General features: G+C 34.2%; 3 protein-coding genes across 7 annotated transcripts; 2 read left to right on the top strand and 1 right to left on the bottom strand.

The window, feature by feature from the left end:
• Nucleotides 1-5,741: 5,741 nt before the first annotated feature.
• LOC106061014 (peptidyl-prolyl cis-trans isomerase 6-like) lies at nucleotides 5,742-10,731 on the top strand. The gene is made up of 4 exons (XM_013219059.2): nucleotides 5,742-5,947; nucleotides 6,906-7,098; nucleotides 7,969-8,088; nucleotides 9,958-10,731. The coding sequence occupies exons 1-4, from the start codon at nucleotides 5,882-5,884 to the stop codon at nucleotides 10,188-10,190; spliced, it is 612 nt and encodes a 203-aa protein (XP_013074513.1). The 5' UTR covers nucleotides 5,742-5,881; the 3' UTR covers nucleotides 10,191-10,731.
• Nucleotides 10,732-11,229: 498 nt separating this feature from the next.
• LOC106061013 (bifunctional polynucleotide phosphatase/kinase-like) lies at nucleotides 11,230-38,804 on the bottom strand. 2 transcript variants are annotated; one of them, XM_013219058.2, is made up of 18 exons: nucleotides 38,218-38,236; nucleotides 35,909-35,981; nucleotides 29,991-30,177; nucleotides 28,983-29,123; nucleotides 28,092-28,642; nucleotides 24,293-24,372; nucleotides 23,199-23,277; nucleotides 19,334-19,492; nucleotides 19,103-19,151; nucleotides 18,265-18,332; nucleotides 17,920-18,012; nucleotides 16,863-16,928; nucleotides 16,298-16,325; nucleotides 15,998-16,059; nucleotides 14,478-14,584; nucleotides 14,301-14,388; nucleotides 13,995-14,056; nucleotides 11,230-11,442 (listed from the first exon to the last, which is right to left on the bottom strand). In XM_013219058.2, the coding sequence occupies exons 3-18, from the start codon at nucleotides 30,121-30,123 to the stop codon at nucleotides 11,319-11,321; spliced, it is 1,890 nt and encodes a 629-aa protein (XP_013074512.2). In that variant the 5' UTR covers nucleotides 30,124-30,177; nucleotides 35,909-35,981; nucleotides 38,218-38,236; the 3' UTR covers nucleotides 11,230-11,318. The 2 variants fall into 2 exon arrangements, with proteins under 2 accessions (XP_013074512.2, XP_055891084.1); XM_056035109.1 differs by lacking the exons at nucleotides 35,909-35,981; nucleotides 38,218-38,236 and adding an exon at nucleotides 38,612-38,804.
• On the top strand, nucleotides 26,913-50,980 carry LOC106069551 (uncharacterized). Of its 4 annotated transcripts, none has more exons than XM_056035112.1 (9): nucleotides 26,913-26,991; nucleotides 41,794-41,867; nucleotides 42,707-42,840; nucleotides 43,594-43,701; nucleotides 44,347-44,392; nucleotides 46,969-47,077; nucleotides 48,060-48,165; nucleotides 48,585-48,736; nucleotides 49,816-50,980. In XM_056035112.1, exons 2-9 carry the CDS (start codon nucleotides 41,802-41,804, stop codon nucleotides 49,920-49,922), a joined length of 828 nt encoding a protein of 275 aa, XP_055891087.1. In that variant the 5' UTR covers nucleotides 26,913-26,991; nucleotides 41,794-41,801; the 3' UTR covers nucleotides 49,923-50,980. The 4 variants fall into 4 exon arrangements, with proteins under 4 accessions (XP_055891087.1, XP_055891086.1, XP_055891085.1 ...); XM_056035111.1 differs by lacking the exon at nucleotides 26,913-26,991 and adding an exon at nucleotides 38,510-38,613; XM_056035110.1 differs by lacking the exon at nucleotides 26,913-26,991 and adding an exon at nucleotides 38,816-38,946.
• Nucleotides 50,981-60,948: the final 9,968 nt, after the last annotated feature.

Genomic DNA, 60,948 nt, shown 5'->3' with positions numbered 1-60,948 from the left:
CATTGAAGAAAAAAATAGGGGGGGGGGGTAAACTCAAACATCCCCACCCCATTTTGGCTACTCTGGGAAGTGATGGTTGATGGTTTAACATTAAATATCTCCTCAAATACAAAATGAAAGCAAAACACCAGTCAAAAATTCCACCCCAGGGGGGGGGGATTCATTTCGTGTGTGGGGGGTATCACGAGCGCCCCCCCCCCGGCTACGCCCATGTCTTGTTTATAACCTTCCCGCTGCCATGCCCAGGCGTCCTGCAGGAGGTTTGGACTAGGAAGTAGATTATCGTCAACTCTGAATGAACATCCTTAGTCCAAGCGGCTTCATTGTGTGCACCGTGGGCAGAAGTTTGGAGGGCCGGTAGAACCACGTATCCGGCTAGATATGATTGCGGGACGTAATATTGGCATCACTGTATGTTTAATGAAAGTAAGTTGTTCTTATGGTTAATAATGTTTCCTAGTTCAGTGTATTGCGTGTCTAAGTTGTCTTCTCCCATGGTAGTTCTGCACTACAAACACAAGCTGCAAATTACAGAGGGTTAAGTTTCATTCTTAAATGCCTTCAGGCATTAATTTGTTAATTTTGGACTAATGAAGCCTCAATGGCTTTCAATGAGTAACATCAGCTTCCCATCAACCTTAAAACTGTATCTTCAAAAGTAGTCTCTCCTCTGTGTGCTTCTATATTATATGGTTGTGAAAGCTGGACACGGAGCGCCGAGCCTGAAAGAAGAATCCACGTCTTTGAGAGTAGGCTTAAATGGTGCAGAAAAAGGCTGAGTGTCAGATACCAGGCAAAGAAGACAAATGAATTTGTTCTTTACAAGGCAAAAAGGAAGAAATCCTCAAGTCAAGGGATTTGGTCACGCGAGCTGTCCCAGCCCCCCAACATCGAAAGTGAAGGCACAGATGAGATGAATTGAAAACTTCTAGAAATAGTGAACATTTCCTCTGTATAACAAGACAGCTGTCTAACTCATCTTGCTAGAGTCTTGTATTTAACCAGGAACATATATATCACTTCCATGCACCCTAGACGTCTACAGCACGACACAAAGAAACATTTCCTTGGCAATACATTCAGTACTTTGCATATTATTTGGATCACGTGATGTGTCGATTCTGAGAATGTGAAAATGTGGTGCCCAGGTCTAGGCTGTCTCCAGAAATGTTTATAGGCCTAATAAAAACAAATATACAGTTATAGGCCCATTCTAATTGAATATTTATTAGACATTACATGCCTAAGTTAGACTTATTAAAAATACCAGGTAAATTCCGTGGGATCAGCGCCTTCATCTTAAAAGTTTTTTTTTCTCAATCATTTAACGATGTGAAACTAATACCCCCACCCCTTTATTTTTTTTTAAAGTTCTTGATCCGCCCTTGCAGCCGTTCCCAATCTCTTAAAATCCTTTACATTATTATACAAATATTTGTCCACATAAAGTAACTCTAATTCAACAGAGCCGCTAATCCTGAAAGAACGATGGAAAGGGATGGGCCATATCACGACTATTATGTGCATCTCTGAGTTGTTGTTATTTATGTTTTTATGTAACTTTTAGTAAAAAAGTAAAAATGGTGGTCCATCCCCACTCTCCCTTATATATGTATAGGCCTATATATATGCTGGTGATCGGTCATATCATCCCCGATTATGTAGAATGCTTTTTGAAATTTTTTGACATGTTACTAATGCGTTTATAGTGTTTCCTCTTCCACTTTGCATTCTTGATTAGAAATCTTATAATATATTGTATATTGTAGGCTATATATTGGATGTAGGGGATGTAATATTATAATATTACCCTGCGCATGACGTAATGATCAAAGGCCAAGGTGTGGTGCAAGTAGTGAAAATCATTTGAGAGATAGAAGTGCGATTAGAATAATTATGACCATGCCGCTGATAACTTATCATCAAAGGCCAAGGTGTGGTGCAAGTACAGTGGCGTAGCAAGGTACCCGTGGGCCTGGGTTCAAGAACATCTTGGTGGGCCTCCCTCCAGCCAATAAGACAAATTTAGTGTGTGACAAAAATGAGTAATCTAAATGCAAAGACATTCCAATGTAAAGATCGTACCTTTTTTTTTAAAAAAAAGTTATTCGAATGGATAGTTCTAAATTCTAAGGTCATACGATGTGAGTGAGTGGGCATTGCATCGTATTGGTTTCAAAATCAACCACCACAAGAAAACAAAAAAAAAACCAAACAAACTTGGAATTCATTGGTTTTGAGGTCATACGATGAGAATGTATGGCCATTGGCATCGTATTGGTTTCAAAATCACCACCGCAAGAAAACAAAGAAACAAACAAACTTCGAATGGATGGTTTTGAGGTCATACGATGAGAATGTTTGGGCATTGGCATCGTATTGGTTTCAAAATCAACCACCGCAGGAATCCGCTATCGGAATAATTTAAATATGCTCTCGCTGAACCTCCAAGAAAACATTTAACATCTATATTTCATTTAGTAGGGGGATCCAACCCAGGACTCGTGTGACAGGCTCGAGCTAAATGGGAGATGGCATAAACACGGCTTGGTGTTGGACCGAATTGATGTTAGAAATCAAGTGACAGTGCTTCTTGTGACTGAATTAGAGACAGTATTATAAGTGCACATTCTTAAAAGCACGGGATAAAACGATATTATTAATTAATATCTCTTCGTTTTAAGACACACTAGGAAGTAATATGTAAGCATGTAGTTTAAATATTGGACTATTAGTATTAAGTTAAATTTTAATTTAGGTGATGGCCAGATGTATACGACGTAACAAATGCCTGCTACACAAGTAAATATCACACCATTACTGCGATGACTATAGGACGTAACCACTGCCTGCTGCAGAAGTAAATATCACTCCAGTATTGCGAGGACTATAGAACGTTACCACTGCCTGCTACACAAGTAAATATCACACCAGTACTGCGAGAACTATAGGCCGTAACCACTGCCTGCTACACAAGTAAATATCACACCAGTACTCCGAGGACTATATGCCGTAACCACTGCCTGCTACACAAGTAAATATCACACCAGTACTGCGATGACTATAGGACGTAACCGCTGCCTGCTACACAAGTAAATATCACACCAGTACTGCGATGACTATAGGCCGTAACCACTGCCTGCTACACAAGTAAATATCACACCAGTACTCCGAGGACTATATGCCGTAACCACTGCCTGCTACACAAGTAAATATCACACCAGTACTGCGATGACTATAGGACGTAACCGCTGCCTGCTACACAAGTAAATATCACACCAGTACTGCGATGACTATAGGCCGTAACCACTGCCTGCTACACAAGTAAATATCACTCCAGTATTGCGAGGACTATAGGCCGTAACCACTGCCTGCTACACAAGTAAATATCACACCAGTACCTTGTTGATGTCCAAAGGCTGAGCCGAAGGCTCTTCGAGCCCTAAGTTTGAAAAAAACCCTGTTTGGACGCCAAACAGTAAAAAAAAAAAAAAAACCTGTGAGAACACAGTTCTGTTTGAGAGAGACCCGAGTCAATGCCTATGTAAAGCATTGCTGTTTCCAATGCCTTTGGCCCCCGACGCATGCTTGGCTGCACATGGCCGAAGGCCGAGGGCACCGGGAGCCTCCGCCATTTTCCTTCGTTGTACCAACTAACTGTGCGGGACCCGCCATTTGTGTAACGGTCCCTTTGAGGAACAGCGCATGGATGTGGGACGTGTTCGTGGGGACTTTTTTACAACCCCGCCAGTACAAGAAGTTGACTCTCGTCTACCCGTGGGCATCCCCAAGGGAGTTAAGTTTTGCCATTCATTTAGCCTAGCTACCCCCTCAAGTAGCCGTTTCCACCCAGGTGCCACGATGAGGCAGAACAGAGTATCCGGGTCACACCAGTACTGCCAGAACTATAGGACGTAACCACTGCCTGCTACACAAGTAAATATCACACCAGTACTGCGAGGACTATAGGACGTAACCACTGCCTGCTACACAAGTAAATATCACACCAGTACTGTGAGGACTATAGGCCGTAACCACTGCCTGCTACACAAGTAAATATCACCAGTACTGCGAGAACTATAGGACGTAACCACTGCCTGCTACACAAGTAAATATCACACTACTCCGGGTTCAAGAACATCTTGATGGGCTCCTCTCCAGCCAATAAGACTAATTTAGTGTATGACAAAAAATGAGTAAACTAAATGTAAAGACATTCCAATGTAAAGATCGTACCTTTTTCTTTAAAAAAGGTAATTATGTAATAACGTTTGATTCAGTTAGGTCTAGGATTTTTGGCAGTTGACTGCCCAGCAGTGTGATGTGCTCTCTGGACTGTCGTTCGACCAATGGTCACCGCCGCAATCCTCCGTCATCCTGCGGGATGGATTTGGGTGTAATTATCTTCAAATCTAATGGAGAATTTGAAACATGTAAAACAAAACCAACATAAAATTGTTGCGTGGACATGCATGGGCAAAGACGAACTGACATTTAAATCGCCACAATTTATCAACCATTATGTAATAATTCATAATAATATGTAGGCCTATCGTTAGTGCCATAGATTTAGAGGCTATACATTATATGAAATAGCATATTCTCCATGGCATAGGCCTCTGCCTAATCCGGAAATAATAGGCCTAATTTAAGTTATATTACATTTACCTGTTAGACCCTACCTACTATTTAAAGAAATTAAATGTAACGGTTAGACCTACTTGTACGGCTGCACTGCACCATGGTAACATGGTAATTATGATTTCAGTATATAGAGTAGCCTACATAGATCTAGGACCTACTTGAAAAAAAAAAGTTGAACAACTAAATCTTCTTAAGAAGCTAAACTTTAAATGTATTTCAGACCTAGGCCTACGTCTTCGATTCATGTCATTACTTTATTATAATTCGTTTATCAACTCACTCGACTGTCTTTCTGTCTGGTGAAAAGTTTGTAATGTTATTACTCCCATACTCATTTCTCGGATCAAGTTGAAACTTGACATAATTATTCATTGGCAGAGACAAAAATCGACATAAATCGATTTAAAAAAATTCAATCAATTAGGTAGGCTACTGGTAATTAATTATTTTGCTTGATACCAACAAGGGAAATTAGTCCTTCAATAGGCCTATAAAATTCACAGATATGGCTAAATATGTAGAGTTTGGTCCACTTATAGATAATTGTACACGTTATTTCTCTCACACACTTTATCGGATCAAGTTGAAACTTTAAACAATTATTGCACCTACCTAACAAAACAGGATTCAACTAAAAATTAACTAACTAACTAAAAAATTAACAATTGGTAATTAAGTATTTTGATCGATATCGAATAAGACATGAGATTAATAACTTCTACGTCATTGAGAGATATAGGCTAGTTGTAAGTGCGGAGTTCTTCCTTCTTAGATAAGATATTTTTTTAAAGGATTAATTTTAAAGTTATCATTGGCCTGGGGTAGTCACTTTTTATCCAACTAAGTCGTAGGCTGTGTTATTTGTGTAGTTAATTACTCTCGATAACTCCCTTCCTCCCCCCACCTCCTCGTAATAGGCCATGGCCCCAGTGAGTCAGCAGAAACAAGTAGATCTAAATAGATTTATATGCTTCTGAGAACCATTGGATTGTTGCACCGCTCACATCGAGGCTGCCACGAGTCCAAGATTGAACAAGCAACTCATGCAACTCATCTCCCACACTATTGGATGTGTCTAGATATCTATCTATCTATATATATATATATATATATAGTCAAGTGATCTTAAATAAGTTTCTACCTAGAGTTAAGAGTAGAGTTACACTAGACTGTGACTAGACGCTAGTTAAGCGGCTAGACTCTAGTTCTGGACAAGAAATTATAGATCTAGTAAAAAATGAACTCGTTAATATGTTTAATATGCTTTATTGTCTATGCACTTGGACTTGGAGAAGAAATTAGGGCAAGTACATTTTATTTGAAATTATTACGTACTTCATAGAGAGGATATAGACTAGAGTCAGTCTAGTGACTAGAGGTCTACTCAGCCTGTAGTTACTAGTCTTTACTAGATTCTAGATCTAGTGACAATCTAGTCACAAGCTTAGAAGCTAGTCTTATCTTAAGTCTAGTGTAGTCTACTGTCTAGTAATTGTTTAATAAATTATATTTTATTAATAATGTCATTAATGTACGTTAGTTTACTACTGATACTGAGATTTAATGATTTATTTGTTACTAAAAATTATTTAAATTTAAACTCAATTAGATATCTGGTCTATTACTAATTAAAATTTTAAAAAGTCCATATATTATAGTCTAGAATGTCTAGATACTGATAATAATAATAGTGGTATTTATAAAATTATAGTTAATTATAGACCCAGATCTATAATAATTCATACTCATAAAATTTAAAACGCCCTTTTAGAAAGTATCTAATAGGCCCAGTATAGGGACAAGATATTTGGGAGCACTATAGACAGTAGCCTACTCATAGTAGGATGCATGTCATGTTGATCATGGCATAATCCAATGGGTCCATTAAAAAAAGGCTTATCTCAGACTCAGATAGGCCAAGTAATGGTACTTTCAACAATCTGTAGGTCATTACAATAGTCATTCAATAGTGCATTTTAAAATGGAAAAAAGAAAAAACAGTATTGAGTATTTTAAATTTAAATTGGTTTAACATTTTCTCACTCTCAGTTGCACCTTCACCATTTTGCTCTGAATACTCTTTTCATGGGTGCTTGTAGGCCTATCTCCTTGTAAAGTCAGTAAAGTTTTGCAAGATAGAAGTCCTAACATTTAGATCTATTTTGCTAAATTTAGATCTACAAGAAATTAAGCATGTAAATATTTTAAAATAGTGTGTTTTTTTGGTAGACTAAGTATGTATTTACTTCTTTTTGCAACAGCCTTTGATAACTGATAAAGTCTCATTTGATATTACTATTGGAGGAGAAAGTGCTGGAACTATAGAAATTGCTGTTTTTGGTGATGTTGTCCCCAAGACTGCTAGAAACTTTGTGGAACTTGCAAGTGGCATTAATGGTTATGGATATGAGGGGAGTAAATTTCATAGAGTGATTCCTGACTTTATGATTCAAGGTGTGATTCAGTGATTTTTTTTTCCCATTTTTAAAAAGTTAGACCCATTGATTATTGCAATTTTAGAATACTTATTTAAACTGAAATATCTTTGAACAGGGTCATAATTAATGTAATACTATGTATGTGGACAAATATGCAAGTTGCAAATGGGTTTGCTAATCATGTGAAACACTGCACTCATCCTTAATCTTCAGAATAAAAGACATTGCCATGATTATTATTATTATGCGTATGAATCAGTTATTTCTGTAATACTTTGGGGGATAATCAGAGGCCCGGTAGCTGAACGGTAAAGCGCTTGTCTTCCGAACGGAGGTCCCAGGTTCGAATCCTGGTGACGACTAGGGATTTTTTGTGTTAATTTCAGGATCTTTGGGCACTTCTGAATCCACCCAGCTCTAATAATAACCTGAAATTAGTGGCAAAAGTAAAGGCCGTTGGTCGTTGTGCTGGCCACATGATACCCTCATTAACCGTGGGCCACAGAAACATAACCTTTACATCAACTGCCCTATAGAGAACGAAGAAGAAGAAGAACTGCCCTATAGATCAAAAGGTGTGAAAGGGGAACTTTACTTTTTTTGGTAATAATTAATAAAAAGATAATTTTGTCATTTCTACTTGACATTTAAACATTTCTTTGAACTAAAAACAAAAGTGAAAGTAAGGGTATCAAAATGAAAAGCTTGTCTGTTTGTCCTGGGAAACATTTGGATATTGATTTCTTGACTAGTAAAGGCTACAAGTGTTGAAATCTTTGAGTACAACATCAATTGATTGGTGATTTACATGCATGTATTAGTCTAATTTGGAAACTTTTGTCATGTTGTTACATTTAAATGTCTGTCTATGCTTTTCCCAAATCAGGGGGAGACTTTGACAAGAAAGACGGAACTGGCTTCAAGAGTATCTATGGTGGCTACTTTGATGATGAAAACTTTACTCTGAACCACTATGCATCCGGATGGGTGAGCATGGCTAATGCAGGTTTGACTGAAATTTATAGCTAGATAAGCTTTCAGCAAAGTTATTTAAACCTGAAAAAAAAAATATGATCAACTAAAATAAGTTTTGTTTTTTTTTATAAACAGAAATCCAATTTTTCAATTAGCCTGAATTGTAAATTTTGTAATGTCTGATTATAAACAATTTACTTTACCCTATTTATTAAAACTGTTGTCATATGAACAAAGACCTCTGTGGACAAGGCTTTGTCTGTATCAGATGTGGCAAAATATTCAAGCTGCAACTGGGTTTTTGTGATCATGTAAAATACTACATCCTTCCTCTTTGAAATCAAAGACATTGCGTAATATGAAAAAAATGGTGAAAAAACTCCACATAAAAATGAAATGTCTTTGTAACTTAGTGAACTGATCTTTCCATTTCCCTCAGAGAGCCCTGTGCTTCATAGAATTAACTCTTCTTATGATGCTGCATTTTTTCTCTCAAAACTTACCTTTTGCTAGCCTTTTCAGTAAACCAAAGGTTTGGAACCCTCTCACAACTGATCTCAGACAAGCCAGTTCAAGAATAAAATATATAGACTTAATTATTCAAAACTTACCTGGATAGTTTTTCTTATTAACTCTTCTTGTTGCAATTTTTTTTTTTTCTAATTTATTCTCCTTATGCCTTGAGGCTACATCATGTTTGTTAACAACTCTATATGCAGTTGGCAGTTCAGAACTGATAGCTAAATTAATGGAGATCTACCAGATAATGTGGGGACAAAAGAAACTGTTCCAAGAGTTCAAAGATGCCTTCTGAACTTTTTTAAAAATTCATCTTTACAAGAGGGCTAGAAATAAACAGATATGCGTAATCTATCATGGTATATACCTATACCTCCTAGCCATTGCTGTCAAAATTCTTGTTAGGTTTATGCTAAATAGACTGCATAGAAGCTGGCCTACTTCTGGAGAGTCAATGTGGCTTCAGGCAGGGTAGAGGTATGGGTAGACATGATTTTTGCAGTCCACTAGCTTATGGAAAAATGCTGAGAGCAAAATTGAAATTTCTATACTGCATTCATAGATTTGACCAAAGCATTTGATTACGTAGTCTTGAAGATCTTTGGCAAATCATGCCCCAAATAGGCTCCCCAATTAATTCATAATAATGGTTTGTCAATATCATGATGACATGCAAGCTAGAGTCCAAGACATCAAATAATACTCTAAGCCTTTTCCTATTTCAAATGGTGGGAAGCAGGACTAAACTCCTTCCACCTATGATGTCTAAGAAAATTCACCAAATGAATTGGCTTGACCATATAACATATGTTGAAATCTTACAGCTGTCACAGATGAACAGTATCTATGCCACTATAAAAAAAATTTCTTATCACAATAGGCTTGACATTTAGTCAGTATTCCTGAAAATTGCTTCCAGAAACAACTTTTTTTTATGGGGAAGGAACTGTGTGCAGGAAAGTGCCCTCAGGGATCAACACGTGTTACAAAGACACTCATAAGAGCTTGCTGTTGGAATGTGAGATTGACATTCATGTTTAGGAAATGCTAGCTTTCGATCGCTTCTTGTGGCATGAAGCAGTGAGTGTCCAAATTTAAAGATATGAGGCAGGAGATCAGCCATCATCAAAGAAAAGAAGCAGGCATATTCGAAGAAGAGCAAACCAACCAAAGCCATGTATGTGGCCAGCTTTTTTAAAGTGAGGTTGAAATCCGTGACATCTTTGAGTTCACATGAAATGTGCTAATCTTTAACTATAAAGGAGCTATATATATAAATTAGAGAATGTGATTTTTGTGTAAGAATTACATTAAAAGTGGATGTAAAAATATTATAATAATCTATTAACTCTTAATAATTATATTTCAACATTTGTTTCAGGGAAAGACACAAATGGTTGTCAGTTTTTTATCACTCTGACCTCGACACGCTGGCTTGATGGCCATCACACAGTATTTGGCATGGTTTTGAAAGGTATGGACATTGTCAACAAAATTGCTGAAGTCAAAACAAATGCCTATGATGCTCCTGTTGAAGACGTGGTCATTGTTAAGTCCAGAGTTGAATCTGCCAGACATGAACAAATATTTGTTGATATTGTTCCAGAGGACTAATTGTGATATGTTTAAATAAAAAGCTGAAACTAATTGTTATCTTTAACAGGTACAGTCATGGTCAGTATTAGTTGAAGACTTTTTCTGTGTCCACACTTTTTCTGAGGGTTAATAGGATTTTTTTCTACTAAAATTAAAGGATGAATTCCATGTTAAAGAAGTTAAAGATTTGTAAAAATGTATTTGAGGCTATGGATTTTCATTACTACTTTTGATATACATTTATTAATATTGTACTATTTTTTAGTTGTTGAAGGTTATGTGTAACATTAATTACACACTTTACAATGAAGTGCCTTATTGTTCTATATTTATCAAGGTTTCATGTCAAACATATACAATGAAGAATTTGTAACATTTTACACTAAGATCAAAATCTGAAAACTTTATATTTTATACAGTATTATATTTTTTATTTTGTACATTGCTGTGTTCTACATTATATTGTACAAGTTTAACAACTTTTTATATCATTCTAAAAGTTTTCACATTTTTATATACAAACTATTTGACACTGAAATAAAACTATGTACTTAATATATCTCCAGTTTTCCCTTTTTTTTTTGTTATTACAAATTTATTTGCATGTTAGACTATTTTTTTTTCTCGCCTAAAAAATTTTGTTGATTTTTCCTTAACAAAATTCTAACATGGTTTAGAAATGGCAGATGGTTAAAAAATAATTTTAATCTAGTATCTTTTATAGCAAAAATACATGGAAGTACTGGTATTCCCAGTATTCCTTTTGATATATTTTTTGTTTTACAAGCTTTGAATGATCTTTCAGAAATAAAGCCTTTTATGTACTAGCCCAGACTTTTGCAGGACAGCAGGCTGGATTTAAACACGGCAGCCACCTAGACAGATATTTAAAGGTATTTTATAAACGTTTGCCAAAAAATACAAGGTAAAAAAAAAGTTATACATAGCTCAAAGTAGATCAGGATAGAATGGTTTACTGCAGTTGTGTAGTTAATTATAAATTAAGCTTCTTTGAAATATTCCACATCATATACTAATTAAAAAATGCAAACGTCAATGTATTTGTAATACTTATGTTTATTTTTAGTGTCTAGAAACATGGTGATGATATAATTTGTTCAATTGTTAGAAATAATTTAATAGATGCTATTTCTCTAGCAAAAATTTTTTGTATTTGGCTTCTAAGGCTGGAGAAGAAAATCTTGGCACAAAATTCACTTCAGCTATTTCTGAAAAGCCTTCACTCGGGTCAGGCTTCTCATACTTGGATCTGCAAATGTAGAGAAATCATTTTAAAAATTTGTGTCTGTTAAATTTAGGCCTTAAAGACTAGATAAAAGCAAACCAAATAAAAATGCAGTAACAATTAATGACAAAAAAGTGATAAACTAAACAAAACATGGATAATAGTTTCATTTTGGGGACTATGTAGCAGTTGTTTTTCTCCATTGAATTTTGTTTTAAAAAAATAGTTCAGTAAAAAAAAACCCATCAAGATAACAACTAAAAAAGTTTTTGTTGACTGAATTAAAAAAAAAGTATATTTTATTTTTATTTCATATATTCCTCTAATTAAACAATATACTTTGAAAACCTATACCGCGCCTACTAGATGAAATTCAGAATGATTAAAAAATATTCTTAAAGGTCCCCTGGGCACATAACAAAGTGTAATATTGGTCTACTTTCTTATTGGATAATAGGCCATTAATTAAATTATTTTAACATTTATCTTTCAACCATATAGACTAAAAATAAGATTACAATTTCATCTATTATTTATAACACACACACATAAAATGGATTAGTTAAGAGTGATATACAGAATTACTTAAAAAGAGAAATTGGAATAGAGTTTAAATTTCTAAGCCTAGCAACACATGATCACTTTTTTCTAGTTACTTTAAGTCGATTAACTCTTTCTCTCCATAATTATTTTCCCTGTTCCATTTTGCTAATATGTACCTTTAATTGATGACTTTTCAAAAGGTTTAGATAATAGTGAACGAATAGATGCTATCTTACTAGATTTTTCCAAGGCTTTTGACAAAGTTCACCACCAGAGTTTGCTTAAAAAATTAAAATATTTCGGCATTAATGGTCCATTGCATCAGTGGATTAAAGATTTTCTGATAGGGAGAGAACAAACTGTAATAATAAATGGCTCTAAATCAACACCGATAACAGTAAACTCAGGTGTACCTCAAGGAACTGTCTTAGGTCCACTGCTATTCTTAATTTACATAAATGATTTACCAAATTGCATTACCTCAGGAACTAAAGTCAGATTATTTGCAGACGATTGCATAATATATAGAACAATAAAAACAACACAAGACAAAGATATTTTACAAAGAGAATTAGATGATTTACAGAAATAGGAATCAAATTGGAGCATGTATTTCCACCCAGAAAAATGTCAGTTGTTAAGAGTAACAAAAAAACTAAAACAAATTAATTCCACTTATCTTATTCATGGTACCAGTAACACAGACTAAAAACGCATAATACCTAGATGTTATAATAAATGAAAAACTGTCATGGAATCCACATATTGATAAAACTATAAAAAAATCAAACAAAGCATTAGGATTTATTAAAAGAAATTTCTATAAATCAAATAAGAACATAAAACTAAAATGTTATTTAACCTTGGTTGGGCCAATAATAGAATATGCATCCTCCGTTTGGGACCCCTCAACTCAAGATAACATTAAGAAACTGGAATGGACACAAAATAGAGCAGTGAGATTCATAACAAACGAATATTCACACTCAACCAGAGTAACACCTTTAGTAAAATCACTAAATTTAGAAAGCCTTCAGGACAGAAGACTCAAAAGTAAAGTAGCAACTATACATAAAACACTGAACCATAATCTTCAAATACAAAAACAAAATTTAATAAAATACTCTGAAAGACACAAAGATAAAGGCACATTCCTCGTCTCATATGCTAGGAAAAATTTGTACAAATGCTCCTTCTTCCCTAGTGCTATTAGAGCATGGAATGGGTTGCCTGAGCTAGCCAGGAAAACCAGTGACTTGGCAGAATTTAAGTCATTGGTTAATATGCATGACTAAATGCATGACGCGTAGGACGTAATCATCTTCTTTTTTGAAGTAACGTCTGCATTATATAAGAAGAAGATAAGAAGATGTACCTCACTAGCCTGTTATATTATTCTTCAATAACTTATCAGAAAAAATTTTTATTGGGTACAGAATTGAAAGGGAATGCACACCCATTTTAGAGAAAACAAATGGATGTTTATAAAACCAAAATGAAATTTTATTTTGGATACCGGTAATGAAATAAAAAAATAGAACAATTGTAGACAAATCTCATTAGAACTAGATCTAGGAAATATTTTATGATTAAAATTGAACTAAAACAATTTTTGTATGATAGTTATTCATATTTTTAGAAAACTCAATATATAACATATAAATTAATTGTCTTGAGTTCACTATCTTTTAGTAACTTTGCTAATATCAACAGAAAATTAATATAATTTTTTTTTTCAGTTTTTAGCCTAACTGTTTAAAAACACTGCTTTTGGTAAACAAAACAAAAAAACAATTTTGAAAATGAAAAAAATCTTATGTTTTCAAAAAGGAAACTATTCAAGATTAAATTATATAGAATTAAAAACATTTTGGGAGGAAAGAAAACAAAACAAGTGACTTTTTAAGTCAGAAAGAATGTGGTCCAATCAATGATGGTTTCGTCAATTTGGAGAGAAAGAGTTAATAAGGTAATGTGGATTTTTGTAGTCTAATTCAATATAATTCAAAATTTGTAGAAAACATTTTGTTTACTTCACTCTGTTAAAGATCATCTCATTAATTTTTTCATGATATTTGTCAGTTATTTGTCGAAACTGAAAAAAACAATACAAAATAAACATAAACAATAAAGACAAAAATAGTACAATAATCTTAGAATTTAACTATCTATACTTAATAAACATCTATACTTAATAAACTTAAGCTTAAACTAAAGAACCTTTATTTCAAATTTATTGTAAAATATGACATTCTTCTCAAGTAATCTGTTTCTAAGACACTTTCATGGAGTTATATTAATAAAAGACTAGTTCTTTATTTGTTATAATTATCAAATACCTTTTCATTATGCCGGCACTGTTCTATAGAGGTGGTGAAAACAAAACACCTGCAAGGCACTTTTACTCTTTTGGCACATTCAATATAGCTGTTTGGAAAATGTAAAATTTATTAAAAATAAAAGCTAAAAGCTGACATTTTAACTTTAAGTACGATTCTAAGTTGATCATGTCTTACCGTGTCCTTTCATCCTTTGTGATATTTGTATTATCAACAACAACACTAGATCTAGGTAGAGATTCATTGACTAGTTTGACACACTTCTGCCAGCTGCCCAGAGTATCCTACAGAAAGCAAAAAGAAATACAAAACTGTCAATATTAGTAATCAGGGCAGCCTTAGCAATACGAGGGGCCCTGGGCAAGTGTCATAAGCTGGCCAGTGAGCCATAAGAGTAGACTATATATACTGTAACATATGCTAACAGGCTTGACCTCTCATGCTGAAGGCCTTATTATTGTTACAAAACAGAGTACATTACCTAGATATTGTACTATTGGCACTTTGACTACATTACATACCGGTACTGTATTATCTTATAATATCCTAAAATACAGACACTTCAAAAAAGAAGAAGTCCTATGTGTGTCCCTAGGTCAATCTAGTCATGCTTTGTTATATTTTTGTATGTAAGACTTTGCTTGTTCCCAGTCCACTGGATACGACATGGCCTAAATTGTGCCGATGTGCCAAAAAAAATAATAAAAAAAATATATATATATACCCCAGTCCTCTAATATAGATTTACTGACCTTTAATCAACATAACTAATGATTCAGAAACATTTCGCATGCAAAATCAACAAACTAGATAATAATTTTTTTTTTTTCTGCTTTGGTGGGGCCCTCTCAGGCGGTTGTCCCACTCGCTGTCTGTGCTAATAATATGAAATTTTTATGTTTATAGGAAATATAAATTGTTAAATTTACTGTTGTCTTGACTGGATGAAACCTTCTACTATCACATTACAAACAGATAATAGACACTGTTGGATGTAGAATAAGAAGTTTGTTCTTTATCTATACATTTCTGTATTTTATTCTTTTGAATAACTCTTTAAAATTTTTGCCCCAAAATTTCTTCAGGTGTAAATATAAAAAAAAAAGAAGATAATTTCAGACTTCTATTATTATTATTTCAAACATTTAGTTTTTTCAAGTGTTTTTAAATCTACAGATCATGAATATGGTGAATATGGTCAAGATTTATGGGAGTCTGTTTAGTATTCTTTATCTTTATTATAAGTTAAGAAAGAAACAACAACAATAATTAGAGAAACTAAATCTATTCATACAAGTCTAATTCTTTTCTATCACATGCACTTACACTTAGGAATCATTAAAATATTTGTTTTTTCAAATTTTGTCTGATGCTTGAAATGAAAGGACTTATTTATGATCACAAAATCAACTAATAAATATCTCATTGTCAAACAAACACAAAGTTCATTAAAAGTACAATTCTTAACTTAGTTTGATTCTTGATAATAAATAAAAGATCTTGAAATGTTGACAAAGTGTATTTTATTTAAGCACAACAAAACAACAGTGTTACTATGGCACCAAAACAACAGTGTTACTATGACAACCAAGCAACAGTGTTACTATGACAACCAAGCAACAATGTTACTATGACAACCAAGCAACAGTGTTACTATGACAACCAAGCAACAGTGTTACTATGACACCAAAACTTACTCGGTTTACAACAACATAGCCTTTGGGTTTCAACAATTCATTTGAAAAAAATGATTTCCCACCTGAAAGACAAAGACAGTTCTATGAAACAGATAAGAACACATTTGAAGTCTTTTTGAAACATAAAAAAACTTTTTATAAAATACTTTTTATAAGTTTTATAGTTCAAACCCAACTATCCCCAACTTAGATATACAATTTTCTTTAAGACCTAGGACAGATGCAGCTCAGTGTTGACCATTTTCTAGTGAATGCAATAAAAAAATAACATTTCTAAATTTATTTTTTTTTTAAACTTACAGGCAGGAAATCCAACCAGTACTATTACCTGCAATCAACAACATTAAAATTATGTGTTAAAATGACTGTGATTAAACATGGATGCATTCTGAATAAAATAAATCTGGAAAAATACATATGATTTACAATTTAACTTCTGATTTTGTTAAATGAATGACAATTTCAATTATATCATGTACCGGTATCACTATATTACATAGTGCTGCCTCTTTATGCTGTATACTGCCGTTTCATTTTTTTTTTAAATGAGAGTGCTACCTTTTATTTCAATTTACTACTATCTTTGAAAAAATATGTTCTAGAAAATTTTCTTACTAATTTAATAATAATAATTTGTTTTACCATTGTACATTACAAAAAAACAATACATAATCAGAGCAAATAATTTGTATGATAGCACACAATTATATTTCCATACCCCAGTTTCAGTAAGTTACAGTTTGTTTAATGATATAATTGCCAAAGGAATATGTCCCTTTTTTTTGTATATAAAAAAGAGTTAATTTGGTTAAGTTTGTAAATGTGATTAAATAAGCTTTACCATTGAGTGAAACATGTGACTTACTTCTCTATCCCCTTTAGTCAATTGAGTGGAAGATGACAGTAAAGGATCTTTAGAGCTCAATTTCCTCTGTGGTCATAAATATAGAAACAGGTGAAACTGACTTGACATGCACGCATTAGCTTATGTTTGTGGCATTTAATCACATTCAAACCAAAAATGTGAATGACACTACACATGGAGTAAAGGTCTACTAGAATTCAAAATGAAGACAGGAAATGTTCAACCAATGGCTGGTCTTCTCTGCCCTGACACTTGCTCTCACAAAAGGTCACGTTAGAAAAAAGAATCTGCTAATACTTCAAAATGTCAGAGGAACATTCTTGTGAATATTTTTCTTCCAATCATTAGATTTTTAAATAAGCAAAATATAAAAAAAATACATTAAAAAACAACGATTACAAAGCTTATCCAAGGGGAAGAGCTCCACATTTACAAATCTATTAATAATGTAGAATTTATTTCGCTTGGATGTGGGAGAAGTAACATGTAAAATTATCTAAGGGGATAAAACCCCACATAACTAGCCTAACTGTTAATACTTAAGTATTAATTTCCCTAGTTGGTATCAAACAAAATAATTAATTACCAGTAATTGATTGTTTAATTTTTTTCTTACTGATTCATGTTTGGTTAGGTACAACAAACAATAAAAGAAAGTTTCAACTAGATCCAAGAATGGATGTGGGAGAATTTGTGTGTTCAAAATATTTAGCAGACAAACAGAGTCAGAATTATATCCAACAGCCAAATGTAAAGGTGTTTGTTAATGCTTTGCCCACAAGATGTAGATTTTAGTTTGGTTGACAGCACAATACTCATGACAACCAAATTCAAACTAATTCACCATTCAACAGTTTTGTTTTTTTAAAAATACATTTTATATAGCGAAACTTTCATGCTTACACAGGCTTAGTTTTTGGGGAATAAATGTCACACAATACTTTAACATTTTGTCAAAATTATGCTCAATCATTGCACAGTATAATTAGTTAAAACAATATTACTGAGTTTTTTAAGAGCAAATTTTCATTTTAAAGTGCTGACAAGCAATACTCACAGGATCAAACTGAGGCATTTCAAATGGAGCTGCCTTCTGATGTAAGAAAAATTCTTCAGGGGTTTTGAATGGCAGGCCAATATTGAGAGCAAACTAGTCCAAATCAAAATGATTCAAGCTTTAAAAATACCAATCATCTAACCAAGATAAACATGATGTCAATACTAGAGTAAATATAAACAATGCAATTTTTTTGTTCAATATGTTATTTTGTTTATAAAGACAAAGTAATTATTGTGATACGAAATAATGCTGAGCATCTCTAGGGCTAAAAAGTAAGAAAAACTATTTTATTTAAACATATTTATTTCACAAACTACACAGTTAAAAAATGTTCAACCATACCAGCCTGTCACTTTTAGAGAAATCTTTTTTCTTCTTTGGTGCCCAGTTGGCAGGTCTTCCTGCTGCATCTGAAGAGAATTCAATAATTAGAATAATAATGTTCCAGAATTAAACTATAAGAGGAAAAAAAAAATGAACTATGACAGAGAGAGAGAGAGAGCTTGCCAAAGGATGCAAGTGTTAATCCATAGGCTGTTTGAAAAAACTGTTTACAAAGGTGTTTTGTGATGAGTGCAACCATTTTTACTTCCCCTAACAAATGTCTGTTACTAAATAATGCTGGGTTGACTTACTTAAACACAGACTAATTCAGACAGACAAATTAAAAATGTAACTGTTATTTTCTTTAATAAGTTAATTTTGAACTATTTCAAACTGTGATGCTTGATAGTAAAAACAGGAACTAATACAAACTCTTTGGTAAGGTCAAAAGTAATTTTTAACCTGGTTAGTTTGTTTCAAAACTTAAGTCAAAATGATTTTTCATTAAAATGTATATGAAACTCATTCCAAATTTTAAAAACAATAAATTTTTTTTTTTAGTAGTTTTGTATTTTTAAATGTACTCTTCATTTTAATTTTTGTTTTTACATTATTTCCCTTATAGTTAGAAAACAGACTTCTGTATCATTATGTATGCAGGTCACAGACAATATTAATGTCATCAAAAATTTAAATTCCAAAAACTAATGACTACAATTTACTAACACCATCAAAAGTATCTCTAGAAAAATCAATTTATAGATTGTGTCATAATCTATTGTATAATCAAATACATAAGTAAAAAAAAAAGTGAAGTTCTCCTTTCAGACCTTGAGATCTATAATCAAATACATACCTCCAACATAAAAACTTTCCTTGGGGTCAATAGGAAGACCATTGTTATACTGCAAGAGCAAAAAACATGCAATATTTGTATTTGTTTATAACAATTGTAACAAAAAATATTTTACTGTACCAAAAAATATTTTGTTACAAAACTTTTACTATCCTAAAATAATAATAAAAAAAAAAAACAAACAAACATACTATTTAATCAAATGAAACAAATATTAATTTTTCTTCTTACTTGCTTTTTCAACATTTCCCACATTCCATCACATGGCTTCCTGAATTCTCCATCATGAGTTGCTACAAAAGCTTGGACAGGCACTTGTAGTTTGGTGACAACATTCTCTATTTTACTTTTCAGATCTTCTATAGAGGTTTTACCCTTGGAGACACCTAGCTACAAGGTAGCAACATTTAGGTAACTAATACTCATCTTTATTACCCATACAGAAATTTGTCTTTAAATTTGAGCATTACACCAAACAAAACATTATATCTATAGAAAACCAAAATATACATTCACATCAGACATGTTTATATCAGATAGTTGAATTGTATGTAGTGATTAGATAGCCAGAGGAACAAAAGAGTTTTTTTTGTGTCTGTTTATCTTTACTTTTGGTGTCTTGTATCACTTTTGAGATGGTAAAATCACAGGATCCTTTTTTATTTCTAAAATCTTTTTAGCTTTTCTTATGAATGTTTTCCTCAAACAGCTGCCCTGACTTCCAAAAGGAAAGAAAGAAAACGATATTGTTTCGGTAGCTGCCTAGAGCATTTAAATCAGTGTTTCTCAAACTGTGCTGCCGAAGATTTGCTGGTGTGCAGCGGGAGTTTTCAAAACGCCACACATGCAGCGTTACACAGGTCTGTCTACTATTAAATTTTTATTTTACGTTGCGATAACATCCCCATTTGCAACGACCAGTAATAGTAGTGGAGCGCTCCATATTGACGGAAAGGGCTGTTAGCTTTTCATGTTATGGAATTTTCCACTATACATATACTATTATAATGACTCAAATGTAGGCCACCTTAGCAGACGCACAGCAGTTCTTGTAACGATAATAATAAGCGATGTGTATTGTTTAGGTGTGTGCTAATAATAACAAATTATCAATAAGCATTATTCATGGTTATCCATGGAGAAATACGTTAGCAAGAATGAAACTGCGTTAAATGAAAGCAAGGAACCAAACGAAGGTACAAAGAAGATTACATCGGATATGGTTTCATATCTTCGGGACCTGAAGATGTTCCATTGCCATTCTGTCTGATTTGCAATGCAACTCTATCGAATGAAGAGACACTTGGAAACAAAACATCCAGCTGTAAAAGCGCAACCGAAGGAATACTTCGAAAACATCAGGGCGGCTCAACAAAATAAACAAGCTATCCAACTACCTAAAGCTGCCAGAAAAGGGATTGATTGCAAGTTATAAGGTTGCTCAGTTATTAGCAAAACGCAAGAAAGCACATACAGAGGCTGAATCAGTCATTGCACCAGCTTTAGCAATAATTGTTGAAACTATCCTTTGATCCGATGCCGCCAAAAAAGTTAAAAAAGTTCCTTTGTCAAATGATACTATCTCGCGCAAAATTGAAGACTTATCGTCAGATTTACAAGATCAAATCTGCGAACACTTCGATGTGACTGACGATGAAGTGTCTCTGCTGTGGTCTCTTCAAGTTGATGTTAGCATTAGCGGCAAACCCCAGCTGCTAGCTTCTATTCAGTTCCTAAAGGATGAAAAATGTGTCAACGAATTCTTATTTTGCAAAGACTTACCAACTACGACCAAAGGTAAAAGATATTTTCAAAGTGGTGAACGAAAACATTTTGCTATTCAAACTACAGTGGAAAAACTGTGTCAGCGTTTGCATCGATGGCTGTCCTTCCATGCAGGGAAATAGAAAGGGATTCATCACTCTTGTGTGTCAAGAAAATCCAAATTTATTAGTTGTTCACTGCATGATCCACAGAGAAGCTCTTGCCTTCAAATCTTTGCCGAAAGATTTGATGTCTGTTCTGGATCAAGTGATTGAAGTTGTAAACTTCATCAAATCTCAACCACTTGCATCCTGACTTTTCTCAGAGCTTTGTAAAGCTATGGATTCAGACTACAAATGTCTCCTGTATCACACCAACGTTCGTTGGCTCTCCAGGGGAAAAATGTTAAAGCGTGTCGTCCAGCTCAAGGCTGAGCTGATTTCATTCTTGGAGGCTGAAAAAAAAAGACTTTGGATTTTCTATTCATGACGAGATCTGGTGGATTAAGGTGACATTTCTCTCAGATTTATTTGACTAATTAAATTCATTGAATTTAAGTCTTCAAGGACCATCGGAAACCATCATCACTGCATCCTCAAAACTGAAGTCGTTTGGTGAAAAATTGTCTTAGTGGCAAAGTAAGATCTCGAAAGGAGTCTTCGACTGCTTCCTACTTACAATGAATGTGCTTCAAATAAAGAATTCCCCCCCCCCCCCCCCGAAATTATGGACACTTTGACACACCTGCAGTTAGTACTGCAGCATTACTTTCCAACAGTTGAAAGTAATGAGTATGGATGGGTCAGCTATCCATTTGGAAACAATGAAGCTACAAATCTGACAACTGAAGAAGCAGAGCAGCTCATTGATTTAAAAAACGATGCAGTTCTTAAGTCAAGTTTTGCTGAGAAAAGCCTGGATGTGTTTTGGATTTCAATCAACAGGTTATATCCTGCAATCAGTTTCAAAATAATTCTTCCATTTGCATCTTCATGGTTTTGTGAGTTTGGATTTTCAGCACTGACTGAAATCAAGTCTAAGAAAAGAGGAAAACTTCTTACAATAGACGATGAAATGCAGTTTGTTTGCCAACTCTGGAGTCTCGATTAGATCGCATTTGCTCTAAAAAAACAGGCACACCCTTCACATTAAATGTAATACAGGTAAAATCTTTTTATTATAAAACAACTGTTGCTCTTCGTGGTGTGCCGCAAAATTTTTGTAATTTTTTTACTGTGCCGCCAGACAAAAAAGTTTGAGAAACACTGATTTAAATAGTCTAAAATTGAAGTACCTTAGTACAGTCTTAGATGATAAATTCAATTTTCCTGCAAAGAGATTACATAAAAAAAGGACAACAAGAATAAGGGTACTAAGTCCTCCTTAAGTGTTAGTGAAAAAGCCTTGTCAATGTTTTACCATGCTCATAGCTGCAGTATTTTAAGTTTCACCATCTCTGCCTGGTTTGGCAATAACAACATTAAAAATAGAAATGAACTTTATAAAATACTAAAAGCTGTTAGTAAGGTCATTGGCAAACAAATAAAATATTACAAAATAATAATAAAAATAAAAAAATCTTATCTATGGGATTAAATCCACATTTATAGTCATATCAATAATGAAATTTAATAACACTATTTAACTTTTTTTTTTATATCAAACAAAATTATTTCACTGCCACTAATTAATCAACTAATTATTATTATTTTTTTTTTAAAGATTCATCTTTTGTTCAGAACAATGAATAATTGTCCAAAGTTTCAACTTGATCCAAGAATGGGAAGAGGGAGAAATAATAAAATTCGTACCAGACAGACAGAATGAGTTGATATAAGCTTTGTAAAAATAAACCACATTGGGACACCTATTTGAGAAATACATTGTTAAAAAAGCTATAAAGATTTAAAGCATAAAAAAAAAATTACTCTGGTTCAGGATTTTAACATTTTACCCTCACAAAGTAGATACAAGACAAGAACCACAAGAAGCAATTAAATCAATGAATTCAATTGTAAATGTCACAAGTAATGTTTAAGAGAAACTGTGGTATGAACACGTCATTTGTGTGCACTGTTATATGTAATACACAACTGAAAGACTAATTTCCTCAGGGATGATAAAGATCATTATTATAATGAGTTGAATAAGTTACCAGATAATGTTATGTCCCAGGTAAGAAATTTATTTTATTGTTCAAGTCCAGGAGAGTTTTTCTTCCAGTTTAGATTATATAACAACAGTACCGTATGATTATTTAGTCACTTTCATTTCAATTTAGCAGTAAGCAGACCTGAGCTGAAAAAATTTAGAAAAATTCTAATTAACTCACCTGATTTGTAAATATAACAATTTTGTATTTTTCTTGATGGAGGCGTTTCATCTCATTAAATATCTCAGGGTAAGCAATTCTGAAAATTTTCAAGATAATAATATTATTTTAAAAAGCTGCATGATCTAATTTAAAACAATTTTAAAAAAATATTAAGCAATAATAATATCAGTGCTTTTTAATTATTAATGAAAGTAAGCACAAATAAGTAGCACCAAAGTCTACAACTTTAAGTCATTCATAAATTAATAAGAATATAACACAAAACAGTACATTCAATCAACTAGATCTATACTTTTTATCAGTGGCATTTTACGTCTCGAGAGACAATCTTTTCCCTATGCAACTTCTTGTGACTAAAGAGACCAATCCTTGATACACAGCTGCAGTCACAGTAATCACCAGGCGCCGTTGCATTAAAAAAAATACTTTTTATACTTCTTTAACAATCTAAAATGTCACTTCTGCTGACTTGCCACATCAGAGAAACATTTCCCAGCTCAAAGAACTGAAATTAATTTGACTTAACTTTAAACAAATTTTGACCCTAGAAGAATGAATATGAACTTATAAATAACAACAAGGCTGGTCTTCCAGACAAAAGTGCAAGAAATAATTTACTATTTCATGTGCAGACCCAGCAGTGACCTAGGTATATATGCAGACCCAGCTGTTGTATGCTGTATATCTATCTCTTGAGATATCTCACCTGTCTTCCAAAGTGGCTTTTCTTGAGGTTTTAAATGTGTTAGGTTATTTGTAAGAGATTTCTAGCTATCTTTTAGAAGACATTTGCTGACAGTTTTTGACAGGGATATCCTTTTTGAGGGGTTGTTACTGTGTTCTTCTATAAACTACTCTAAAATAGAGTTTCTTCAACCTCAACCAAGAACATGTGTTCTACCCTGCACTGCTGTTATAAAACAAAAGTCTCTTAAGTTCTGAAAACCTGTATTTCTTATTTAACTTACCTAAGACTAAGACTGCTTTATTGATCCTTACGGAAATTTGTTCGACCTGGAGTCTTTAATAAAAGGGGGAGAGGGGTAGTACAAAGCTCCTTGTTTAAATAAATAGCTTTAAGAACTACTCACTTCCAATCATTGGAGTCAACAGGAAATACTTTGCCAGAACTAGTTGTAATCAAGGTTCCATCAAGGTCAAATGACGCTATCTGCAACAAATTATACCAGTAAATAAATCAACTGAACGTAAAGAGGTTACAGTTTGAGCTAACTAAACATGACATAAATATATTTCCCAAATAATAGATACTATATGTTTCCCATGTATTGAATTGTATTTGTTTCCCAAATAATAGATTGTAGCAGTTTCCCAAGTAATGGCTTGTATCTTTTTCCCAAGTAGACATACAAAAACACAACTTTCATATAATGTTGAAAATATTGTGACTAAATTAGCTGATAATGACTATTGTATTGTTTTCACACATATACCCTGCATAAATTACAAAATAAATAATAACAAAATTGCACAACCCACATTCAAATAATCCCAGCATGTGCAAAGCTTGACTAGCAGTAAACTATTAGTACATAAAAATTGTTGTTCATTAGACATCTATCTGTCCTTTGAGATGCTATCATGCTTTAGCTGTTATTCCAACAAGAGATACATAGTGTGCAACTCTCATATAGTTAAAAAAAATTTGCTGCAGCAGCTAGGCTGGGTCCTTTGATTGCTCTGATTATGCATTGGCTAATACTCTGCCTTATTGTGTAAGAAATTCATTCCCAGGGCAGCATGGGTATTCTTGTAGTTAATGTGCAGCACATGCAATTAATTATAATCAGTAGTCAGTAGAGTTTTTTAAGCCTAAAAATGCCAAAGTGTAATTCATATACAGCAGATTTTAAGCTACAAGTTGATAAGACTTTCCAATGTGCATTTCACAACCATACAGCTAACTATAGAAGGTATAAAGACCCACAGGAATATCCATAGTTTCAGTTATGCTATGTTAATGAGTCAAATAAATTTTGTTAACCCCAAACCTTTGTATGCCGGTATGGACAGTATAGATGGACTTCTTATGGTCCAACAGTTACACTGGGCAGGGCACGTATCCCGTATGCCAAAGGCAGTCTTTTTTGGTAGGCTGAAAGGTGGTTGATGTATGAAGCAGGACGTTTTGGCCCCGCTGTTTTGGCGATGGGACGTTTTGGCGCGAAATACATTAAGTACGTTTATTGTATTATTTCTTTTAAAAGATTCATATCTATGTTTTGAGTGTTTGTGTTAAGACATATTTTTTCACGAACTAAATTTAAATGTGTGTTTGTTTTTCACATCATTTTCTTTAATAAACATTTTGGCTTGTGTATGTGTGTTTATTATGAGGCACACTTTTATTTTCACTGGAAATACTGCATTCCTCACTAATCTTCGGACTCGAAGACAAGCCTTATTATACACACAAAAATACAGTATCAACTAATTACTTTATCCATCAAGAAAATGAAAATGACATGAAAACTGATTTTCAAAATTGATTTGAACTTTTATGAAAACAATGACAATAAGCAAAACTGAATCTACTGCACTGAAGAGGGAGTGAAATAGCACATAGTGGGGCAGAAGAGGGGGCATTAGGGTTTATTAAAAAAAATTTCTCTAAATCAAATAAGAACATAAAACTAAAATGTTATTTAACCTTGGTTAGGCCAATAATAGAATATGCATCCTCCGTTTGGGACCCCCTCAACTCAAGAAAACATTAAGAAACTGGAACAGACACAAAATAGAGCAGTGAGATTCATAACAAATGAATATTCACATTTGACTAGAGTAACACCTTTAGTAAAATCACTAAATTTAGAAAGCCTTCAGGACTCAAAAGTAAAGTAGAAATTATACATAAAACACTGAACCATAATCTTCAAATACAAAAACAAAATTTAATAAAATACTCTGAAAGACACAAAGATAAAGGCACATTCCTCGTCCCATATGCTAGGACAAATTTGTACAAATACTCCTTCTTCCCTAGTGCTATTAGGGCATGGAATGGGTTGCCTGAGCTAGCCAGGAAAACCAGTGACTTGGCAGAATTGAAGTCATTGGTTAATATGCATGACTAAATGCATGACGCGTAGGACATAATCATCTTTTTTGAAGTAACGTCTGTATTATATAAGATAAGACAAGTGTCTTAGCTCTTCTTGATAAATGTATTGAAAAATAAAATTTTGGTCTAAACTATATCCCTCACCCTTTCTTTGTGTATCTTATATTACACACACACACACAAATACCAATTGTATTAAGCCCATATTTAATAGATGTAGTTGACATCAGGTCACTGATTCTGATTATTTAAATTTATGAAGCTGTTAATTATTGCATGGTTTGAAAGAGTGACCTACTAATTTAAATAAAAGAGAGGCTGCATGAATATGTGATAAGGAGAGGTACAACAAAGCAAAACTGAATCTAATGCACTGAAGAGGGAGTGAAATAGCACATAGTGGGGCAGAAGAGGGGGCAGAGCATGGTGGGGTCACAGAAAGGTGAAGAAAAAAACTTGATTGATCTAGCTGATTGGTTGAAAGAGTGTGTGTGGGGGGGGGGGGTCACAGAAAGGTGAAGAAAAAATCTTCATTGATCTAGCTGATTGGTTGAAAGAGTGGGAATGTAATGGGAAACAAATACTGCGAGAAGTGATGCAATGCTGGGGAGGGAGGTTTTCAGAAAAGATAAAAGCTGCAATGAAACAAAGATCTTAAGATCAGGCTGAGTATTAGAATCTGTTTCACTTTTCACCTATTTCAAGGTAAGCTAAAAAAAAAAAAAGTGAGTAAAAATTCAACAGCGCTATTAACCATTTTCTTCACCTAGAATTAACTACAGCCATAAACAGGAAAAATATAAACAAATACTTTAAAAAAACAACAACAAAGTTTAGATTAAGTGTAATTGTGTCAATTTCAGTCATGTAATTAAATTCGGAATAGATCTAGACTAACAATAATACATCTGTGCAATTAGAAATATATTTACCAATTGTTTCTGTTTAGCGCAATTTCATGCTTTTAGCTTTCTCATTGCGATATGATCCTATCACTTGTTTCAACCAGTTAGGACTGGCCGGGGGGGGGGGGGGGGGGGGGGGGGAAAGAGGGATGAATGTTACTGTGAGAACTTTTTTGAATGCATTTTATAAAAAAAAAAGTTGTACAACTTGAATTCAAACTTGAGCGCCCAAGCCTCCTCAAGCCAATACACTAACCACAGTGCCATGAAAACAGAAGGTTTTATAGTTATCTAAAATTAAATTATAACTTTTATATAGCGCTACTTTCATGCAAAAAAAAAAAAAAAAAAATCTAATTATTTCACCCATAGTCTAGGTTTCAGAGGAAAACTTCAATGAAATAAAACATCCTGCACTTAGAACAATGAAAAAAAATGTTTAAGATATTCCCTTCCTTTTTTCCATCTACAAATGAAAGCAATAAAATAAGTTTGTGCTAATGTGAAAAATCTTATACCAAAATGGTTAATTAGGGGTAAAAATCTTAAAGAACGTTGACTATAATAACGCTAGCAGGTGTGGGATTAAGAATAACCCAATAACCTCAAAGTGTGTACCACACAGCCATTACCACACAATGTACAACACTAGACATCTGAGAGCCATCTTTCAGTCGTGAAGCAACTATGGATCATCTCACAATAATGAGATGAAAGCCCAGACTTTAGCTCTGGTGGGACAATAAAATTCCAGTAGACATAAAACTTTATATACATTTTAAATAAATATATATTATTCAGTTAATCTGACTTTTAAATATATGTTGGGCTGTCACATTTTATCATAACATCTAATTAAATCAAATGTTTTGACTTAAAAAAAAAATTTGGTAATCACACCTTGTTTCTAGCTTTAACTCCTTTGGAGGTCAGGACATACAGGTGTTCTTCTGTTGTCCACGAGTTTTCTTTAGCTACAAGTAGAGAGCTTGAGCTAACCATGGCAGTGGTTGTTAAGGATGGAGATGGCTTCAACTTTTTATCCTTTTCATTGTGGCTTGTTTTCTTTTCTGCCTGGATATTTTTTTTCAGCTGCTTAAGTTTTTCTTCGATGATTTTCAGTTGATGCTCGTCATCATCTCCATTGCTTGATTTTGAAACCTTCTCTTTGCTGTCCTTGACCCTTTTGCCATCTTCAGGTTTGGATGATTTTCCAGAAACATGACCACGGTCTTCTGTCTTTGTTTTTTTCTTTTCTGGCATGTCACTGCTTTCAGCAAGACTTCTTTTGGATGGTTTGGACACATGATTTTTATCTTTTTCTCTAATGGACTCTTTGCTGGTTTCTTTTTTGCTTGAAGATTCTTTAATATGACTTGTTTTATATTGTTCAGGTGACTTAGGGCTAGTCCTATGTATGTCCTCAAATACTACTCTGTGAGGAAAATGACCTGAAAATTTTTAAAAATTAAATTTAAAATTACATTAGAAAGTTGGATTATATTCTATAATTTAATCGCCAAGGGAACAAAATGGTTCTTGAGTGTGTTTTTTATGTTTAAATAATTTTTAGCTCTCTTATAAATGTTTATCTGAAAGTCGGGTTTGATTGTTGCTAAATATCTTATTAACAGCAAAAAAAAATAACATAAACTGGTAGATAAATTATGAGTCAAAGCAAAATTGTATGAGAATGCACAAAAAAATTAAGCAACATTTAGGGATCTGAAAATGAACCTTAAAAAAATAGTTTACATATTGAAGAAAATTAAGAAAAAAAAACCCTGTTACCTGAAAGAATAAACAATGTTGAGTCAGGGGTCATAACGACTTCAGTATTGTGACCAATATCATTGCCATCTACTGCAGATGTATTAGCACCCAGCTGCTTCACTTGCACTCTCTGGTTCTTCCAATCAGCAATCAATAGAACTGTTATAGGAAACATAAAATCCAACATACAAAACACAAAAATACCCATTTGATACAAATTTTCCCAGTAAGATAGTGTTTGAAAACAAAAAGCATTAACATCTTTAAAACAATCTTTTAATTGAAACTTCTGAGGAAAACAACAAAATAAAACATTAAGGGTAAAGAATAAAGAAAAGGGATGCTATTCCACTTCCTGCAATATTAAACAGTAGTCTCCCCTTTCCCCAAGGCTAAAATCTTTTTAATCCATTCTGTTAAAATATGAAATCACTGCAGGAAGGTCAATTTTCTAGTATGTCACAAACATGCCCATGTAAAGTGAATGTATTTGTTGTACATGTCAGTGTTAGCTCCTTGGCTATACAACCTCTTGAGCAGGCGCTTTGTCAATGATCACTTGTGGTGTATTTACAAACATCTTACAATATTTCAATTACATTAGGTTTAAACAGCGCTGCAGCATTGCATGTCAAACAGCTTTTTTATTTCCATTTAATCCCTCACGGGAAATTTAATTTGAATAGGAAATACTTCATCAACCATAGCACTTCACTCCCATAGAAATGTCAACTTCAGTAGGTTAGCAGATGACAAACTGTCCATGTAGTTTTTGTTTGTACATTTAAACACCAAATGACAAGTGTGGTGCTTTGACTAATAATCATAGCTGATGTCAATGTTTAAAGCTTTATATCTGTATCATATGTATGGTCATGGTTAAATCATAGCCATATCAAAAACTGAGTAAAGAACTTTATAAGAGAATATGTATAAAAAATATAAAAGACTCTGATTTTAGCATATAATACATAATATAGAGATTTTAAATTTGTTTTAATAATTATTAATGAAGCATGTGATAACCTTGATTTCTTGAGCACCTGGGATCAGTTATTTGTGTCTCAGGACTGCGACCAATGTTCACAGGTACTCCATCAGGTAAGTCGATAGGTGCATGCATTTTCTGCAGGCAAATGAGTTGACATGATCCAGGCATTCTTGAAGTTGGCAGCTGTTAATCTCAAGGCTTCTCTTGCATTATTAACTAGATCTATAGTGTAGACATAGTATTAATGCAAGAAAAGGCAACCTCTCTTTGTGTAATTTAAACTATACTAATATAAAATTTGGATCAAGTTAAAATTAAAAGAAGTAGATCTAGGCATATAACTTTTACAGAGTTTGCAAACTTATAACTATTATCTATAACTATAGATCTAGTGACTAGTAGTAGAAGTATCAGGACTAGATTCTAGTCCTGATACTACTACTACTAGATCTACTATAATGCTCTTAATCATACTAGACTTTTATATTTACTTATTTAGTTATTATACTACTTGAGCCTACAATTAGAATCATAATTAGATCTATAACATAATATATTATAATAACTAAACCGGATTCTAGAATTTAAGTTAAGAATTAATTTAGTTATTATTTTCTAACATACTAAACCGGATTCTAGAATTTAAGTTAAGAATTAATTTAGTTATTATTTTCTAACATTTTCTAACATTAAATAAAGCAATATAGATGTAGACCTAATTATAATATTATAATGGATTATAATCAAGATTTAAACTCTACTTCTAGATCTCTCTAATGACTATATATATATAAAATAATTTAAATCTAGATCTAGCTAGATACATTACTTTTAGAGATCTCACTTTACTATTCTGAACATCAGGAATAAAATTTGTGACCCTAACATTGAACTTATGTGTGTCACACTTAGGCCTTACTACTTGCCTAGAGAATTCACCCAGGTGTGTGTTGTTGTTGTGTACATACCACCGACGGCTGACACAGCGACTGCGTCGGAAATAATTTTTGATGTGCTTCACAATGTACAATCAAAACACCCGGACTCTGTTTGTATCGTAACTGGAGATTTCAACAACCTAAATATTGACAACACACTGTCAAACTATTGCCAGTATGTCTCCCTCCCCACAAGGCAGGGCAGAACGCTCGACAAATGCTACGTAAACATTAAGCAGGCTTACAAATGTAAAAGTTTGTTCCCACTTGGAGAATCTGACCATGTATTACTCCATCTTATACCAAATTACAAACCTACTCTTATAACTACAAAGAGAGTTATAAAAACGGTCAAGATGTGGTCTGAAGAGGCTGTAGAAAAACTACGAGGATGCATTGAGAAAACTAACTTGGAAATCTTTATTGAGAACTGTCCAGACATAAATGAACTAACAGAAACTGTTACCTCATATCTATCATTCTGCGATGAGTTAACAATTCCAACAAAAACAATACAAGTCTATGGAAACAATAAGCCCTGGATGACCAAAAAAATCAAACACCTTATTACTGACAAGAAAACAAAGTATAAGGCTAGCAACGAAGAGTTTATAAATGCTAAAAATAAACTGAGAAAAGCAATAATTGAAGGGAAAAAAACATACAAAGAAAAAAATTGAGAATTTCTTTGCCAAGAACAACTCAAAACAATGCTGGGAGGGATTAAAGAAAATAACGGGCTGCGCCTCAAAACGAGAACAAATTTTAGTGGCTGATGATGAGAAATTCGCCAACGAACTAAATTATTTTTATTCTCGTTTTGACAAAGAAGATTTTGTTGATCTACACAAAGAACTTTTCAACACTCTGTCCAAAGGAAAACAAGAGCCCTACATCAATTTTGTAACGGAGGATGAAGTGACCTTGTTATTTAAAAGAGTAGACATAACAAAAGCTTGTGGACCAGACAAAATTAGTGGCAAGCTGATCAAGCTATGTGCGGAGCAAATTTCTTCTATCTTCTGTCATATCTTTAACCAGTCATTGCAAACGTGCGTAATTCCAAACATCTGAAAAACTTCAGAAATCATACCAGTGCCTAAGAAACCAAAAATAGATTGCTTAAATGATTTCCGCCCAGTAGCACTAACACCTATTGTTATGAAATGTTTTGAAAAATATATCCTTAAACAACTTGCAAAAGTCAATAACAGCCTAGACCCTCACCAATTTGCATACAAAGCAGCTAGAGGAACTGAGGATGCCATTCTATTGCTTTTGGACCAGCTTTATAAGCATCTCGACATACCCAAAACATATGCACGAGTCCTCTTCATAGATTTCTCCTCGGCTTTCAATACTATACAGCCACATCTAATGATAAACAAACTGAGTAACTTAAATGTAAGCCCTTACTTGCAAGCATGGGTTCTAAACTATAGACGAGTATTACTATTATAGTATAGGATTAATTTTGTTTTGTGTGCAACTACCTAGTCAGGCTAGTCCTAATCTAGATTATAGTACTAGTACTATTAAATATTATATAACTCAACTGTTTATGATAGTTTATCGTAATACTAAATGATATAGAAGATAGATCTAGAATCTAGATATAATTATTATAATAAAAATAAGATAAGTAAGTCTCTATAATAAATAATAGATCAAGTATAAGTCCTACGCTAAGTAAGTCAGGTTAACTCAAGAACTGAAGAAGCAAGTGACTGTCTTGTCTAAAGTCTAAATCTTAAAATTATAGATCTATCATCTAGACCAGTGGTCTTCAACGGGGGCGATATTGCCCCCAAGGGGGCGTTTTCGAGATTTTGGGGGGCGCTACGAGCCAAAGGGGCGGTAGGGGGGCGCTGGGCACAATAGGGGGCGCTGGGGAAAGAAGAAACTAATGGTGCACTGAAACAAAACAAATAAAATCTTCAACATTAAAGCTGGCAAACTACATGTAGACAAGTTCTAGTTAGCTTGCTTCTAATTGAAGAACAGAAACAACGTTAGAAATGGAGTTCGGGAATCCCATTTTCTATTTTTAAATTTTAACTCTTTTGTTGTAACTGGAGTATAGTGTTCTTAGATCTTGCGCGCATAAACGTTTATGATTTAATAAACAAACTAGGTGATAGGCTATTTAGGTTAAAGTTTATTTTATCTACATATGCTAATATATTGATATGTAAATGTTAATTGAAAAAAAAAACTTTAAAGCAAACATTCAAATGGGAAAATTTTACTTTTTTTTTTTTTTTAAACAAAAATATTGCCAAAGTGTTGATACGAAAACTCACTAGTTTGTAATGAAATACTGCTAAGAGTTTTAGTTAATTGCCACAAGATAAAAATTATTCCATGTTCTACTTTGAATAACGGCATTTTCAGATGAGGTTATGTAACCAAGTCGGCTTCACGAACATATAGCAATTTCCAAAAATAATTTTAAAATATTGCTGAACAATTATAAAAGTCTACTATTAAAACAATATTAAAAACAACAAGGTTACAAAAGACAGTTTGTGTGGAAACACAAACTCAAAATCGGCCCCCGAAGTAAAATGTTTTACATAATTCGGATAATCCTTCAGAGTTGAAGATAGTTTACTTCCTAGTCCAAACCTCCCGCAGGACGACGGGGGATGGGAGCAGGCAGGGTTTGAACCTCCGATCGTCGATAAATCCAAACGACAGTCCAGCGCGCAAACCGCACGACCAGTGGTCTACCCAGGTAGGCTTCAATATTTTCAGAAAGAACATCCGAATGAAATTATATCAAAGACAAATGAGAGATAAGAATGGAGAAAGAAGGTTGACAGATCTTGTGTAGTGCCCCAACCGTCCCGCAGATCAAAGGATACGTGAAAGTGAATGTAAAGTTAGATGTGAACCTGGCCTAACTAGTTTGTGGTCTATAGGGCAGATGATGTAAAGTTCATCTGTTTTTGTGGCCTACGGTTAACGAGGGTGTCATTGAGCCAGCACAACGACCAACCGCCTTTGCTTTTCCCCAACTAATGTCAGGTACCCATTAGAGCTGGGTAGACTCAGAAGTTGAAAATCCCAGTCTTCACCAGGATTCGAACCTGTGACCCTCGGTTCGAACTAAATAAGTTAATTGTTTTGAAAAAGCTCAATCTCGTATTCGAATCCTCAAAAAAAAAAAAAAAAAAAAAAAAAAAATTCCGCTATTAGAAAAAATGTGCACAAAAATGATGTTTATAAGATTACTATTCGTCTTAAATTAGGTCTAACATATAATGCATACTAATTAGCTTTTTCTTATAAAAAAAACTGCTTGCATAATTGATTTTAAAAATTAGAATTTTCGCTTTCAGGGAAAAAAAAAAGTAGCCGTTGCATCAGAACTTTGAATGGTCTAAAATATTGTGAGGTCGGATTTTCAATATCTCTTCTAGTTTACGAGATCTAAACGGGACGGACGGACAGACATTTCGCACAAAACTAATAGCGTCTTTTCCCCTTTCGGGGGCCGCTAAAAAACAGCAAAACAGGATTTGTTTTAGTGGCCTCTTAGAAAAATGCATAGCTTTATTTTTTAAATCTTATGATATTGTTTGAAAATTGATTAATACTAATTAAAAAAAAAACAAAAAAACATATGTTACACAAAAGACTTTTTTCTGTTAGTGATGAAATATTATTTCAAAATTGTCTAGTTATGTAGTTTATGACGACATAAATATAGGGAACCATCAGTGGTTGTACAGTGGCTTCATAAGTAATGTAGAATAAAGAACAGATCTATTCACTATTCACCTTGTGAGTTATGATGCACAGGCAACATCTAAATAAATGTTTAGCCCGCAATTTCATTTCTATAGGAACCTAATTATAAAAATCGTAAATAAAATACAAAAATAATATAAAAATTGATTTTGTAGTGAATTCAGCAATAATAATGTTTATATTAAAAATAAAAATAAATTTACAATTAAACCTGAAACCAGTAGGCCCTAATATTCCAAAATTCTTAGGATTTGAAAGAAATTCATGACAATCAGATTAATTTTTGTGTGTAGTCACTGCAAATTATTTGACATAATTTTTGTATAATGATAATATTTCCAATGCCTTCGATTCCGAAGATTACGGCTGAGTGCAGTGTTTCACATAACTACGCAAACCTAGTTGCAACCTGCATATTTTCCCGAATTTTGTGTAGACATAGCCGTTGTCTGCTGGCGATCTATTTAAGTTTTCTTTCCGTATTTAGCGCCTGTCTTCAATAATGGCTTTTCTTTGAGTCTCAAATGTTTGTCCCGCAGCTTTTATGAGAGCTCTTCAACTGTCTCTCTCAGAGGCCATCTGCTGCCAGTGAATGCTGCCAGTTACTTTCCTCCATGCCAGTGAGGGCGATATGGCGCCTGAGTGGATCTTTATAGCGCTTACGGGGGGAGGGGAAGGGCACCTCTGCAACTCCGTCCTACTCTAAGCTCGCGAAAGAAGATCGCCTCTGGCATGCGGTCGTCTCCCATGCGCGATAATTGTTATATTGTCAGCATAAAATTAATAAATAAATGACATTTTTTTCAAATTTGCCTTCTCACGCTTCTTTATAAGTGTTTTTCTTACAGGGGGGGCGCTGGCGGATTTATTAAAACAAAAAAATTCGAAAAGGGGGCGGTAAGCCAAAAAAGGTTGAAGACCACTGATCTAGACTATCCGTCTCTCTAGTAACTACTAAACTAGAGTTACTAGATGAGATCTATCATTCTATGTCTAGTTAAGTCTAGTTACTAGATCTAGACTGTCTAGAGTCTCTAGATCTAGTTAAATCTAGTAGTAGTTAGATCTAGATCTAGTAGTTACAGTAGTAGAAATCTAGATCTAGTAAAATTCTAGTAGATCAATCTATCATTATGATGATTATGACTATGATGATTATCATTAAAATTATCTAGTTAAATTATTAAATAAAGAAAGAGACAACTGCTTTAAAGATTTAACATAAAATTTGTTTTAAGTCAAACGATGAACGTTAATACTCTAGATCTGTCTCTTAATTCAGTAGTTGTTGAAAAACTTTAATTTCAACATTTTTTTTTTACGATCTGGTGTCTTATCTTATCTTATATAATACAGACGTTACTTCAAAAAAGAAGATGATTACGTCCTACGCGTCATGCATTTAGTCATGCATATTAACCAATGACTTAAATTCTGCCAAGTCACTGGTTTTCCTGGCTAGCTCAGGCAACCCATTCCATGCTCTAATAGCACTAGGGAAGAAGGAGTATTTGTACAAATTTGTCCTAGCATATGGGACGAGGAATGTGCCTTTATCTTTGTGTCTTTCAGAGTATTTTATTAAATTTTGTTTTTGTATTTGAAGATTATGGTTCAGTGTTTTATGTATGATTGCTACTTTACTTTTGAGCCTTCTGTCCTGAAGGCTTTCTAAATTTAGTGATTTTACTAAAGGTGTTACTCTAGTCAAATGTGAATATTCGTTTGTTATGAATCTCACTGCTCTATTTTGTGTCTGTTCCAGTTTCTTAATGTTTTCTTGAGTTGAGGGGTCCCAAACGGAGGATGCATATTCTATTATTGGCCTAACCAAGGTTAAGTAACATTTTAGTTTTATGTTCTTATTTGATTTATAGAAATTTCTTTTAATAAATCCTAATGCTTTGTTTGATTTTTTTGTAGTTTCATCAATATGTGGATTCCATGATAGTTTTTCATTTATTATAACACCTAGGTATTTTGCGTTTTTAGTCTGTGATACTGGTTTGCCATGAATAAGATAAGTGGAATTAATTTGTTTTAGTTTTTTTGTTACTCTTAACAACTGACATTTTTCTGGGTGGAAAGACATGCTCCAATTTGATTCCCATTTCTGTAATTCATCTAATTCTCTTTGTAAAATATCTGTGTCTTGTGTTGTTTTTATTGTTCTATATATTATGCAATCGTCTGCAAATAATCTGACTTTTGTTCCTGAACTAATGCAATTTGGTAAATCATTTATGTAAATTAAAAATAGTAGTGGACCCAAGACTGTACCTTGAGGTACACCTGAGTTTACTGTTATCGGTGTTGATTTAGAGCCATTTATTATTACAGTTTGTTCTCTCCCTATCAGAAAGTCTTTAATCCACTGATGCAGTGGACCATTAATGCCGAAATATTTTAATTTTTTAAGCAAACTATGGTGGTGAACTTTGTCAAAAGCCTTAGAAAAATCTAGTAAGATAGCATCTATTTGTTCACTATTATCTAAACCTTTTGAAAAATCATCAATTAGTCCTATTAGTTGTGTTTCACATGATCTATATTTCCTAAAGCCATGTTGGTATGGTGTGAGGACATTATGTTTGTCTAAGTGGTTTATGATGTTGCTACATATTATGTGTTCTAGGATTTTACATGTGATGCTGGTAAGTGATACTGGTCTGTAGTTCCCTGGGTCAGATTTTTCTCCTTTTTTAAATAGGGGGGTGACATTAGCTTCTTTCCAGTCCTTTGGTACTCTGCCCTGGTTAAGTGAAGCCTGAAAGAGTATTTTGAACACTGGGGCTAGCTCATTACTTAGTTCTTTGAGTAATCTAGCTGGAATACCATCAGGTCCAGAAGCTTTATTTGGTTTGGTGTTGGCTAATAGTTTTTGAATTCCATTTTCTTGTACTACTATATCTTCTATGTTGTCTACTTGGTTCAAATTCAGTAATATGTCTTTGTCTCCTGGGGCTGAGAATGCTGATGCAAAGTATTTGTTTAGAATGTTTGCTTTAGTTTCGTTATCATTATGTATTATGTTATGTTCATCTTTTAATGGCGCTACGCCTGTTGTTTCCATTTTCTTAGACTTAATGTATGACCATAGGTTTTTGTTGTTATCTTTAGATATTACATTGTTTATGTATTCACTCTGCAGCTGTCTGCTTACTTTTTGGGTTAAGTGTTTAATTTTTATATACTTTTTGTAAACTCTTTCTGCATTAGTTTCTTTAAATTTTCTATAGAGGTTTTCCTTCTGTTTACAAAGCTTCTTTAGTCTATTATTAAACCAGCATTTATTTATTTTGTTTGATGTGTATTTAGTTGGTATATGATTTTCTATTATGCTTTTAAGATGGTTTTTAATGAAATTCCAGAGGTCATCGACTGGTTGGTTAATGTCTTTTTCTAATAAGAATGTTTGTTGAAAGTTTAGTGCAGCTTGGTGTAGTTGTGTTAGGTTACATTTATTCCAGAGTAAGATTTTTCTTTTGGGTTTTGTATTGGCTACTGCTTTTATCTGACTGTGTATTTTTATGATCTCATGGTCTGATAGACCAGGGATAAGTGGTGTGTCACTTGAATCAAAATAAAACCGAAAATGTGTAAATTTAAATCTCCATTGTTTTGGTTTTTTGAAAGTTAGGTACCCAGCAGTCTCAGCAGTAGACGAAATATTTGAAATCGATTTCTAGACTTTTAAAATGTCTAGATTCTAGATCAAGTCTAGATAGATCTACTATAAGTCATAGATCTAGATCTAATAATAATAATAAATTATAAGTCACACACACAATAGATAAGATATGAATTGAAATTAATTATAAATTATTTAAAGTCCATGCCATAGGATGTCAGGGCACTTCTGACAAACTTCTGACAAACTTGTATATAATCTCAATAAATTTTGAACCAATAATTAATAATGCTAGCATCATAAACTAGTATACTAGACTAGTCACACACACAGGTAATTTATGTTATAGTTTAAGTGCCAATGTAGTGGTCATCTATCCTCTCTGGTTCCGTTGTTGTTATCTCTAGATATAGATCTAGGTTATATCTAGTTATAATTTATTTTAGATCTACATATCCACGTTTAGACAAATGTTGACATATTCGAGCTCTAAATTTATAGAAGATAGATCTAATCGATAGTCTTATTTTGTTATCGATCCGCGACCAAGGGAGATAACTACAAAAATGAGTTCATTATAGATCCTATATATAATATAAATACACATCTTTTATATATCTAGATTCTAAATAAATTAAATCCGAGTTCTTAAATTTCACTGTACCGGTTTGCAAAAAAAAAAAAAAAAAGTAGAATCTTAGACCCTTTTAAGTCCTAACTCTAATCTAGATATTCTTGACGTCTTAAAATTATTATCCGAATCTCAATAATTCAATAATAATCTTGATAATCTATTATCTCTACGATACTTTACGTTTGATAACTTGAATGACTTGATAGCCTAGCCCTAGCTTTTTAAGTTTTTACCCAATTTAGAAGTTCGATGCAATTAGTTCAATTACTTAGATTTAGATAGATTCTAGATCTAAATTTAAAATTACTTTAATTAGTTTAATTAATAGTCTACATCATATTAATTATCATACTCGTTCACTAGATCTATCAGTCAAGTAATCTTAGTATCACTAGATACTAATATTACTATGACTATGAGTAAAGTATCACTATGAGTATGACTCCATGAGGGTGAGAATATGATAAATTTACTTATACTTATCTAGATTATTCTAGATCTAGTCTCTAGACTGTTTCAAGTTTCAGCGTTTGTCACTTTGTATTGACATATAATTATAATATATAGGCTACTACAGGCCCATCTCACTCACATCTTGTGTGGGAAAGATGGCTGAAAAAATGGTAAATGAGCGTCTGGTTTGGTACCTTGAGAGTGCCCGTCTTATAGCTCCAGAACAGGCTGGTTTCAGGGCTGAAATGTCCGCTATAGACCAAGTCAACATCTTTGTGCAGAGCGTAGCAGATGGATTCCAAAGGACCGAAAGCACATACGCAGTCTTCATTGACTTAAAACAGGCATATGATAAAGTATGGCGGCCTGGTTTGCTTCATAAGATAAGAGCCGTGGGGCATCCACGAAGTGGGGAGCCCGAGCAGACATGCTCCGATCCCTGTATTTAGGAGCAGTCCGATCACAGATAGACTACAGCCTACCTGTGCAAATTTATGGCTCTAGGACTGCTCTTGAACAACTTGATAAAATACAGTCCCAAGCACTAAGATTTGTCTGTGGAACCTTTAGGACAAGTCCAGTAAATGCGGCTGAAATAATGGTTAATATAGGTCCACTAAACCTTAGGAGGGAAAGGTCAGTACTGACCTGCTATGAGCGGTATAAAAGGCTGGATGAATACCTCCCAGCTAGAAAACTAGTGGATGGTTGAAGATGCAAAAGACGTATCCAGATGCAGTCTTTTATGCATCATGCCACTAGACTATCTGATGAAGCTGGCCTCTCCACCAACCGACAAAACATTCAACGCTTTCATCCCCTTCCCCCTTGGTGTCGCCCAACGATCCCAGACATACGCTTGAAATTAGTAGACCCTAATGCCACTAAGCAAAGCCTTTCATGTAATGACCTTCAAATCCTAGCTCTGGAGATCATTAATACCTTCAAGCCCAGTGCTATTTTTGCTTACACTGATGGGTCGGCATCAATAGATTCTGGATGAGCAGGCTATGGAGCCTACATCGACTTTCTTGGCTCTTACACAGTCAAAATCTTTGGACCATGTGGTAGTGTTTGCAGTTTTGATGCGGAGACCATGGCAGTCTGTGAAGCCTTAAAAGTCATTGACTCTCAACTCGGCGAGGGACATTTGAGGGCAACACAGATTGTTGTGGTCGCTGACTCAAAATCTGTACTACAGGCTTTGCAAAGCCCCGGACCATGGCCCCCCAATATCAACACTGTCATCATGGCTTCACATAACATTAAGCAACGCTATGGCACCCCTGTAATTATGCAGTGGGTACCGAGTCACATAGGTGTGACTGGCAACACATTTGCAGACTCTTTGGCCCACCAGGGAGGGCAAATTCCACCCACTGATGAGGCTGTAAGCTTTCATCAAGCCCTGGCTATAATACAAAAAACAGAAATGGAAAAGTGGTTTGAGTGCTGGGACAAGTCCCAAAAAGCCAGTTGAGTCTGGGAGCGCATGAGGCACCCTGACTGCACTTCCCTGTGGTGGAGGCTGTCCAGGCCTGAGCAAGCTATTATAGCACAGTGCAGGACAGGCCACTGTCCTGTTGGCTCATATTTCTCGCGGCTATGGCCAAATTTTGATTCACTGTGCCCGTACTGCGGGGAAGAAGAGGAAACCGTGCCACATATTCTGTTTGACTGCCCCAGACTTGCTGATCTCCGTCTCGACAGGTCTGGGAAACCCAAATTCTCGACCTGTATGGCAACATTTATGCACTACTCAAGACAGCAGGGTTTCTGTCCAGGGCTTTTGCAAGAGAGGATTTGAGCCTCTCAAGCCCTCACTCTAATGGAGTTTGATGATGATGATGACTAGAGGATAGACTTATCATAGAAGACATAGTCATAGATATAGACTCGAGACTGATATTGTGATAGACGTCCATATGCTATAGATCTAGACTCTAGATCTATAGACTCATCATAGAGGACATAGATCGAGACTCAAGACTGATATTGTGATAGACATCTATAGTCTTATAGTTATAGATAGATCTAGTAGATGGATCTAGATCTAGACTACTGTCCAGGTTTCGAATCTCAGTGAAGACTGGGTTTTTGAATTTCGGAATTTTAAGGGCGCCCCTGATTCCACCCAACTCTAATGGTTACCTCACTTTAGTTTGGGAAAAAAATAAAGGTGAATGTTCGTTGTGCTGGCCACATGATACCCTTATTAACAGTGTGCCACAGAAACAGATGACCTCAAAATCATCTGCCCTATAGAATGCAAGTTCTGAAAGGGAAACTTTCTTTACTTTTAACTTGAGCATATAGTTGACAGATTTACCACTCAGCCATCACATTACACTTTACATTTTTTCCCTAGCATGAATAAATTCATGAAATTGTTGCAGTAATTTTATTTTATTTTTTTTAAAATACAGATTTAGTTATGGCAGGAATTGATCTTGAGGTTATCTATGGAACTGCCTTAGAGTTGGCTGCAAAAGCAGGAGAGGTTTGTAATTCTATAATAAAATTTCATCATTGTCAGATTAGACTGCAGTTGATGCAAATATATTAATATTATTGGAAATAAAAATGTTTTGTTACCAAAAACTAAGCATGATTAACCCTTAAAGTGCTGAGATTTAGTACAAGAGTGCATACAAAATGGAATAACAATTCTAGTGTTTAGAGGCTAAACTAGCACACGCATCTAAAGGGTAAAGGGATGGGGGGGGGGGTGTAGAAATGGAATGAGTACTACAATAGCTGACATGCTCTTGCAGCTTTGTCTATGACAAAAAACTTGAGTCGTCATTAATTAAATTTTACAAAACTTAAATAATCAAAATATATTTAGATCTAACATTATTATATCATAGGAAAGGAATATAGCAAAATTACCATCTTTGACAGAATGGTTAATAATATTCCTTTAAATTAATTATTTTTGCAAAGTTTCGACATTCAACTGTTTTTGTATCCATCAGCAAATAAGGGTAACAAGAAACCAGAAGAATCAATAACAAATCTCAGTCTGATTTTAGATCTGTTGGATTCACTGTAAAGCTAATCTGTCTTTTTTTTGTCACTTAGTGTGTTTGTTGGCTAGCCTAACAAAAACATTTGAGTTTATTCAACATTGTTAAGTACTTATTGGATCTGGATACAAGTGTCAATCAAAAGTCATACTTACAACCATCATCCCCATTACAAGTACCGAAACTTGGATGTTTGATTTAGAATCCAAACTTTCTGACCCTCAATTACCCTGTCCCACTTGTCTCTGTTTATTGGTTGCCATCATAAAAAAGAGCTGTTTAATGCTATGCGTTGTATTTCAACTGTCAGATGATAAGAGATGCATTCTGGAAAGAAAAATCAGTGGACACAAAGATGAGTGCAGCAGACCTAGTGACAGAAACAGACCAGGCAGTGGAGTCTACAGTCAAAGCTATCATCAGTGCTAAATATCCTAACCACAAGTAAGCCAACTGTATGTATAGTGTTGTGTCTATATGTATTTATTTTGAACTAGAGGCTTGTCTTTTTCAGTTGATTTTTGTATAAATTTAAACTTATTGATAAAAAAAAAGACACTGTATATAAAATTGCCACGGAATAAAAATGTTGCTTCAATACAACCTCTAAAAGCTTCTACATTGTATCACACCATTGCAGCTCATTTAGGCAACTTAAGGTATGCATGTCATTATCAGTAAACATTTTATAAGACATGCCAAAAACCCATTGGTACAGCATACTTTATATTCTATTGTTTAGCTATTTTCACTTTGGTACAATAGAGTCAAAATGCTGCTGATTTATGGTTTAAGAAATAAATATCATGGTACTCAAACATTTAATTTAGTAGAAATTTAATGCTAGATTTTGTTAGCATTTTCTTGTTAACTCTATATTTACGTATCATGATTTGGTGGTTTTGGAGCTTTGACAGTTCATGTGTGCCTAAGACTAATACCAATTCAACTAAAATTCCTTTTTCAAACATTGAACTAAAAAATGACTATTGTCTCAAATGAAAACTTAATTTTATTGAAATACAAATACATCTTAGTAGTATAATATTGATGAAATGAAAATTTAATTTTATCCAACTACAAAAGATGTATTAGTAGTACAATATTGAAAATTGGATTTATTGTGAGGTTTTCCAGTGTTGAGACTAGTCATACTATATGATTATATAATAGCTTTTTGTTGTCTGTTTTAAAAAGATTTATTGGAGAAGAGACAACAGCAGCAGCAGGTAATCACTGTGTCTGGACAGATGAACCAACTTGGATCATTGACCCCATTGATGGAACTACCAACTTTGTACACAGGTAACTTTAAAACAAAAGTCATTGCTGTTAAGAACTAAAAAAACAACAGTTTGGCAGCTTTATTTGAAAAAAAAATGATCTAGATGAACTAGGTACGAAGTCTGTTTTCTAAAAGTTTAAGGTAGAGGCCACTGTGCACTATGGCATGGCAAGTAAGTTTACAACCCATTAATTTAATTCAAATGTTGAAGACTACCAGGCCACTGGACACATAAAATTGTAATATTTTGTTACTATTACAAGGTTATAGGATTTGTTGGAGTGTTAGGCTGAGAAATATATATTTTTGAAGGAACCATTGCTTTGAGATTGTTTCTTCAGTGTCCAGTCATCTTTATGTGACATCTTGAAGGTGGCTAATCATCATTCTGAGTCCCTACTAATTTCTTGGCTTTCTTTTAGATTAAAAAATATATATTTTTAAATAATATATTAATTATTTTTTTTAGTTCAGATAAACAGTATTAAACATCACCTATAAAATATTTAAGTAAAGATATATATTGTAGTACACATTTTTTTTTATATGCACCAACCTTCAAATAAAGATGAATCTTATAAAGCTGTTGAAGCGAATGTAGTTTTACTGTTACATTAGAAGCTGGTAATTTCAAAATAAATTTAAATGTATATTTCTGCTTACAGCATTCCAGAAGTGACTTTCTCTTTGGGATTTACATTAAATAAGCAGGTATTAATTGATCACTATTTCACTGTCTGAATCTCTCTGCTCAGGTATCTTTCTTTGTAACACCCTTTGATGCAACATTTTTACAAAGCTTTTAACAACTCACTCCTATTAACAAAACATGAATCAATTATAAAAATAATTAATAAATTAATTAGGGGTAATTAATTAATTTTCTTTGATACAGAAAAAGGGGAATACATTTTTCAGTATTGAAATATATAGCTGCAGTTCTTTACCTATTATAAGCCTTTTTTTTATTTTTTGCTTGTTTCTTTTCCTATTTTATCAGTAGTGTTTGGAATCATTTCAAAATTATTTGTATTTTATTTGTTTTTTTTTAAATTTCTTACATTGTACCATTGCCCAAATTTTAAAGTAAAATCCTAGCCACACCTGGCCACATTTGAATTGTTGGGTGGTTCACTTAGTCATTAATGCAAGGTTGTTATAATCCTTTTAAAACTAATCTACCATGGTTCAAAACCTTGTTGCCAGAAGGTCCTGTACCTGTCAATACCAACCATATGGTTTGGTCTGGTATCTGTATTTATTAGGGGATGTCATGGCATAATGGTTCCCGGTCACTTCATCCCCGGTCATTTCATCCCCGGTCACTTCATCCCCGATCACTTCATCCCCGGTCATTTCATCCCCTGGTCACTTCATCCCCCGGCCATTTCATCCCCTGGTCACTTCATCCCCGGTCATTTCATCCCCTGATATTTTCATCATCTGATCATTTTTATCTAGCAAATTGTAATTTTAAAAATCATGAAATGAGTAATATTTAATGTATTCATTTTTATTTAAATGACAAAATTGTAACACGTTAATGTTTAAAAGGAATTAAAGCAAAACTTATACATGCGACATGATATCACGAGGATGGGTGAACTTCGCCTTTATTAGAAAAAAATAAAAACTTATTTCAAGGCTAAAAAAGACACGCCCATTTTCAAGAAAGAGCGATTGAAAAATAAAATAAAGTGAAACATGGTCGTACTTCCACCACACCTTGGCCTCTGATGATAAGTTATCAGCGGCACAGTCATAATTATTGTTATCGCACTTCTATCTCTCAAAAGATTTCCACTACTTGCACCACACCTTGGCCTTTGATGATAAGTTATCAGCGGCATGATCATTATTATTCTAATCGCACTTCTATCTCTCAAATTATTTTTTACTACTTCCACCAAACCTTGGCCTTCGATCGGGAAAATATTATGATATTACAACCCCCACATCCAATAGAAGCGCTATAGCTAAGTACACACCCAGATTTACAATATAATATAAGATTTCTCATTAAGAAAACAAAGTGGAACAGGAAACACTATAAACGCATTAGTAACAAAATGTCAAAAAGCATTTTACATAATCATATTTATATATAAAATATTTAATTGGGGATGAAATGACCGGGGGATGAAGTGACCAGGGGATGAAGTGACCAGGGGATGAAATGACCGGGGATGAAGTGACCGGTCACCGGCATAATATATGTTGGTTGGCATATCTGAAAGACTCAGTGGATATAAGTTTACCAGTGTACTTCAACTCCTTTGTTTTAAATATGAATAATAAATATTATATTGTATTCAATGGCTCTAAGTGATACATCTATATCACTTCAGGATGCCATTATTAATTTTTAGTTTACACGAGAATAAGCCATTCATTAATGTTTTTATATTAGGAACATAGACTTCTTCTACGTCTGTTCTATTTATGTGAATCTTTTTTATCATTGTTTTTATTTGAGAAAAAAGTCCTTGTAATTGTTACGATTGATAGTTTAATGTACACAAACTTGACATAAGAACATTTAAGATCATAACAACTTTAATCAGCCATCTTGGCTACCAGAGTAGTGTCCCCTATGCATGGGCACAACTCTTCCTACTCTATACAGTAACCATAAAAGGAAGGTAATATACAATATTATTTGGGTTACTGAAAGGGGCATAACATTCCATCAACAGTAATCATAACAAATTTCTGATAAGGATCAATAAAGCAGTCTTAGTCTTAACTGACAATATTATTTTTCTCATTCTTTCTTGTTACTTAGACATTAATAAAAATTTTATAGACATGGATACTATATATTTGTAAAGTATATTTCCATAAAGACTTTCTTAAATCATAATTTAGAAAATAAACATTAATTATAATCGTAATGTTTATAATATATTTTACTGCTTTATAGTGTTAAGCGCTTCTGCGGTGTCGGATGAAAACAAACCCAAATGGAGGTAACACTGAATACAGAAACCGATAACACCGACGAAAGGCTAAACAATCAATAGAGGTAGTCGATTTTGGTGTTGAACACTAAACACGTTTAATAATCATGAAGGGAACCGTTGAATGTCATCTACTTCTAGCCATTTATACAATGCTTCTTATTGCTACGTTCTTAAGAAAGTGTTGTTTATGTCGACTCCTATTTAGTTATTTTTTAAAAACTATCACATCATCGTTACTAAGTAAAAAACTTCCTCCTATTCCCAAACAAATAACTAATTCCTAATCGTGCCATAACAGTAGACACCTTATTGATCTATCCTTAGGTTGTTATTGGTGTAGTGTATGCTCCTATTAAAGATGAACTTTTTACTGCAAAGTTAAATCAAGGTGCTTTTCTAAATGGGAAGAAACTGACAGTGAATAAAACTAAAGGTTAGTAATTTATGTAATACAGTCTAACAACAGCTTGATCTGGATTGCAACATAAACTTAAATAAATATATTTATTATGTTTTTGTTTTTTGTTAACCACCCTGGACAAATTAATAATCTTGACCTGCTTACAGTTATATTGATTCTTCTGAAAAGTTTTTACTTTATGTTGTCAGTGGATCAAAGTCTTTCTTTACCCCTTTTACTATTTCCAAAGGTTACATGTAAAAATTGTCTTTTTTTTTGTCCTCTGCACAATGACCAACAACAACAAAAAAACTTAAAATATTGAGCAATGTTTTTAATTAAAAAAATACTCAATTTTTAAAGAAGGTCTTATGCACTGCAGTAGCAAAGCTTTCTTTAAAAAAAAAAAGCTATACACATTTGGTTTTCTCTAAAAAAAAAAGATTCATTACGATTCTTGATGAGTTTAATAAAAGCTGAGAGTATTACATTACAATATTACAACACTTAACACTATTGCAATAATATTTATTGAGCTAATATTTTCATTACTATGTACAATAAGGAAGTGTTTAACATGACATTCTTAGTTCTGCCCATTAATTCTTTCCTCTTTACCACTTCCATTGCCTCATAGCTTCTAGGTTTTTTTGTGTGTTTTTTTTTTATTAATCATGTTTTTTTATTTCCTTCTTTTGGATCTTTGGGTGCACTTACTAGTTCTAATCATATCATTTCTTGCCATTTCAAAATCAATTGTAAGTAATTAAAAAACAAATCTTGATATGCAAGGCTATGTGGTGTTTGTATTAAATTAACTAAAAAATAATAATATTCTTTGCTACAATTGTGTATCGAGAATGCTTTTGAAAGGACTGAAGATAGTTGATATGATTTTAAAAAGTTTTCTTTTAATTGAATGCATTTGTGCTTTTAATAAATTCTGTAATTAGGTCCTGTGTTTTAATGCTTTCTTCAGTATGTTTTACTTTCGCTTTTCTTTATTCTATATCAGACATATCCAAAGCTGTTGTGATCATGGAAGGAGGAAGCTCCAGAGATGTTGATATTGTAGATAAGAAAATTAAAAATATTCATGCAATGGTGACCAACTCTCACGGGTAAAGTACCATTTGTTAAGTTAATAATCTGTGTTTTTTATTCTTGACTTAACATTAGCTTGTCTTTCACTTTATTTGTGTTTTATGGCTTATCTTTCTGTTTATATGTGTTCCTACATCTTTCACTTTACACTTATTCATAATCTTATCTTTCTGTTTATATGTATTCCTACATCTTTCACTTTACACTTATTCATAATCTTATCTTTCTGTTTATATGTATTCCTACATCTTTCATTTTACATGTATTTTTAAATCTTGTCAGTTTACATGTGTTCCTAAATTTGCCTTTTAGTTTACATGTGGCTTCTAATCTAATCTTTCAGTTTACCTTCTGTTGTTTCTATCAAGTACATCTTATTTACAACAGCCCTTCTCTCTTTTACTTTACATTTTGATTTTCTCTTCTCTCTTTCTAGGGTGCGAGCATACGGTTCTGCAGCTTTGAACTTGTCCCATATTGCTGCTGGACGAGGTGATGCTTATGTTGAGTATGGTATTCATGTCTGGGATTTTATAGCTGGGGCATTGATTGCCAAAGAAGCAGGAGCCACAGTGTTGGACCCAACAGGTAACTCAAACTTTCCCACATTCTCTTAATATGATTTACATAAAGAATATTAAAAAGTCAACGAAATCAATATACAACTCTTTTTTTTCCTCTGATAACATTCCTATACCTAGCAATATGTCTCAAAACATTTACAGATTTATGTCAAATTATGAGCAAAAGCTGTCCTTTTTGATGGGATTTCAATAAACTTTACAATGAAATTGTTAGTCTAATTGTGTTTTAACATTGAAATGTTTGTTCAAATGTGAAAGGTCTAGTCAATGTCTAAGATAAACAAGAGAAATATTTAGCAAGTGAAGCATTTATCTCTTTTGTATTCTTATTTGTTTTGTTCACAATGATGCTGGTGGAGGTTATTCTTTGTCTTGAAAATGCATCACGTACAAGACATGAATAGGTTGGACCTACTTCAGCTTTGAATGTCCTTTTACCTTGCTTTTAGCTCTGAGCTGTGGGGCTAGAAATCTAACATTCATTTCACTCCTCCACACCAACTACATTGATCTTGAGTTGTTGTTTTTTTTCTCAAGTATCTATAGATTCTCTAGTTGCTAATTCTGCATTCTTTGAGGAAGTCTTAAATGTATATTTATACACGTTTTGTGTTCTGGGCCTATTCCATTGCATATATTCCTGTAGTATAGGAATTGGGGAAGTCATTGAGATATCATACATTGAGATCAGTCATGAGGACATGTCCTGCTCATCTTGGAACCATTTTGAATCTCAAAATATTGAATTATCCTGCTAATTCAACTTGAGCATATGCTAGTCAATGCTCGTTTAAATACTAAATTCTACATGTATACACTTTCTGATATTAATCAATGTTGACCAGGCGATAAATGAGGTTGTCTTTGAATTCTCCTGTTGATCAGTCTGTTCTTGTAATGTTAAATTTAAAAAAATAATTTTTAAAGAACATGTGAAACTTTATTGGAAATATTATTATAATTTCAAAACTAACTCTTCCCAGAGACCAATCATCATATTTATTAATATATTTTGTTAAAAAGTAACTTTGGAAGAAAGTGTTTGATACCAAACCAACTCATGAAACTTTATGTTGCTTCTAGGTTCAGAGTTGGACTATATGCATCGTCGTGTGCTTTGTGCTTGTACACCTGAATTAGCCAAACAGATTTCAGAAAAATTGATTCACCTAGATATGGGCTTTGATTAAAAATTTGATTCTACATATCAGTGCTGGTATTTATTAGAATTCCATTTCATTATAAAAAAAAAATCTCTGTTGGAGGATAAGTTTGTATCAACTTGTGTATCTCTCACATTGGTGTTCAACATTAGAATTAATTTTTGTGTATCTAGAGATGTATTTTTGTAACAGACAAATAAAATAACCTTACTGTAGAGTAATATTTCTTTTTATGGTTTACGTAAAGTTGAAATAAAAGTACATTTACAATGTAAAAGACATTAAAATAGCTGATACTAAGTATGCAGAACTTATCTCACGATAAGGATTTCAATTTGTTCTTTTGTCCAAAAACTTTTGCTCTCCATATTAGAAGGTTAATCCCCCCCCCCCCTCCCGCCCTTTTCAAAACAAAGTTATTATACACCAATATATATAATACTTATATTATTCTGTTTATGGTATTTTACATCTTGGGGGATGATCTTTTCCCTTAGCAACTTCATTTGACTATGGGACTAATTCTTGATACATATCTCTGTCACATGTTAGGCATTTGCAATCATGATCTTTAATGTAGATTAGACAAAAGGAATCCTGAAAAACAAAATGGTGTTGAAGGATTGAAACCTTTACTTGATGAGACGTGAGCACAGGCTAGTTCTTCACAGTCACAGATGTTGAGTTGGCATTATTTAAGGGAACTTCAGAAAGTATCTTTATATGTCACGTTGATACCCTTAAGAATTGTTGCCATTATGTAAAGCACATTTCTTTCTAAAGGAATAATTGTATCACCAGCACAATTTTGTTTTTAATAACTTGCTTTTAATTTTTAAATAAGACAAAAGAAATTTTTACCAATAGGCCTGGGGTTATTTATTTATTCATCTGACAACAATGTGTAAATGAGAATTATCTTGTTCTAATTTTAAAAAATGTTTATATTGTATTTTGTTGTTGTTATTTATTACATGTAAATATGTGTCTTCTTACGATATTATAAGAGATTATATGACTGAAACTGCTCTACATATTTTGTACCAGAAAAAAAAAAAGACATTTTATTAAAAGTTTTGAACTTATTTCTTTTGTTGTTTGTGTTAGTAAAATGTGTCTGTGCCTGTTTAGTAATATTGTTTTCCTTTTATTCTATGTAAAGTTTAGTTGATGTGAACTGTTGTTTAAGATCAGTCTTGCTAGCCAATCATGTGCAATGTCCTGAGAAATTGACATTCTCTGGCCTCCTCAAACAGCTCATTTGGAGAGGACTTTCTCTCCCCCAAACTCCATGTCCAGTGTACTTGAGATCATTTCTAGAGCATTACAGAATTTCCCCAAGAGCTAATTTTCTTTCAATCAACAAATAGATTGGATGCTGATTCCATGATTTCCCCGGAAGTCAACAAAAATAGAAAGATTGGTAATAATTTATAGCTCCTTTTTTATTTCTGAAGAGAGAATATGGGAATTTACTTAAAGAGCTAATTTAACGGCCAATGTGCCCCCCCCCCACCTCCTTCCCCACTATCCATTCAGATAGCATATATCAAATAAGTGAATACAATTTGTCTCGTTTACTAGTCTGAAGATTTAATGTCTATAAATAAAACCCTATTTAAGAAGGGAGATAATGTATAACTACAGGATGCTTGGGCGTTCCATTATATCTTTTTGATAGATGAATTATTTTATTGCAATGTCATGATTGCCCAAAGAAAACTTTTTTTATAAAGTGATGTGTGCTTTTAATAAGCTATTTGAATATGGCAATTTTCTTCTACTTTGTTGTAAAGAGCAAACACATGTGTTAGTCTAAGTGCTGACTCAAAGCAGTGCCGGACTTAAGTAAGTGGGGTCCCTGGGTAAGATTAGTGTGTTGAGGCACCTACTCTCTTCAGGATTCAATATAAATGCACATTATAATGTTAATAATGAAAAAATCTTGTCATATTTATGAAGAAACAAATAAAGCAGGCCTATTACTGTGACGATACGAAACTTGCATGCAAAAGTTCATTTGAGTTTTTCCCAGCAAATCGTGGGAAACTTATTTTTAACTTAAAACAATTGTTTTCTTGTCCACCCATAACTAAATTCTTTTAGGATTTATCTCCCCTCACACTGTTTCTCACGGGATGAATCTCGACGTAAAACATTAACTAGCTTCTCTAGGGCTAACTTTTAATTTTGACCGCTGTACAGGTGACCAGCACACAATAGCCGCGGCACCAGCGCTACAAGCAGCGGCCTAATAACTTTTCACACCTATTTCTCTCCCCTCCCCCCCCCCCCCCCCCCCCCCCCGCAGGATACGCACCGCTCTAAGAATAGCATTGCACTCGGGCTGGACAGATGCATATTCGTTTAATTTTTTTCACTCTCACGGTAAACGACGAATATTGACCATAAATCTGACCTGACGCCTGAAATCTCCGGTACGTACATACATGTGCGAAAATCACCTAGCTTTCTTCCCCACCCGTTAAACGAAAAGTCCCATCTATATATAGAGAGGGACCAAAGCATTCTAAGTTAGGCCCGCTAGAATTCATACATTCTCCCCTGTTAGGAAGTTTAGTTGTGAGGTTTCATTAGGGACAAACGGGTGAGTGTAAATATTTTACTATACTTATTTTATCTTATACGAATGTGTGAGTACACATTAGTACACAACCACGTTCCCCGTCATTACATTATGACTTTATTATGCATGTACATTGTGCTATTCTATGTCAATGCTATATCTTCATATAGTATTATTAATGCCACTATGGTTGTCTACATTTGAAACCATAGTTATTATATTTGATTTGTTATGTTTCATCCATTCCTGTATCTTAGTGATTGATGTAAACAATAACCTTTCGTGAATCTAAGTACTGTCTAAGAACTTAGATCACAGTGCTCTAAACTTACAGAGCCCATGTGAAATCAATTATTTCACATTTCTATTATATCCCTCATACATATTATTATGTCTCGCACACTTGTGAACTTATAGTTCCTTGGATGAGTTTAATTTTGATTAATTATATCAAACCCTTATTATTGTATCTCCATACCTAATATTTTATTTTCATCTTATCCTTTAGTATATAATATGCTCATTTCCCATTGTACTGTAACTGATTACTTATCGTCGTAATCAAATTTAATGGATGAATCTTGACTAGTATCATCCTACATTGTATGATAACACATTTATTGTGGTTATCTTACTTATATCTTTTTGTTATTGAGTTATGCGTGCTTTAAGATTTTATACGTGATTGTCTTAAATGCCTTATTGGGATTGATACCAATGCCTGTATCTGAAAGATTGCAAGGCATTTGGGAATCCCTGCTCAATGCCTTTAGTAGGTTCCTAATTGTCTGTCTTATCCCCAGCCTGGTTGCTACACCCGATTGCTACAACTATCAGATCTCCACCCAAAGCTGTAACAGGAGCCGACCACACCAGATATTCCCCCCCCCCATTACATACATGTCAGCAAGAAGGCATTGCCTACTATCCTTGCCCATAAAATATTGCCCGGTGTCCACAGTGCCCTATACTGCCCAGTACCCGGCCCAAACTGTCCACTGCCCAATAGCTATTGCCTAATGCCGACTGATTAGAGCAACCTTCGCTGCAGAAGATAAACTGGTGCAGAGTCAGCACGGCCATCTACAAGCTAGAAACCACAGCTGAGAGATCTACCCCACTACAACTTAGTCTGCAGCACCAACCCTCTCTACTGCTAAACAGGCAGCGACCTCACCCTAGAGCCAGCTTGCCTATAGCATAAAGAACATCCCAAGCCGACGTCTTAAGACAGAGCCGGATGACTCATCCTTCTGAGTGCCAGTCCTTCGACCGACAGAAAACGACCCACGGGCTAGCAGCTAAGAATATAAGTAGTCAGACATAGGAATATTCTTCCATTCACGCCTAAAGTAGCAATCCATGATGAGCAGTTATGTTAGATAACCTTCATTCAATTGCTCGATTATAGTTTTATTTGATCATTTATCTTTTGTAAACTTTCATTTATTAAATAATTTTTATTTATAAAGTTATAATATTGGTCTGTTCTTACTGTTAGTTGCGGTGTGCCTGTACAAAATCTTATATGTGAGCGGGATAAATTAATAAAATTCCCCTAGACTTAAATAAACAAGCCAAATATTAACCAATTAAACATCTCGTCACAATTATTAAATGTAATCTAATTTACCTTAATATCTTGTTACAAAATGTATTAATATTAATTTAAAAAATTAAAAAAAAAATTCTTTTAAAGACAAAAACAAACCCAATAGTAAGCGTAGTTGTATAAATTAGTTTGGATCAGTCATGTAATTAAATTTGTAATAGCCTCTAGAGTACTCTAGACTAAAAATAATATATCTGTGCGATTAGAAATATTGATATTTTTACGAATTGTTTTTGTTTAGTGCTATTTCATGCTTTCAGCTTTTCCAATACGCTTTGTCTGGACCAGTTGGGAAAAGGGGGAGGGGGAAAGAAAGAAGAGGATATATTTAGATGAATGTTACCATGATCGCTTTTTACATGCTTTTATAAAAATAAAATTTAAAGACCTGAATTCATCAAGCCAACATACTAACCACTGTGCCAGAGAATCACTTATATAAATAGTAGGTTTTATAGTAATTTATTGTTAGCTTCAAACTTTAAAGCGGCGATCTACAAAGTATAAAAGGAGCTAATTCAACTTATAGGGCCTACCACCACATCAGTCAAGTACAATTTCTTTCCCTTGTTCGATACCAGACAATTAATCAACTAATTTTCTTTTTATTGATTTTTGTTTTGTCAGGTAAAACAAATAGTTGTGCAAGATTTCAGCTTGATCCGAGATTGGCTGTGGGAGAAATAACGAGTAAACACTTTTTACCAGACTGACAGAGTTGATACAAGCAATGTGAAAATAGTTACATCTTTCATTTTAGTTGTTTTTGTTTTTTTAATTCAGAATGCTTCAGAAATATATAGTCTATGATTCACACCCACTGCTTTTTCTGACAACATTTGATAGGTCAGTGATAAGAGGCTTACATTATTCAGCACGGCCCCATGATAATAGCTTAGAAGAGAATCCGCTTATCAGCACGATTTCTAGATAATCATTTTTTTTTCCTCCAATCATCCATCAATCTCGCGTAGAAATATTCTGACACACACCCACACAAAATAAAAAGCGGTGAAGAAATTCTTTCGTCTGAGATGTATCATGGACGTTGATCCCAAAGATGTTTTGTTCGCTGTATGTATTAAACACTTACATTCGAAATATAGGAGGAAATAAGAGAATCAAAGGAGTTTGTGCTAGACTAGCTAGTGAGCGGGCGGGTTAGTACTTTTGTCCATTTTATCGATAGCACAGATCTTTCTTTAATAAACAGTTATCTCTTAAATTATTTTTTTTTTATAAGTATGTGCATATGTTATGCACGCAGAGATTTTTAAAACAAGTAAGCCTACCTAAGCAGCCTGGTCGTGTGGTATGCGCTCTGGACTGTTGTTCGGACTTTTCGATGGTCCGGGGTTCAAATCCTGCCCGCTGCCATCCCCCGTCGTTCTGCTGGAGGTTTGGACTAGGAATTAAATTATCTTCAACTCTGAAGGAACATCCGAAACATGTAAAACAAACAAACAAAAGAATAATACATTGTTGGATTGGCTAAGGTGTAGATTATTTAGGTTCTCTGTGCCTGTGATGACTTCATGACTATATACTTACAATATACTAGATCTATATAAGTCTTGCTTTACAAATTGTTTATAGGAAAACTTCAGCATATTTAATTTTAAAAATAACAGTTTGCGTTCTAAAGATATAGACCAGTTGTTGTGCCAGTTTTGAGGCAGACAGCGCCTTAAGTTCATTGAGACGGACAGACAGACAGCATGAAAACAGTAGCAGCGTTTCCTTATGGGGTTGTTAAAAATAGGAAAACCATTGACTTAACAGAATTGAAGTCTTCATGTAACACGTACGGCTAGATCAACGCAGGGATTTACACAAGGGACGTAATTATCATCTTTAAACATCGGTAATTTATAATTCATGAGTAAGAGTGATAGTTACATAAACAAATCCTACGTAATTTTTTTAATTTTACTTTTTAACCTATAAATACATAGATCTACGTCTAAATAATTAATATGGCGAACGATAGTATAACCGTTAGGCCCTACTATTGTTATTATAACCATTTGCCATTCGATGTATTATTTACATCAGTGATAGGCCTACAGCTAAAGATTAAATCTATTATACAAATCCAAACACCTAAGCCTATATGTAAAACAAACTAGCCTACAGTGCAGAGGCGTAGTGAGCAAAACCTGCGTCCGGGAAAAGGTAGGCCTAGTTGGCGCCCTCCCACTTTACCTAACTAAAATATCTACAATAATTTTAATTTCTACAAATACTTGACTGTGTTACGTGCTAAAAAGAACTCTGATACTCCGTGGTGCTTCTGAATTTTTAAAATCGATTTTTCTAAAATTCAATCATGAATCCATTGAATACATACGATTTAACGCGAGTTGAAGTCTCTTATAGAATTAAAATAAGCACAGCGGTAACATATACGACAGATCAAGTCATGCTATTAGTAATTATTTCTGTGTTGAAATGTTTGCTAGTTAAAATACTTTAAAAAATGAAAATCTCCAGACAATCATATTTTATTTGAGCCCCTCTGCGTGTGGCACCCCATTGCCCCCCACTCACTACGCCTCTGCTACAGTGTTCCCTTGACTTTCGCAGGATACGTTCCAAGATCGCCAGCGAAAGTAAAATTTCCGCGAAGTTAAGACGCGGTATTTAATGTCATATACGTACACTATTTTTGGATATAAAGGGCTCAGCACGGAGACATCTTAGGTATGTCTTTATAATTGAGACTGTTCTGTCTGGGAGAAATACAAGCGAATATAAGTTTGTTATATCCCTATTTCCGATGGCATGTATCCCGCATCAGTCGTGTGCGTGTCGTCACAAAACGATCCGTTGAGGAACGATGTGTGGGATAATAACATGGCTGTTGGGACTTTCTTCCATCCACGAGAATGCAACGCACTCGGTTCTTAGGTACTCCAAAGGGTGTTCTATTCTGCTTCCTCATTGGCCTAATCGCCTCCTCTAATGACCGTTTCCAACCGGGACTGAGAAGCTTTGCCCGGGACAATTATTTACATTTTTAAAATCGTACAATACATGACTAGATCTAAAGGCAACACTAGAATAATAAGGTTGATCTAGGCAAATGGAGCATTAAGATATCTTTATTCTTTAACATAAGGTAACCTTTTGTCTGACTCTCCATTTCTGAAGAACAGCTGTTGGGATGGCTAAGAACCGAGTCCATTACATATTGGCTTGGATGGAAGAATTACGTGCCATTTCTGAAGTCTATCAAAATGAAAGGGACAAATGTATATTCAGAGTTCAAGCACAGGGGGGAGGGGTCGGGATGGTAGGGGACAAATGTATAATCAGAGTTCAAGCACAGCTTTAATCTTTTTTTCGGGGGGGGGGGGGGTCGGGATGGTAGGGGACAAATGTATTATCAGAGTTCAAGCACAGCTTTAATCTTTTTTTAGGGGGGGGGGGGGGTCGGGATGGTAGGGGATAAATGTGCATTATGCATGTATCACAATCTTAACCCCCTTCCAAAAAGAAAACAAAAAAAAAAAAAACATATTTGCTTCTTTACTATTTGAGTTCACTAGTAGTAACTTAATGGACATTGGTTTCAAATTATTCTTCCAATGGATGACCTTATCAAGATGGCGCCAACTATCGGCAAGACAGAAGAAATATTAAAACATGAGCTAGGGAAGGACTCGATGTTCTTGCCACGCCTATTTCCCCATCCCACAGTAGAAGTTTATATTGTATTTGATTCCGTTGCCACATCAACCTTCAGTTTCCCGAGAAATAGTCTTCACAAAAAGTATTACTCCCATTTTCAGTCTCCGGAGAACTGGTCGTTTTTTTTGTAAAGTGAATGACTTGCCAGATTGTCCGCTAAGGTGAATGAAGATTTCATTATCACTAACATCTTTTCAGTGCAATTGCCGAGATCGGAAATAAGGAAAACAGACTATTTCCGGTCTGAGAGTCGAGTGATGCGATGGCCTGGTAGTTTCATACTTGAAGTAGACAACCCAATATGCGAATATTTCCTTCTCCATTTTTTTATTACAGAGTATTGATTATCACTTTTTTAGTTAAAAAAAAACAAAACAACAACAACCAAACTACAACTGATTTTTAAATAGCTGTTGAAATTTGAATTCTTTATTTTAAAAGAAGGATGGTAGGCCTATTGATTAGGTAGGGAGGAGGCAGAGGTGGGGGGAGGGGACTACACTTTGAATTCCGTCTGTTTTAGATTTATTTCATGCGACTATTTGTTGTTGACGTGTGTTGACTTGTAGCACCAAGCCGCTGGTAGACAGACAACTAAACCGTTGTAGGCGTATTAGATCTTAACTTATAGAACTTGAAATAACTTAAGGAATTTTCGTGTGAACAAGACTAAATATAACTTTTATTATAATATAGACAAAATCAAGTTAAAATGAAATAAAATACATGTACTAGACTTTAGTAATATATTTTTTAAAACAAAATCTAACTCACTCCAATAACAAAACTTTTCAGTCTCACGTTCTGGTGTCGTCTCTCCAAACTAAAACCGCTCACGACAATGCCACCAATGTAGCACCATTCACAACCAATTGTTAACTTTTTCCCACCGTCACCATAGAAGCACACACACACACACACTCCATAATTTATTTAAAAAAAAAAGGGGTCTAATCTAGTAATGTGCCACTCCAGATTAAGGAATATCGATAAAGATGAGGACCGCTTGGGATTAACAGCACTGTTGTAAAAAACAAATCAGTTGTCTTGTATGTAAAAATATATCTGCGTGCTAGTAAATAGTGAAATGTTTGTAAAATGTTTTACATGTTTCGGGTGTTCCTTCATAGTTGAAGATAATATACTTTCTTGTTCAAACCTCCCGCAGGACGACGAGAATTTGGGAGCAGGGTTTGAGCCCGGAACCATCGAGAAGTCCATACGACAGTCCAGAGCGCATACCACACGACCAGGCTGCTTAGGTAGGACTTTTTTTTTTAAATCTCTGCGTGCATAATATATGCATATACTTATAAACATTTTTTTTTAATTTAAAAGATTACTTTTTTAAAACAGGAAGAGCTGTGATCAATAAAAAATGGACAAAAGTACTAACCCGCTCACTAGCTAGTCTAGCACAAACTCCTCTGATTCTCTTATTTCCTCCTATATTTCGAATGTAAGTGTGTAACATGGGCGTAGCCAGGATTTTTTTTCGGGGAGGGTTTTGGGATTCCCCCCCCCCCCGAGCCCCCCCCCCCCCCCCCGCGGAAAAAAATTATATATATGTGTGTGTGTGTGTGTGTACATAATTAATCTTTATTACATTCTGACCCTTTCGGAAGACGTTTATTGTTTATTGTAGATTACCTGCCCTTGCTAGCAAGGGGGTCTGGGGGAGTTAGCAGCGCTCCCCAAGCGCGGGGCGAAGCCCCGCCGCCGAGCACTATTTCTGGTATTGAAAGCCAACAAAATGCATATTCTGAGGTATCTACAGTGCATTATCTTGCTATTAAAAAGTTTTATTTCAAAAACTTAATGTGCTATTCTTACTGACTTAGACCCTCTCGCGCCGTTCGGCGCATTTTCCGGCAAGCTGTTTCCGCAACTCTTATTTTGCGTAATTCATTTTGTGTGGAAACATGTCCCGCAAAACCTCATGCGACGCTCTGTCACAACCTTACTAAGGATTCGACTCCCAGTTCGGCATATGATTTCTTTGATTTAGACCCGATCTCTATGACTGACTCCTAAAATCTGTCTTAGCCATCTTTGTTGAGACACATTTAATGATTTTCAATTTCGGTAGAAGACTATTCACACTTTATTAATGGAGCCCAAACCACTGGTAGAAATTTGTAACCTTTCTTGACTACCCTCTTGGAATTACATGCCTGTATTTCGCTTTAGATTTTATATCGAAAAGGAAAGTTTTTTCGTCAAATCATCTGTTGAGGGGTTTTAAACTAAGAAATCTCTGGAGTTTTTTTGTTTTGTTTTTAATTCAAAACCCCATTTAGCTACGATCATAGAATTTGGTGACTGTAGTTTGCTTTAAAATAATATTGAAGAGAGAGGTTTTCAACTCTAAACGCTCTGTAGGGGAATTTTAAACTCAAAACCATCTGGAGGGGTTTTAAACTTTAAACAAAAAGCCATCTGGAGGAGGGGGATTAAAACTCAAAACCCCTTTGGCTACGCTCATGGATTTTATAGTGTGTAAATTGCTTTTTTTTTATATTGAAGAGGTACTTTTTAGCTTCAAACCCCAACTGGAAGGGGGAGGGGGGTTAAACTCAAAACCCCTTTGGCTACGCTTATAGAATTTTGAGTGTGTAATTTCTTTTTTTATATTGAAGATGGGGTTATCGTAAATTTTGGAGGGGGGTTTAAAATCAAAATCTTCCTCAACTGTGCTGTTGGAATTTGGGGATTGTTGTTTGCATTTTTTTTTGTTTTGTTTTATAGAAGAGGGGGATTTAACTGCAAAAACCTCTGGTAGGGGGTTTAAAATTCAAAACCCTCTGTAGGGGGTTTTAAACTCAAAGCCCCCTGGTAGAGGGATTTGTATCTCAAAACCCCCTGATAGGGTTTTTTTAAATCTCAAAACCCCCTGGTAGGGGGATTTAAACTCAAAACCCCCTGGTAGAGGGTTTTTAACTCAAAACTGCCTCGGCTGTGCTGTGGTAAGTGATGATTTAGTATTAAAATCTCACCTAAAATAAACAAAATGAAAGCAAAAATCAGTCACTTAATTCCGTCCCCCCCCCCCTGCGGGGGGGGGGATTTCATTTCGGGGGGGGGGGTTTGATCCCCAAGAACCCCCCCTGGCTACGCCCATGGTGTGTAATACATACAGCGAACAAAACATCTTTGGGATC

This window comes from Biomphalaria glabrata, chromosome 7, assembly GCF_947242115.1.
Source record: "Biomphalaria glabrata chromosome 7, xgBioGlab47.1, whole genome shotgun sequence".
NCBI classification, from domain to species: Eukaryota; Metazoa; Mollusca; class Gastropoda; family Planorbidae; genus Biomphalaria; species Biomphalaria glabrata.
This window is presented reverse-complemented; position numbering and strand designations above follow the sequence as displayed.

Coding starts and splice junctions, on each gene's coding strand:
- LOC106061014 (XM_013219059.2), top strand. CDS start 5,882: ATGAACTCGTTAATATGTTTAATATGCTTTATTGTCTATGCACTTGGA. Junction 7,099..7,968: donor TCCTGACTTTATGATTCAAG/GTGTGATTCAGT, acceptor TTCCCAAATCAG/GGGGAGACTTTGACAAGAAA. Junction 8,089..9,957: donor GGTGAGCATGGCTAATGCAG/GTTTGACTGAAA, acceptor CATTTGTTTCAG/GGAAAGACACAAATGGTTGT.
- LOC106061013 (XM_056035109.1), bottom strand. CDS start 30,123: ATGCCTGGATCATGTCAACTCATTTGCCTGCAGAAAATGCATGCACCT. Junction 29,124..29,990: donor CAGGTGCTCAAGAAATCAAG/GTTATCACATGC, acceptor TTCCTATAACAG/TTCTATTGATTGCTGATTGG. Junction 16,326..16,862: donor TGACTAAAGGGGATAGAGAA/GTAAGTCACATG, acceptor TGTTGATTGCAG/GTAATAGTACTGGTTGGATT.
- LOC106069551 (XM_056035112.1), top strand. CDS start 41,802: ATGGCAGGAATTGATCTTGAGGTTATCTATGGAACTGCCTTAGAGTTG. Junction 41,868..42,706: donor TGGCTGCAAAAGCAGGAGAG/GTTTGTAATTCT, acceptor TTCAACTGTCAG/ATGATAAGAGATGCATTCTG. Junction 48,737..49,815: donor CACAGTGTTGGACCCAACAG/GTAACTCAAACT, acceptor TGTTGCTTCTAG/GTTCAGAGTTGGACTATATG.